This window comes from Sorghum bicolor, chromosome 7 (genome assembly GCF_000003195.3).
Source record: "Sorghum bicolor cultivar BTx623 chromosome 7, Sorghum_bicolor_NCBIv3, whole genome shotgun sequence".
Taxonomy (NCBI): Eukaryota; Viridiplantae; Streptophyta; class Magnoliopsida; order Poales; family Poaceae; genus Sorghum; species Sorghum bicolor.
In genome coordinates this window covers 5,068,472-5,138,585 of record NC_012876.2, presented here as the reverse complement: position 1 = coordinate 5,138,585, position 70,114 = coordinate 5,068,472, and the positions used below count along the sequence as shown (strand labels likewise).

Sequence of the window (70,114 nt, the reverse complement as noted above, 5' to 3'; positions counted from 1 at the left end):
GGCAGAGAGGAGCAGATGAGATCACACAAGACGGACGGGACGGGACGGTGCGCGAGGGGGGAGAAACGTTGGTCACTCGATCGGCACCCTGGGCCATTTGTTGCAGGTCGAATGGGACTAGCTAGATGGGCCCAGTTCCGGACTCCGGCCCCGCCCGCGTGAAATCCAATCCGGCTAGTAGATCGACCCAGGGAGGTCTCCGATGGCCCACGAGGATGGATCGCCGTTGCTGTGCTGTGCTGTGTGCTGCTGCTGCCTGCGGCCGTATCCGTCGTCTTCCTGCACTCATCACAGGTACATCCATTCCCTTTCCTCGTGGCATAGCGCACCCTGTCGTCGTCGTCGTCGTCCTCCATTCCCTCCTCCGGCCTCTCTCGCTCTCTCGAGAAGTAGACAGGTGAGACTGTCGTCCTCCATGCCTGATTGCTTGCCGCTTGAAGCTAGTACGCAGTAGGCAAAGCTATTAGTAAGATTTACTACTAGCTACCACCATGCACCATGCATGCAAGAAGCAGGGCGACATGATCCACGTGGTCATCAGACGCAGGTGATGAATGGCTGATGATGAGGCTTTCCACTGTACAGTACGGTAAAAGGTGTGAGTGCGCCTACTGCTGCATGCGCTGCTTGTCCCCCATTTTGCAAACGAGCCCGGCCGCGCTGTGAGCAGAGAGAGAGAGAGAGATGGATGGATCATGTCCGCGTGGGTGGGGATGCCATCGATCGTCCACTTTTAACAGCGCCCCTGTTTCAACATCTCAATCAATTTTTTTTTTTTTAAAAAAAAACATCTCAATCATTTGCCATTTGCAACCAGACCGAGAGAGGGTAATGTCACGTCGCGACGGCGTTGTGGCTGGTTCTTCTTTCTGGGCCTGGGCCCAATGGGTGCAAAGAAAAAAAAACGCTCGGGCCTGCTTCAGCTCTTCTGGCCCCCATGGCTGCCTGGTGTCCGTTTCAGCGTGAGGATGTGACTCTGTGAGAGTCGGCTGCAGCCCAAGATGGAGATCGGCGCCGTTCCTTCCAAAATGCGTGTGCGAGACCGGCCCAGCAAGGGAAGCCTGCTCCGCAGCCCGTGCCAATCCACATCCACATCTAACACCCATGGGCTATCGTTGCAGCCCACCACGATATTCCGCAACTAGTGCTGTCTTGGGCTTTTGATATCGCGATTCTTGTGCAGGGACCTTGTAATGTACTAGTAGTACAGTAGTATGCTACTCCATCTGTCCACCACCCACCACAGAAGAGTCAATTTGTAAGGTTGTTCTAAGTCAAACTTTTAAAATTTTAACTAAATTTCTATAACAAATGCTAAGATTTATTCTATTAAATTAGTATCACTAGATTAGATTCATCATAGAATATATTTTTATATGATGCGTATTTTATGTCATAGATGTTGTTACTCTTTTCTATAAAGTTAGTCAAACTTTAAAATTTTTTGACTGACACGGATTCTAGGAATTAATTCTTTCGTAGATGGAGGGAGTACTTCAGTAACGAGCAAGCTCCAGATAACTGGCCACGCCATGGCTCCCAAAACAGGCATTTCCCAACACCTCTCACCTCTATATGTAGATGCGTTTTGATTGGGCTTTTTATGGTTTTCATTCATGCCGCTCATGATGGATATGGACCATCTTTGTCATACAAAAGCACTCTGCACTTCGCCATTATATCAACGCCTTCACTTTCTCACTTCGATCATTGTTCATCAATGACAACAACCATGACAAATGGTGTCCATATGATCAGTCCAAATCCATCACCCCCTTAAATTTATGGCCAACCTAAAAACAAAACCTTGTTAATAAACTCATGTTTGAACTTAGAAAAACATGCATGAGAGTCGTTTGAGTAGAAATCTAGGCAATCAAATTGAAGTTTGTCATCACATAGCTTGTGGTAGTACATAAGGTCTGAGTCGTGAGTGTCCACCCCCGTTCTTCTGTCAATAATTTGGGAATGATTACCTCATGATCATACATAGTGATGCTAGTCCTAGCTCCTACCTCTATGTACATGCTCGCTTGTCCTGCTCCCAGTGTCCTACACGGCTACAGTGTGGCCATTCTTCCATGGAGTACTGACCAGTACGTACTGTACGTTGCATGGGCCTCATTCATGTAGCCGTGCAGGGGGCAGTTGGGACTCTCTGCAGAGCCAGAGAAGAGAGCCAGCAACGACCAGGAGCGGGGAAAGAGGGTCAGAGGCTGCACTGTTCACGGCGGCCGGCCCTACGCTACGCTGTGAGGTGAGGTGACCCATCATCCTAGGCGCCTCGCTGCCCTTGTCGTCGTCGTCGTCGTCGTCGTCTCCGATCCCCTCTTGCTTCCTCGGTCGTCTGCTGTTGGCGTGGTAGCAGTAATCTCTCTGCTCCTTCCCCATGCAATGCAATGCAGAGCTCTCCTTCCTCCCTTTCCCCCTGGTCTGCTCCTTGATTGCTGTGATCATTAATCTCTCTCTCTCTCTCTCTCTCTCACGCAGCGGCGGCAGTACTGGTTGTTGCACCGTTCACACTTCACAGGGTCACAGCACAGTCGTGAGTCGTCGTCTCTCTCTCTCTCTCTCTCTCTCTCTGTGTCACAGCACAGACAGCAACGATGTACTAGTACTACGGTTACAGGTGGAAGCCGGCACCCAAAAGGAGATGAACTGATGGAGCCATGGAGGACCGTGCTGGGGTCAACACCGATTCAACGCTCCCTGTATACGTACTCGTAGCTCATTGATGGTCTTGTTCAGTTGGCAAAAACTTTGGTTTTTGGCTACTGTAGTACTTTCGTTTTTATTTGACAAACATTGTCCAATCATGTAGTAACTAGGCTCAAAAGATTCATCTCACAAATTACAGATAAACTGTGTAATTAGTTTTTATTTTTATCTATATTTAATGCTCCATGCATGCGACCAAAGATTCGATGTGACGGGAAATCTTGAAAATTTTTGCGAACTAAACAAGGCCGATGAATCTGATGGACATGATGAGCAGTTGGCATATACATGTGACGAAGCATCTAGCGTACATGATGTGCTCCCTCCGATCGAGCCTGTTCGCTTGTCTACCCCCTCCGCTCCAGCCTGTTCGCTTGTCTATTTCAGGCCTTGTTTCACTCAAAAACCAAAACTTGTCAAGATTCTCGTCACATTAAATCTTACGACACATATATAGAGCATTAAATATAAATAAAAACAAAAACTAATTGCACAGTTTATCTGTAAATCGCGAGACGAATCTTTTAAACCTAGTTACTCCATGATTGTACAATGTATGTCAAATAAAAACGAAAGTGCTACAGTGTCGAAATCTAAAGTTTTTTACATCTAAACAAGGCCTCAATCCGCTAAAAGTTTTTTTTCTCTAATAATAAATCAACAAAGAATGTTTTCAATCATGGTTTTTTAGACTATGGTTTTACAAATAGGATAGTCAAAACCCTTTTAACAAAGACATTAGAAATGTTCAAGACATATCTTAGCGTTGCTTTAGGCCTTGTTTAGTTAAAAAATTTCAAGATTTCCCGTCACATCGAATCTTGCGGCAAATGCATTGAGTATTAAATTTAGACAAAAACAAAAACTAATTACATAGTTTGCCTGTAAATCGCGCGATGGATCTTTTGACCCTAATTAGTCTATGATTGGACAATATTTGTTACAAAGAAACGAAAGTGCTACAGTACCCAAAATCCAAAATTTTTACCAACTAAACAAGGCCATAGTCAGGATGTCATTCCCAACACAACACCAAAATATATGGTTGTACCTATTATCATAGCAATATAGAAAAATGAATAAATGTTATCCGCAAGCGCACCGATAAAATACAACCATTATAGCATTTTATCCAGAAAAGTTCTAGGTATTGTTTTTTATAATTTTACCACTGGGAAGGCACTAGGAGGTATGAGAGTTATATCTTACAATTGTGATAAGAGTTCCACTAGATCAATACTCAAAACAGAGATCAATCATATCATAAATAAAGCATAATTAATAATAGATCAACATAATCCCGAAAGAGGTTCCACCGAGCATTTTCCTACTTGCCGTCACTCTAGAAAGAACTAGAAAATAGAGACTATTCCTAGGGTTATTCTAACTATAGGTCATTGAGCTACATTAATTAGTGCAATTACATCTAGCAATCATGGTTAGAGTTAACTTGTATCCATACATAGGAGACATTGCTAAGGTGGGTCAAGAACATAGCAAGACATCACCCCGTAACTCAGCCTTACTAGTCCTTTATTTGGGGTGTGGACTACATAGGACTCAACAAAGCTATAATAGTTACCTTCGCGATCTACCACATGGCCTGGAACATAGGGTGTATTCGTAGATAGATGATGTCTAAGCACTACGCTTACACAACCTCTACCACCCACCCCTGAATTCAAAGGGTAAGTGTTATACGAACAAGGGCATAAACACAATACTAATCCAACTATGCTAAACATATAATCAAAATAGGCAATGAATATTATAATTATGAATATATAATTATACCAAGTCATATTAAGTATTCGACTCATACACGAACTAGAATAAGAACTAGAGAGAAACATGAACTAGACAAGAACTAGACAAACTAGAATAAGAACAAGAACAAGATGAACTAGACGATCTAAATGATGAACTAGAAGATAAAGACAATGAACTAGAAGACAAATAACTTAAATAGATTAACAATGTTGAATCCAAGAGAGAAGTACAAGGTTGTACCTAGCCTCCTCGCGACTAGATCTGGAATCCAAGCGTTGCTTGACTCCTCTAATTTTTATTCTTATGAATCTAGCTATGCCCTAACTCGTGGAGCTCTAGGTTATCCTTTTGAGGGACTCTTCTGAACGGTGATATATCATTATGATGGATGCCTCCAGGGGGAATCTGCCTCTGCTTATATAGTCTGGTGGGATGAACCGCAACCCTTAGATCAAACCGACATGGAACAAGGGTCAACATGCGTCGTAGAGGTCGGTTGGAGGCCGCCACGCGAAGGGGAGGTCAACTCCATGGCCGGCCTCCGCTTTGTTTCTGTGCCTTTTGGTGTCTTCTAGTGTCTCTTTTCAATCCGTTTGTGCAATGAGTCGTGTCGTGGATGGATTATTTCTTTTCCCAGCTCCTAGATAAATCTCTGAAAAAGATTATTTCACAGAGCTGTGGAATCTTGTTGGTTTAGTCCCTGATCTTGTGATTGATGATGGTTCTAGGGTCTTCTAAAGTCTTCTTGGTCGTATCCATCGAGGACTTTCTCTTTGATGCTCCAAATATGGCAAATGATATGTCTATCTTGATCGGCTTGACGGGCTCTCTGTAATGGTGTGCTCAGATTCTTCACTTAAGATACTTTTATATGGTGAAATACTGAATATTCTGCAAGGCAAGTGAGAACAACACAACTCGTGGAACTCATTAGAATAAACCCCTATAATCTTACTTTATAAGTCATTTTGGGTCTCTTTTGGGATTAGTTAATGGTTAAAAATTGAAGTTAATTATCGTCAACACTACTCTTATACGATGTCCGATCGGATTGAACCTCTTGTAGCACAGTATGTATTAAATGTATAATAAGTAGATCGTCGGGCCGCTACGGGTTGTCATGCTTGGTCTTAGACCTAAGGCACGACCCGCAGGCTGGTTTTTGTGTCATGCTGACCTATCAAACACGCCATGGCATACCGGTCCATGGTCCATCAAACCGACAACAGTTCATTTTCGTCTACGTTTTCACCAAATTGTAAAATATGTCATTATTTTCACCAATTATTCATTATTTTTACCAATATAACAATTAACAACACACATATATCTATATCTATCTATAAAGAGGCAAATTTCAGTGTGCCCACCTATTTCTGTTCGCTAGCTTTCGGAGTCCGCTAGTGTCGGCTAGCCCGTAGCTTTAGCCTTCAACACTGTGGAAGAGAAAAACAATATAAACTTTTCAAGGGTTCTTAATGCAAAATCTTCTTATTATTGATAGTGCACATCAGAGTATGTTGAGAATAACAAAAGTACAGGGGCCTAAATGCAAAGTGTTTGTCCTATTAGTTTACTTTTCTTTTATTTTTAAAATCGGCTAAAAAATAATAAATGTGTAGTAATCCATAAAAAATCTAAAAATTACACAAAAAATTTTGTTTAGCTTCACATATGTAGTTTCATGCAGTAAACAAAAAATATCATAAATTTTAGTATATTTTTTTTACTAGAAATGATTGCTATGCTTTTTATTGTAAAATTAAAATTATAGTTATCTTGATCCAATTATTATGAAAATTTTATGGTAGCCTATTTAGAGGCTGTTTGGTTGTTAGCCACAATTTACCACACTTTACCTTAAGCAAGTTTGACCAAGTTGACAAGTGTTTGGTTGACAACTAGTTTAGGCATGATTTTTTTGGGCTCCACATGTCATAGAGTTAAAAAGTGTGGCAAGATTCCTTTAGGCAAGGCAAAATGTGGCAACCAATTTGTTAGCCATACTTTTTTTGGCTTGCGACACTTATCTAAAGTTAGTTCTCGTAGACTATGGCTAGCAACCAAACATTCCCTTAATGTGATGCTTGATTTGTGGTAAAAGTTTTAGCACCATTCTTGCATATATCACTGATTTACTAATTTACGTAGATTTATGCTTGCTAAATAGTTTACAATCAATTTAATTATGTAAAAATTAAAAAAAGATGCTTCCACTACCTTTGCACGATGTGTCGTTATGTCATATGAACACTTCATAAGCCTATGTGTTCATAATCTACATACATTTAATTGATATATCATATTTTATAGGAATCCTATAAATAAAAAATAAAACTAGAAACAAACTTCTCATGTTTTAATATAATACTAAGGTATATTAAAAGGTAATATTAGAGTAAGATAAGGTTTGACTAATTTCTATTATTATTATTAAATAAATATGTCTCCAAACTATATATTATTGTAAATATTAAATATCTAATACCATAGATATCATGGTTATCAATAAAATAAACTATGCACTTTAAATTTCATAAAAAAGGATAAATATAAATAGATATATAATATTATATCATCACTTTCTATGGTCATTTGATGTTTTTTCTCCCGTTGCAACGCACGGACATATTTGCTAATATATATATATATATATATAAGTGTTATCCTACACTCTAGGTGTAGAATACTATTCTACACCAAACTGGTATAGTGAACAGATTTCAGTATTGTTCAGTACTCGTATTTCAGTATTGTTCAGTATTTCGTGGTCTTGGGTGTACGGCTAGATGATACTTTACGTTGTTCCGTATTGCTCAGTATTTTTTCTACTCAGTTTTGACTTGCGGTGTAGAATAATATTCTACACCTAGGGTATAGAATAGCGCTACCTATATATATATATATATATATATATATATATATATATATATATATATATATTCATCTGTTTAGGAAATGTTTAGTTGGAGTTGTTAAAGTTTAACAGGTACTGTAATATTTTCGTTTTATTTGACAATTTTAGCTATGTTTTTAGTTTTATAAATAATTTATATTTCATACATATGTTTAAAATTTTAATATAATAGACGATAAATTTTATCAGACACAACCAAAGCTGCCTCTAGCCTGGATCGTCTGATCCCACTCCGATCCAAGCATGCAGCTTTGCGATGGCAACGAGCACATTTTTTGCGGGTAAATCTTAAGTAAACCCGCACCCGCGAGCTGAAACCCACACCCGCGCCCGCACCCGCCACCCGCGGGCACAACATACCCGCGGGCACACCAGACATTAAAAACAGAGAGTGAAAGTAACAATAATAATTAGCTAACAAGCCAATTGGATCACATCAGTATAACAGTTCAGAACTTAAATGAATACACATTGTTCACATAGATTACAATGCACATTTTTTATACGGCTAAAGTGCACATTGTTCAACTACAACAGTTCAAATCTTAAACGAGTACAAGCCAAATAAATAGTTTTACATAGTTCAACTTCAACAAGCTTCAAGCTATCAATGAGAGTCGACACTTGTGATCCATGACTCTTCCTTCATTTCTTCTTCTATGTCTTCAAGGCAAGACGAAAAGGTATCAACCTTACCATCATCTTGATCTACAGTAAGATATTTTTTAATATTAGTAGCTGCAGCCTATAGATCACAGGTTTTAGAATATATATGAAACATAAAAAATGACCATTTGTATTACCTTTAAGCGAGTGACGAAGACAACTTTGGCTACACATAATAGCCTCCACCATTTGAGGAGTAAGACGACTGCGATGCTCACTTAAAACTCTACCACCTGTGCTAAAAGTTGACTCGGAAACTACAGTGGTGATTGGAATAGCCAAAATATCACGAGCAATCATCCTCAAAGTTGGGAAACGAGTTCCCACAACTTTCCACCAACCAAGAATATCAAAATATTCACTCTCATTATGAGGAAGTGGTTCTTCATCCAAATAGCGATCCAACTCATTCTTGGCTTTAGACAAACTTGAAATTTGTTTATTTGCAGCAAGTGACTTGAATATGGACAGCACATCCGCTGCACTAACAGTAGAAGAAGCGGCACCAAAAGATGATGTACCCACACCCTCTTGGCCAGTTTGCACATGGTATTCACGCATCAACTCTGTTAGCAGCTCATAGCTCATTTTGACATATTTATCAGCTTCATCTTCCCCCAATAGAGCAATGTAGCAAGCTTCTAACATTATCATCTTAAGACGTGGATCAAGAATAACAGCTAAAGCCATAAGACCTTGGATGTCAGACCAATATTTATCATACTTCTCTATCATAGCAATGGACATTTTCCTAATTATCTCATTTTCATCTTCTTCCAAGAATTAATTTTAAGTTTGATCTCACACACTTTGGGGAAGAAGATGTTAGCTGTCACATACTTGGTTCCAGAAAACAATGTAGTCAGCTGATAGAACAATTCTAATTTCTCACAAACAAGTGAAGCAAATTTCCAATCATCTTCTGGAGGGCAATCAAAGCTCTGACCAAGGGTTCCTAACCGTTCAAAAACTTTCCTATAAGGTATAGCAATACTAAGCATGATGTAAGTCGAATTCCATCTAGTTTTGCAATCCAGGCATAATTTCTTATCTAATTCAACCTTTTGCTGTTGTGCCGTTTTCACAAATTTCTCATACCTCTTTGGTGTAGCCACCCAATAAGCAATGCTTTCCCTGATACTTGCAACAGATGTCTTAATCACTTCCAAGCCATCTTGAACAATTAAGTTCAGGATGTGCGTGCAGCACCGCATATGAAGGTGCTTGCCACCCAACAACATATTAGCTGCTCCAATCCTTCCTTCCATTTGTCCAATCATGTTGTCATTGGTGCTGCAATTATCAAGGGTCACTGTTGACACCCTACAATCAATATCCCAAGTCGTGGAGGCATTTGAGCAATGCATCACAAATAACACTTGCTGTATGAGGGCATGGCACGTAAATAAACCTAAAAAGATAGAAAATTTTAGCAAGCAAGAAAAACCCATGAATCAATATAATATAAAAATAGTGCAGCAAGAAAAAACAGGCAATCACCTCAATATGCAGCTTCTAAGAGTCCATGAATCATCAATAAAATGTCCAGTGACAGCCATGTATCCTCTTTTCTGGTTATCAGTTGTCCACATATCAGTTGTAATAGCAACACGACAAGTCATCATCTGAAGGAATATCTTAGCTTTCCTTTTCTCCATGTCATAAAAACTCAGGATTCCCTTTCTAGCAGTATTTCTAGTACCTATCTTGAACAAGGGTTGTAATGCACTAACAAATTTGCGGAATCCATGATGGTCCACAATGCACAGAGGGTACTCATGCAATACAATCATAGAGTAAAGTGCTTTCCTAGCTACCTCTTGATCAAAAACATAATTTTCTACAGCCACTGCCCCCTTCTCAGTGGTTGCAAACCTCAAGTTTGTTTGCACTTTATCACCTGGCTTTTTTCTATAAATACAAATTTTGAAATGAGTACGTAGATGGTTCACACCATTTCTTGTTGTTGCTGAAAGTTTCTTGTCACAATGCTTACACTTAGCCTTCCACACACCATCATCATCACAAACTCTTGTGAAATCTGCCCATACTGCAGAAGTAAGCTTCCTCTGTGAGCCTTGTGACTGAGTTACACCACCACCAGCCCCATCTTCCTCAGGTTCATCATCAACACGGATCACTTCAGGGTCAGCTGCAATAACAGGTGCAGAAGGCCCAGAACTACTTCCAGGCTGCGTGCTACTTCCAGGGGTATCCATCAGAAATTCTTAGAACTACATGAACATCAAAATTTTCATAGAAATGAACTGATCTACAGAACTAGCTACTGATCTACTAATCCATGAAACCTAAGTACAAGTCGGTAGCAGGGATGAAGGGGATTGAAGAAAAATCATTACCTGGAGGGGATCCGGCTGGCCACGGCGAGGTCCTGTGCTCTGGCGTCGGCTGGACCGCTGGACACAGGCGGCGGCGGTGGCTGGACTGCTGGGACACAGGCGGCGGCGAGGGCTTGTGCTCGTGGACGAGATCTGGGGAGTGGGGAGGGCTGGCGCTGGGAACTGCGGAGTAGGGAGGAGTGGCACAAAGGCACGGCCGCACAGGGCGTCGAGGCCGCTGGCGTCCTGGCGCGCGCCTGCCGCCTGGGCTGTGGCGGCTGGGGAGGGGAGGTGGAGTACTTGCGTTCTGGACTCTAGAGGCTAGGGTGGGGGTGGGATGGGGATGGAATAGAAATGCAGAAACCCTAGAGTTGCTTTCTTATATACAATTGGCATAAGGTCCCACATGTCAGGACTCTGGAGCGGGTTCGCGGGTCTAGCGGGCACGGGTACGAGTTTTTTTTGTACCCGCTAGATTTTACCCGTTGGGTTCAATCATGAACCCGCACCCACACCCGTGGACACACCTCCACACCCGTACCCTCGTGTTAGCGGGTTTATGCCCGCGGGCACACGGGTAAATTGTGCCCGTTGCCATCTTTAATGCAGCTGTCAGTCGTCTCTCCCGCTTGCTCGCTCTTCCTCGCTGTCGCTGTCTTGCATGGTTGTGTACAGTTACTGCACGCCATGAACTCTCGCTGATCCTCCTGACAAATACTACGTACTACCCATCTCTTGCACGACAAGACCACTTTAGGTTTTGTTTACTTCCACCCTAAAATCTAAATTTTTCCAAAATTCTTTTTTACATCGAATCTTTAGACGCATACATAGAGTATTAAATATAGACGAAAATAAAAACTAATTGCACAGTTTGATCAAAATTTACGAGACAAATCTTTTAACCCTAGTTAGTCCATAGTTGGATAATAATTATCACAAACAAACAAAAGTGCTACAGTGTCGTGAAATTTTTCGCTTCAGAAACGAAACACGGCCTTATATTTTTAGTACTGTTTTAATTAGATTTACACCCAAGAAAGAGAGGAAGAGATCTCGTCATCATAGAGTATACGACCTCTGTCCAAAATATAGTACTGTTTTAATTAATTAGATTTAGACTGAATTAAACTTTCTCAAATTTAACTGGTTTATGACAAAAAAAAACTATTGGAGCTAACACCAACACTTAACATTATGTGTATCTTAGACTTTTCTAGTCTGGCCAACTTTTAAATAACCCACAAAGAGTTTAATTTTGTAATTTGATTAGAGTCAATCCGATTAACTATCATGTGCTAATCTAGGAAAGCTAAAGGTCATGCAAGAGCAATCACAATGCAAAAAACATAAATATGTAATGTAAAGAGCAAGTCAAAAGATGGTTGTAAGAAACATGGACCTTAACAAGGGCTTGGTGATTTTGATGGTCAGTTGACAATTAACCACTAGGAGTAACAATGTTTGCTAGCATATCTACTTAGTCTTATGAAAGCAACACATGACTGTTAATAGCCTGATATTTTAGGAGGCGGTAGAATTTTGTGCCCGCCTCCATTAACATTTGGGCACTACCTTATAAAATCATTTGTGTAGTAGTACCACATGCTAAGGTAGAGATCAAGCAATATCCAACACCACAAAGAAAGATCAAAGAGGATCAATGAAGTCCCTAAAACACAACCAAGAAACTAAAAGGCGGTTTGAATAGCAGAATCATTTTTCTTGTGTGGAACTCAATAATCTATGCCAAACTACCAAATGTTGAAAACGTAGAAAAGTTTCTCCTTCATTGCCTAGGAACTGTGTAATCCGCTACATACTAGTTTCTCAGTGATTCTAATACCATCTCTTTTGCCTCCCTTCTCTTCTAACAATTGTATTTTATTTGTTCAAGATTCTTTTTTCATGCAACAAAATAAAGTGGGTTGCATTTAAGTCATTCTTCACCTATAAAAATATTTTTTGAAGCATATTTTTTATCTATATGATTTTCTAAGAATATATGTTCATGTGAATCAGAATCCAATTCCTTAATTTCATCTAGGAAGATGGTATAAACCTTACGAGAGCTAAGGAGTATTACTTGGGCATTATCTTGGTGAATCTTTCTAAGTCAACTATATAGTTGACTAGGGTTGACCCTAGTTGACTCGATTGAGGGGATTAAGAGGGTTGATAAGTGAATTTGGAGTTCTTGTCCTAGAGAGCATAGGAAAAGGGCTACCATGGGGTTGTTGGGGTCGATTCCGGTCAGCATAGAGATTGAGCTATATATGGCTATGGCTTAGAGTCTTTTGGTGGACAAAGTTTTGGCCCCAAGGATGCGATGATACGGTCCAAAGGCTTGTGCCAAGGTTCAAGGAGGTTTTGATGAGAGTCTTGAAGTACGAGGGGTGTGTGTTTAAAAAGTATTAGCTAGAACGACCGTTGGGTCATGACTATGCGTATCTTAAGTGGTTTGACGTTTAATATGGTGGAGGAAAAGGACCCCAAGATCACTGATGGTCCAACGGTCACACGACGGTGATAGATCTTTTTACCTACATTTTGATTGCTATCCAAGCCCCACCGTGTGTCACACACTAAGAGCAACTCCAGCAGTAGCCTCCAAAACAAGGCTCCTACTTTTAATTTGGGTGCTCTCCCTACTTTTTGGGGCTCTATTTTTTTTTGCTTTAACTTGAACAATAGCACCCAAATTTGGGCCCCCAAACCTATTCCGATAGAGAATTACAAAAGGGACCCACTCATCATTGTTTTCTTCTTCATCCTCTTTTTTCTTCCTTTGGACACGGACACAATTGGAGGATTGATCCGACGACCGTATGGTGTCATGCACATGCAAGAGAAGAGAGAGAGGGAGCGTGCGCTGGGGCTAGAACACGTGAGGAGGATGTGGGTTGTCCTGTTGGGTCAACCAGAATGGGGTCTGGGGGAGGAATATGGGTGCCCACCCAAATATGAGGTCTGGAGTAGGGGCTCTGCTGGAGTAATGTTTTTAGCCTCGGCATCCATATTTAGCTATTGAGGCTTAAGTAGAGTCCCTGCTGGAGTTGCTGTAACCAGCGGTGAAACATATCACTATCTATTTTGAATTGTGATATTTGTGTTTCTCTTGATCTACTTGGTTGTGAGTACGGCCCTAGTTGTGAGTGTACAAGTGCTTTTTTGCTATCCAACATCTCCAAAACGCATATCTTTGAGTTTGGTTAGAGCTAGAATTCATTAAGTGTACTTTCACTTTGTTTCATACCCCCTCTGTCCTTGAAATCTTCAATTCTTAGAGTTGTTGACCGAATTTCTAGAAAAAACACTAAAATTTATTATACCAAATTAGTACCATTACATTTATCATATAATATATTTTCATAAGATACTAATTTTATATCATAGATATTGATACTCTTCTCTATAAAGTTGGTCAAAAAAGTTTGACTAACACAGGTTTTAAAACTGAAGCTTTCACGGACAGAGCGAGTATTGACAACGTCGGATGTTCCGACATTTATTTCGGACGTAGATAGCAAATTCCGATCTGTCAGAACTTCTGAAGGTGATTTAGTCCACTGCGAAGTTTTTGTTTTGTATTAAAATTCATAAACACCTATTAATCCCTCTAAGCGTCATGAAGTTCCTTTCATTGACTTCCTCATTTGAGTTTAGTTAGCGTTTATATATTCTATATATTCTAACTTTTCATACTTTGAAATTCATTTGTTTGGATTTTTTAAAAAGACCTTAGATTGAGAAAAGAGCTAAATCAAAGTTGCAAGATTCAAAGAGATCTAAAACCTTTTAGTTTGGAAACTTTTTTCACTTAATTCATTTAGGTTGTCAAATGTTCAATACAATGTCGATCGTTTAAGTGAATACAAAGACATTGGATTATCCATTTAGTACATGTGATTCTAAGGTGCAATGGTAAGGAAGGAAAGAGCAAGTCTAGAGGGTTGGTTGGTAGGCTTCTTTCGAGTTTATTTTTCTATTTATGGCCCAATTTGCAGTTAAGTAGAGGTGGGCCAAATAACAGTCTCTATAAACCCTTTCAAGCCACCTTTAGGAATACTTTCTATGGTAGTGAAAATGCATATAGAATAGTTGATAATTAATCAAAATCTATTAGAACAACATAGAGATTATACAGTGCCTTTTTTGTTGCAAAACACGAATGCCATGGAGTTTTTTGGCCAAAATTTTTTTGGGCAAAAACTTTTGGGTAAAAGCTTACCATCCAAAAACTTTTTGGGTATAGGTGTTTCCTTTGAAAACTTTTTGGACAGTACCAACACAAGTCAGATTTGCCCCTGTTTAATGCTTCATTTGCTTAATTTATTGTCATGCATGCAAAGCCATGCATGTTGCATGGTCTCCAACAGTAACAGTCCCATGAAGAAACTTCTGCATGGTCTTGAACAGTAACAATGCCATGAACAAACAACTATCATGAACAAATCTCATGGCTATTCCGGTTATCATCACAATGTCATGTTTTAGTATCTTATAAGTTTGACAAATTATAGATAAAGAAGTATCAATATTTATGATATCAAATAAATACCATTAGATGAATCACGAATTGTATTTTATAAGAAAATTGATTTGGAGCCAATAAATGTGAATACCATTACTCCCTCTATCCACACAAGAATGTAATGCTCACTTTTTGAGGAGTCAACCATATTAACCACTTTGAAGCATGTGGTGTGCATTTGAAAACCGCGTCACACCACAGTTAATAGACGTGACGACGTCTGATCAGTCTTCCAAAGTTGCATCTTTGTACGCTAGTCCATCACCGTGTGTCGTGTGGACAATGCAATAATACTCTTCCATGGCACAAGTTGCATCTTGCAGGATGCAGGTCATGCTGCGTTAATGCATGTAGGTTGATTAAAACTGCTCGCTGTTCCCGAAACCCTGGCCGACCGGCCACTGCATATACACAGAGATGAATGGAGAAATGAAAGAGGAGGGGGAATTAAATGAAGCACACAACATGTCCCCTGTCTTTTTCGCTGCGGTGAAGAAATGAAGAGCTTCAGCTTCCTCTCTGTGGATCATCTTCTGTTCTGACTAGCTATAGTAATTTTTAGTATTCAAAATTTCAAGTTAAACTGATGTCAAATGACATTTCTCTGCCCCTGGCATCTTGGTACGAATTTACCACCTCTGTATAGAAAAGAATGCAATTCTAGTTTCATACCTACTCAAAGTCTGAATAAAAGTACTAATATTTATGACACTAAATAAATATACAACGAAAATACATCGCATGATAAATCTAATGCTACATACTCAATAAGCTGTCTAATTAAGATAGTTTGACTTGACTGTGTTCTTTTCCAGACAGAGGGAGGCAGCACCAGTGTAACTCAACAAGCTATACATGCCTAGCTAAGAAATCTAAAATCCATTCAAATTGGTTCCTGAAGTTTGACTTTCCAAAAGCCAATAAGTTGAAAGTGAGGGAACCCCTGAACACTTTTCTCTATAAAATGTAAGCTTCCAATCTCTGAATTAACCAGTGAAATGCTTGCAGTTGCAGACAAGGCATTTTTCCAGGAGCAATAATAAGCATATATTGCACGGATTTGATGATCGTGTTATCCCATCTCACAAAGAGAAAAGCGGAGCTCACAGCAATGCAAATGGAGCGCTCAAGGGCATGTGACGGATGCAGGAGAAAGCAACAACACAGGTCACCCTCTTTTTTCCTTTGGACGTACTCCGGCCCCTAGCAAATGCAATGCAAGCTCATGCATGCATGCATTGTTGCTGCAAAAAGCCCTTTAAACAACAGATCCTCCGATCCTAAACGCGGTCGATCTAACAACTACTCCATCATCCATTACACACATTGCAGCGCTGTTAGCTAGCTAGCTTTCGATCGATCGATCACCTCACCTCTACCACTACCACTACCACTACCTAGCTGCTGCTGATGCTACACCTTTAATCCTTTTTCCTGGCTGCTGCTGTCTGTCCATGGCCTCCTTTTAACAGTGAAAGATGCATATATGGTGCCTCTCTCTCTCTGGGACCATCAATGCATCCATCTTAACACGATCATATCCCATGAACACATGCAAAGCAAAGCAACCCTCATAGCCTAGCTAATCCTCCGATCCTGCTTGTCGCCGCCGTGGATGACCTCTGGTTGCATGCTACTAGTGCCTGATGCGTGGGCCTAGGGTGAACTCCAGGTTCAACTCGCTGGCACACGACGTCGTCTCCGACACGCAGGAGGAGTTCATGTCCGAGAGGATCTCCAGGCTCTTGGAATGCATCGTCTGATCCTGCGTGGACAAATAAGTATTCGATCGATCGACATGTTCAGTATATTCAGAGATGCAACAGGTTCAGTATAGTGTGTTCTTGTGTAGTAGCAGTATACAGTATATATCTATGTACTATACCTTGAGAGATCGAGAGTGCATGCTCATGCTCCCGGTGTTGGAGTCGCTGGGAAAGCCGGTCCAGTCTTCCCTGTAGACACAACAGAACAAAGCCACCAACAGACACAGAGCTCAGTTAGTACGGACACTGCGTCGTCACAAGTAAACTCGATCTAACACTGTGACTACATGCATGCAGATGCAGTGCATAAAAGAGCTGGAGACTGTAACACTGCATGTTACTACTGTAATACTGTAACGGCAGTGGACAAGTTATTACTTATTAGGAAATGTTGTCATCATATATAAATTCTTAACAAAATACTCAATAGTATATATACACGCAATAGTTAGTTAGCTAGCTAGCCAGAGCATTAAATCATGTCATAAGAACTGGTACTGGCTGGGGAAAACAATTAGTGATAGATTGCTATGCACTTGATGTACACTTGCACTGTCTATTACTGTAACTGAAGCCAAAACAAGTGCGTGGATATACACTATAGTATACGTACGTATGTACTTGCATACTAGCAGTATATGGTATATATAATGGTGCTCCAAGCCTTGAAGATGAACTGCATGCATACACTACTATACTGACAAAAAGACCACGGGCATACATAATGAGGCCATAATTGAGGGTGGCTGCAGGCACATACAGACAGCTACTACTAGGTGATCCATGTCAAAAGGTTTGCTGGTCTCTCCATGAAGTAGGGGCGCTTTCCTGAGCTCATCATATTTATTGGGAACTGATTCTTAGGAGAGCAGTAAGGGAGATGTGCATGTGGGTAAAAGAGGCTTCCCCCTTTTCATGACCTAATAAAGCTAGTGATTAAAGCACCCACTGCAAAACAAGCTAAAGATTTGATTGACAATGTAAGTTGACATCAGGCAAAAGTTAGTTCCTCATCCATGTCTAATTCTAATATAACCCTCTACTCACTGTTTTCATGCACACATGTGGTATGTAGTACTTATCAAATGATTAAGCACATGTATATATGCACCTTGAGGAGCTATTCCAGAGGGCACCATGAGCGCCGGTGCTGCTCCCATGATCGTTACAGGCAGCTAACCTTCCATGCCGAGCCGCCGCCGACTCTGGCCTGCCGGCGCTGCCGTGCAGATCGAGCGAAGAGTTGTCGTCGCAGATCTCGCCGGCCGACCCGTTCTCGAACCCATCAGCTTGATCTGCAGGACCCACGCGTGTGCGTGCAAAAGAAACAATTATTAGGCAACAATCAAGCATAAGATTAGCATATGTACTCATTGGCATATCCTCAATAGGAAAGGAAACACAAGTGATGTTGAAGATGAGTAGCTGATCGATGATGAAAAGAGGGAATAAAAACGGAAGGCTGAAGCAGCAGCAGCAGCAGGCCGGGCTCTCATCACTCTTGTCATGTTAGCATTGATTCTAAAGCGCGCGAGCAAATAAAGCACAAATCTTGTACTATTCACCTGACGAAGCTGCCGGCCTTTCGGTGTTCTTCACGGTCCTGTACATCTGCAGCAGGCAGAAACATGGCAAAAGATCAGTTTAGAGCCAGGCAAAGCATATCTATCTGCCTATCTTGTATGAAACACACATTTGAAGCAACTTGCAGTACAAATAGGGGAATCTTTGGCAAATCATAAGATTTGCATTTCAGGAGGCAACGTCGTGTGCATGGGCTGCTGCAAGATTTGATTTGACACCTTAAGGCAGAAATCAACAAGCAAGGGGAAGAAAGTAGTAGCTACCAGAAACCCCATTCACATTATTGACAGGCATGCAAAGGCATGGTAGTAGCAACTGTGTCTGTTTGTGATTCATGTGTGCGCATGACACTAGTACACTAGCTAGAAAGAGTGTTGTACACATATAGATATATAGCTTGGAGGCCTAGATGTGAATGAAACCTGCATTTTTTGCTTTTACACCAAAGTTGAGATACATGGACCTTGCTAATGATCATAAGTTTCCATGCATGGTTTTTACAAGGGATATGATACACTATGATGCAGCAGGACCGGTGGAGGTAGGATTGGAGGAGGAAGACACTACAGGGAGTTATATTGTGCACTGTTCAGACTTTAGCCCCATCTGCCCTGGGGCCTCTCTCTCTCTCTCTCCCTTTGCTCACTTTCTTCCACTTTGATGCATATACTATCATCTGTTGCATGTACACACATACAGCATCGAGCAGTGTGCACTGTGCACTAGACTAGCACTAGTAGCGAGTAGCAACAGGCAGGCAGTCTGTAGCACTGATGCGGCAGCAAAAACTACAGGCAGTCTCTAGCACTGATGCGGCAGCAAAACTACAAGAGCCAGGAGCAGAACGGATCCCCATATTTGCATGTGTTTATGCTAACTTGTTTGTCACCCACACCACACGGTTGGTTAATCTAGCTATGGTGTTGCTACTGCTACTTGCTTGCTACTAGCAGCTAGCAAGAGTTCTACGGTATTACTGTCACAGAATGATCAAAATATAAAATATAGGAGGTGTGAGATGAGGAAGGATCGGGGTATACCTGCAAGTGAGACTTGACATGAGCCAGGGTGAGATCCTTGACGTCCATGAGCTCAAGAACTGACTTGGGAGTTGCCCCTGGAAGTTCATCATCATGCACAAGAACAAGCAAAATCGTCAGTGATGAGCACAGCGTCATACTCATGGACGAAACGCATCAAGAAGATGAAGAAGCAGCCATGGAGGAACACAAGACAAAGAAAGGTAGCTAGAGAGAGAGAGAGAGAGGCAAATAGCAAGGGGCAAAGGCAGATGCATGTGCATGGGGGTGACGATGGACCGGGAAGAACCGGAAGAGAGCACGGCACGTACTTTCGTGTCCGCCGAGGAGCTCGACGGCGTGGACGAAGCGCGCGTGGAGCGTGGACGTCCAGCGCATGCGCGGCGCCCTGGCGGCGCGCTTGGCCGGGGGGAAACCCAACCCGGCGACGCGCGCCCCGACGCCGCACCCGGCGCGGCGCCAGGCGCCCGCGGCGACGTGGCAGGGCTCGCAGAAGCACGGGCCAGCCCCCGCCCCCGCCGCGTGCGGCGGCGGGAACGTCGGCGGCGGCACCGCGTGCGTGTGCGGGTGCTGGTACAGCGGCATCCCGCGGATGGGCCGGAGCATGGCGGCGGCCGCAGCGGTGTCGGGGTGGTAGTACAGGCCGCCGCCCGCCCCGGCGGCGGCGGCGGCGTTGGGGGGCACGGGCATCGGCAGCTGCACCGGCAGCGGCAGCGGCATGGGCATGGGCAGCTGCAGCGACGACGGCGCCATGGACGCCGCCGGGTTGCCGCCAGGAACGACTCCGTTGCTGCCGCCACCGCCTGCGGCTGCTGCCGCGAGGAACCTGGCGCTGAGGGCGGTGGCGCCGTGGTGGTGGTGGTGGTCGTGGGGCGTGGCGCTTGCGGGGAGGCCGATCTGGAGGGAGAGGTCCGGCTGGGAGGGGAAGAGCTCCATGGATCGATCGATCACACACTCTCGATCTCTTGCAAGGTTGTTGCAGACGAGTGACAAAGAGGGCTGTGTGTTCTCCTTTCCCTCTCGCTCTCGCTCGTTTCTTTGTGCAATGAAACTTGTGGAGGCTTGAGCTCAGCTAGAGGGGTGGACGAGGGGATACTGTCCTTTTCTAGTGAGTGGGGGTTGGGAGCAGAGGGAGAAAGACGAGGGTAAAAATGTAAAAAGCTAGAGAGAGAGTGTGTGTGTGATGGGCAAAGCGTAGTTTTACTTGATGAGAGAGAGAGAGAGAGAGAGAGAGAGAGGGCCGGGGGGGTGGATGATGAGTTAATGATGGGAGGCAGCAGTAGACCTGAGCAGCAACACCTCTGTTGGTTCCTGTTGGGCTGGGGGCATGGCGGACACAGATGCAGAGGCAGCTAGCGAGAGCTCTAGCTTTCTCTCTCTCCATGACTGGACCTGGACGACGACGACAGAGCTGGAAGAAGATGACAGTTTGAATGGCAGGCCGGCAAGGGCAGGCAGATTGCTGGATTTGCTTGCTTAAGGAAGGGGGTAAAGAGATATTCCAACCCACCACTTTTGCATTTGGCATGGCAAGCCTCAGCCTGCTTGCATGCATGAACAAAAGGCCTTTTGGATCATCAGATGAGAGCTCAGCTGCTAGCTAGCTGCTGGGGCTAATTCTTGTGTGAGTGCTGGGTTGTTGGCACATGTTTTCCTTGCTACCATGCATGCAGCCAGATAATAACCTCTCTAGCCTGTCTATACATATTCATGCAAACGAAAACTACAGTAGCTTCTTTATTTATTATATATCTGCGTTGGATTAATGCATGGCAAGCCAAAAACCTGGAAGCACCGTACCACATATGCTTCATGAAACACACTATGTATATGCCAATTGATGCTGCGGTTAGTTTCTATGAAAAAGGGTCGGCCGGGAGGGAATGAAACCCTTTCTCTCTTTCAACTCTTGTTTGTTGCATCTCTTTTTTGGAGCATCTCTTTTGTTTGTTGCATGGATCCATGCATAAATGGGTGGTGCACAACAACAACAAGAGCACAGTAAGGGCTTGTTTAGTTTGTGAAAAAATTAGGTTTGATTATTGTAGCACTTTCATTTGTATTTGATAATTATTATCCAATTATAGACTAATTAGACTCAAAAGATTCATCGCGCAAATTATAGATAAACTGTGCAATTAGTTATTTTTTATCTATATTTAATACTCCATACATGTGTCTAAACACGGGGAATCTTGAAAAAAAATTGAGATTTTGAGGTGAACTAAACAAAGCCTAATATGGCTTTGCTTCAACCGCTTGGTTTGTGTATGAACTCCATCCAGCTAGGTGGCTGCAGGTTAATTTGTATGCATGCATGTCTTCTCACTTTTCTGCGTGTTCCTTGACAAAAGTTGAGCGTTGGCAACTTTTGCCAAATAGTAAAGTGCGTGCGCGTCACTGCTGTTGGAGTTGGAGCACATACGCCATCACTTGTATTTGGCTAGTAGTTGATGAATTGTTAGAGGTTTTTTGTGACACTCTTTTCGCAAAGTAAAGGGATATCGTTGTACGTAGGAGTACGTACTAGGTTGCATGGTAAAAGTAAAACACATGGTAGAAGTACGTAAACGTGCACACACAGCAGACAGCACCTGTCCGCTTGGTTGGTATGTACGTACTGTACTTGGTAGTATTCAAAGAGACTGCAAAAAAGTTCATAAAGCATCATGGAATTGATGAATTAGGAGTAGCTAGCTAGTGTGAGTACTCCGTACCAGCTTGTTTTAAGGCGGCATTCACTGTGTCTTTGGAATGGCATGGTATTCACAAGTGCAATGCAACTGTCAGCAAAGCAAAAAGCTAGCAATACCACTACTCTACTACAGCACATTGAATACTCGTACTGTACGTAGGTGTACACCAACACTCCCGGATCCTCTTTCTGCTCCCATTCATGGCGATGCCGAGCATCAGACAAGATGAGATGGATGCCCATGGTAATGGTGCCTGTGGATAGGAAAACCTACAGCTTTGAATGCCATGGATAGGAAAATCTTTTTGGTGGGTTGCATGGGCCGGCCGTTCGTTGGAATTGCTGCTTGGAATTGGCCACAGACACTGTTGAGAGGCGCCTGCTACGGCCGTGAGGTCACTCAAGGTCACCTCAGCTCTGCATGATCGGTGTTGGAATGGCAAATTTCCGCTACGGACTACGGCGTCGGTCAACAGAACTTTCCGCTGTCTACACCGTTTACTATGACACACAAAAACAAGCACGTACTCCTAGTCCTACGTGCTGCTCCTCTGCAACACGCACGGCTGTCTCTGTCTCACACAAAAACAATATAATAGTGTACTACTCGTACTTTTTGTTTTTTTTTCTCTCGTATAATAGATCTACGTATACGGAGTATAGCTATACGTATAGGTTTTTTTTACACGATTCTGCTGCCTTTTAATTATCATCGATTTGTGTCTTTCACTATCGTTATGCTCCATCAACGGTCCCCCCATTTCCACATTGTGCCTCTCACTATCGCATTCTCATGGCTGCATGTCCCCGTGATATTGAGCTATATTTTTCAAGATTTTAACTTCTTCCCTCTCAAAATACTCGACCTTAATTATAGAATTCAAATTTTGTTCCAAAATATTTGATATTCTCACTTCTCAGTGCATCTTTCTCTTCTTTCAATATAATTCTTTTCTTTTTCCAACACATCTCTATCTCACCTTTTTGTTTTCTATGCACCGTATCTTTTTACTCTTTAATTCTCATATCTAAATCTACTATTTAAGAACGAAAGAGTACAATAGGTCAAGCTCCTTTCATACTCTTTCACTGATTAATTGAGAAAGGTATAAATATTTGTGGTACCAAATAAGGATATTATGATAATATAGTTTATAATGTATCTAACGATACTAATTTTGTATCTTAAATTTTGAATTTTTTCTATAAATTCAGTCAAATTTAAAATAACTGACTTTAGATCAATCTATAAATTGACTTTTTTAGGGATGAAGGAGTATCACGTTTGTGACATTTTCCCACCACATCATTCTTTATACTCCAAAAATTTGGTATTATTGTCGGTATTCCAATCCATAACTTCATCGCTCTTGCCAAACAACTTGGTTCCACTACTAAGAACCTCTAGGCTATATTGATGTTCCATCTAACTCAGATCTTGTTTAGTACCTAAAATTTTTCAAGATTTTCCGTTATACTAAATCTTTGGAAGCATGTATGGAGCATAAAATATAGATAAGAAAAATAATTAATTGCACAGTTTACCTGTATTTTGCGAGACAAATCTTTTGAGCCCAGTTAGTCCATAATTGGACAATGATTATCAAATACAAATGAAAGTGCTACCGTAGCTAAACCCAAAATTTTTCACCAACTAAACAAGGCCTCACTGTTATTGGCCGGTTTCATGTCTCCATCAATGTTAGTGGTGATACATCTACCTTTCATACATCTATCTTGATCATAACTTTTGCTAGCCTTTTGTAACAATCCCATATGCATTTAGTCCACATAAACATCATTACCATGAGCATCACGTCATAAAAATCCATATTGTGTTTGATGTATCACCCACTGCTACATCTAAAATCATGAAATACTGAACAAATACTAAAACACAAGTAATAAACGATACTGAATTTTGTTTAGTATACAGTTTGGGGTAGAATAGTATTCTACACTTTAGAGTGTGTATATATAAATTTTGATGTCGCCTTTGTTACCGTCGAGCCTGTTCGTTGGTTTAAAAAGCCATGTCTGAAAATTCTGTTCGCTAATTTAGGCCTTGTTTAGTTCACCCCGAAATCCAAAAAGTTTTCAAGATTCCCTGTCACATCGAATCTTGCGGCACATGCATGAAGCATTAAATATAGACGAAAACAAAAACTAATCACACAGTTTGACTGTAAATCACGAGACAAATATTTTGACTCTAGTTAGTCTATGATTGGACAATATTTACCACAAACAAACGAAAGTGCTACAGTTACGAAAACTAAACAAGGCCTTATCGTGAGAGGAAAACACTGTAGAAAAAGTACGACTGATTACCTTGATATATTTATATCAACATTTTATTAAGACTTTAAGCATTATTCTAAAAGTTGGGGCAGAATACATGACGAGACGAGTACATGTAGTACTCCTATTCAGCTTTGATTAGTGCGTTATCAATGGAATGAAGGAGGCTACAACTACAACCCCGTTCCTTGGAAACACAAGCAGCAGAAACGACAGCATGCAGCTGATCGATGGATCGGACTTGCTGCAGGTCATGACTCTGTATTTTTTTTTTTTTTTGAGAAGAGCTGCAGCCTGCAGGTCATGACTCGTGACAAACGGACTGGCCGGCCAAGTCTTCCATGGAATTAATGGCAGTCCAGCCGAGCCGCCTCGGGAAGCGCGCGGGCGGGCTTCTGCGTCCATGCGGCCGGCTGCAGCTGCGGCGGAGCATGACCGGCCGGCCTGGTGGCCTCCACAGCCACAGCCACAGCATCAGATGCTGTTGACCTTCTCCTCCGTGTTCTTGAACCCCTCGCTGACACCGAAACTTCAGGGTCGATTTGTCAGTTCTCCTCGTAAATTAAGCACGCACGCACGTCGCCCAAACCCTAGCTTTGGCTACTAAATTACTGTCAGCGCAGGCTCGAGAGATGGGCAGGGCAGGGGCACGTGAGAAGCCGGGCTCAGATGCTAGGGCCTGCCATTGTGTACTAGTACTCCTAACTTTATTATCACTAGATGGTGACGATCAATTGTACTAGGGCTTGCTATAAGTGTGTTTTATTTGTCCCTAGTTAACTGGCTCCAACGTACTATAGGTCTATAGCGCTCGCTCCCCAGCCCAGCCCAGCCCGCGCGCCGGCCGTGTGCCAGGTCTAGAACAAGAAGGGCATATTCTTGCAGTTGTCACCTTTTGACTTCTCGCTTCTCAAGGCTACAGTACAGCTTTAGAATTTGCGTGTAGATCGCTCGCTCTCGAGTTTGATGCTTGACATCATTTGCAGTGCATCGGCGATGATATATGGTAAGTATTTTTTTTTTCATTTTTGGTTTCATCTATCACCGGAAATATTTCCTCCAAGATCAAAACGAGAAGTTCTAGGCCCATTTCAAACCTAGGATCGATTTCCATGGGAATCATGCATGAATTTTAAAGAAGCCGGTTTAATTTCACGGGAAATACGTAGAATTCAGAAAAAAAAATGATTTCGTGTTTCGAAAGGGGACTAATCCTTGTGCTCATAGGGAAATATATGATGTGCACCAAGAGGTACATATGCGTAGCACTCAATACTATTTGCTTCAAGCTGTGGGTGAAATAGTACGTCTAAGGCCTTGTTTAGATGTGAAAATTTTTTGGATTTCGCTACTGTAGCACTTTCGTTTGTTTGTGGTAAATATTGTCCAATCATAGATTAACTAGGGTCAAAAGATTCGTCTCGCGATTTACAATCAAACTGTGTGATTAGTTTTTTTTTGTCTATATTTAATGTTTTATGCATGTGCCGCAAGATTCGATGTGACAGAAAATCTTGAAAACTTTTTAGATTTCGGAGTGAACTAAACAGGGCCTAAAACAGCTCTACTTCATGTTTTCCAACTCCATGGGGTCCACTTGTTTTGTTCTTGGATAAGGAGATTCGCTCCAGGGCCAAGAAAACTGATTTTAGTCGGAGTTGTGGCCATATGTTGAGTACTATGGTTGAATTGAAATGATGCGGTGTTCCAAAATTTAATGGCTAACTCCTACTTGCAGATAATTTTTAGGGAGACTTTTTGGATCAGGCAATGGTCACTGTTGTCTAAAGAGGAAGAGGGAAAAATGATGAAACAAGGTTGCAGTCTTTTGGAAGGAGTGGCGCTACAACTCTTTGGCTCATGTGGTTGGAAGAATCAGAAGTGGATAGAAGCGTAGAGTCCTTTTGCTTTGGCTTCTCATCCCAATTGGTGATCTGTGCGTAGTATCTGGCTAGTTTTTGATTTGTTCAGGTGCCTTTTATGTAAGGTCATAGGTTTTTTCTTGACTGCCCGCTTAGCGGTTTTGAGGACTATGTCCAGGTCTTGTAAGTTTGTGCCTTAAACATTCACTTGTGAATGTGAAGGTTGGGATGTTTCTATTCCTTAATTAAAAAATAGGGTTAAAGACTTCTCTAGTCTCTACGAGTTCTTTTGATAGAGGAGGTGCTATAGAAACTCCATAATTGATGGAACTCTCCCCAGCGTGGAAGTTTGGAGTTGAATTGAAAATCATTGGCTACAAGCATTTGAGTCTTAGTGACGTCTATGGAAGAGGGGTGGAGAATGTTTTAGGACGGTTCTGTCATTGTCACTGCAAACCTCACCCCAAAATGGTACTCCATTCGTTGCAAATTATAAGACATTTTGACTTTTCTAGATTCATATTTTTTTCTACGCACCTAGATATAAGTTATGTCTAGTTATATAATATAAAAAGTATGTATCTAAAAATATCAAGACGACTTATAATTTGGAATAGATATGGAGTAGAAGTCATCTTGTCGTACACCCCAAATATATCTTCAGCTAGAACTTTTTGGTTCTTTTTTGTATGTAGAACATTTTTTCCCTGTTGTTGTCTTGTTGATGCATCACCTTTCAACTTGGGAGAAATGTTCCACCAACAAGGGAAAGAAAACTCCTTCAAAAAAAACAAGGGAAAGAAAAATGTTCCAATAAAACAAAAATGGTTCTATAATAAATTGTTCCAAATAAAAGAAAATTATTAGTCTGGGCCTCTCGGGACTCTAGGCTTTGCACCCCAGTACCGAGATATCCTCCATATAACCTCAATTAATTAAGAAGAGAAATTAAGAAAATGCATGCTGTAGTGCCGAACCAAGATGGAAATGCCCAAAGTTAGGCCCCAAAAAATTTCAAGATTCCCCGTTACCTCAAATTTTGCGACACATGCATTGAGTATTAAATTTAGACGAAAACAAAAATTAATTACACAGTTTGCCTGTAAATCACGAGATTAATCTTTTGATCCTAATTAGTCTATGATTGAACAATATTTGCCACAAACAAACGAAAGTGCTACAGTATCCAAAATCCAAAAATTTTGCCAACTAAACAAGGCCTTAAGCAAGGTCTACAGTAGGAAATCTGAGACAAATTACGCAAAAAGGATACTTTTTTAATAAAAAGAACAGCAATTATTATTTTAACTCATAAGAACAAAAGATACTCTGATGTCCACAGTGATTTGGGGAGTTGATTGTTTGATCTTGTAACTTTTTGTGGTCATGAGTGATAGTACTTTTTTGATCTATCGTTCTCTCTCTTGTCTTGTTGTGGTAGTGTATAGAGCGAGGCCAGTCTGACAGGCCTGATAAGGTCCCTCGCATACATCCATGCATTATTCGCACTGTAGTACATGGTGCATGGACCAATGTCAACTCCTCAATTCCGAGGAGAGGAAGGTCCCATCTTCTCCGCTCTTCATTCATGTGGTGCCTACCCTTGCTGCCTCCAATGATTAAGATAATATAATGCGGATTGATTAGCAATAATACTACCAGTACAGTGCCACACACCCCTTTCTGTCCTCGGCCTTGTTTAGTTCCGAAAAGTGAAAAGTTTTCGATACTGTAGCACTTTCGTTTATTTGTGACAAATATTATCCAATTATAGACTAACTAGGATTAAAAGATTCGTCTCGTGATTTACATCTAAACTGTATAATTAGTTTTTGTTTTCATCTATATTTAGTGTTTCATGCATGTGCCATAAGATTCGATGTGACGGGACTTGAAAATTTTTTGGTTTTCAAGGTAAACTAAACAAGACCCTCCTCTCTATCCTGAAATATACTAGACAAAGGCATATAGACATTTGAGCCTAGAAGCAAGGAAGGTTTGGTAGGGCTGCACGCTGACCGCTGCACAGCCAGAGGATGGAGACTTCACTGATCGATCGCCGCGCGCGCGTGTGTGTGTGAGAGAGAGAAGAGCATTGCATTGGCAACCTCGAGAGGAATCTACCTAGGTTAGGGCATTACAGTATAGGATATGATAAGATTAGATATTCGATCAATATTAAAATAAGGGAAGAGAAGAAAGGCATAATGCTTTTTTGTATGTGTAGGAGGAGAGTCGGCTACTACTGGCTAGCTAATGGCTAGGTTTTACTTTGACCATATGGATTGTGGATCCATGCACGAGCATTGATCAGAGCTCACGTGATGTCGTTATTTAATAGGGAGCTACCTCTGGATCTTTGTCTCTCATCAACTTGCATGTCACCACCACCAACAATACTATTCTACTACTCCGCTTGACCATCCTATAATGGAGACTATACAGTGCAGAAATCGGCGAGATCGTCGATTCTTGTTCATGACACATTACATCTCTCTCTCTCTCTCTCTCTCCAAAAAAAATGTTAAGATCCACATCAGTCGACATGTACTCCATGACCATGAGATGTCGTCCATGGAGTGTAAAAAGGTCAGGAAGGAGACATGCCCAAGAATAACTAGCTAGAACAAGTAGCACTACTGTGTTAATTTGTTCATGCTGAATGCAGAGTTGACTTGGGGATTATTGTAATTCGTTTAAGTACTGTTCTCAATGCAAGAGGTTTTATACCATACAACCTGCACCAGATCTAGAGACGAGGCGCAGCAGTAGCACGTTACACCAAGGACATACAGAACTAGTTGTATTGCCCACCGATAAAGTTTGGACACATGCATGAAGTACTAAATATAGGCCTTGTTTACTTCCATCTGAAAACCTAAAATTTTCAAGATTTCCCGTCACATTGAATCTTTAAACGCATGCATGGAGTATTAAATATAGACGAAAATAAAAAGTAATTGCACAGTTTGATCGAAATTGACGAGACGAATCTTTTAAGCTGAGTTAGTCTATGGTTGGACAATAATTACCACAAACAAACAAAATGCTACAGTGTCGCGAAATTTTTTCCATAAAGAAGTAAACACGGCCATAGACTATTTATGAAACTAAAAACACAACTAGAGAGTAATTTGCGAGACTAATCTTTTAAATCTATTTAGTCTATAATTAGACACTAATTGTCAAATAAGACGAAAATGCTACCGTACCCGTTAAACTTTAACACCTCAAACCAAACACGCACCCAGGAGGAACCAATGCAAAGCCGCTACACTGTTCTAGGCCTTGTTCAGTTCACCCCGAAAACCAAAAACTTTTCAAGATTCTCCGTCACATCAAATCTTGGAGCACATGCCTGAAGCATAGATATAGACGAAAATAAAAACTAATTACACAGTTTGTCTGTAAATCAAGAGATGAATCTTTTGAGCCTAGTTAGTCTATGATTGGATAATATTTGTCAAATAAAAACGAAAATGCTACAGTGCTGAAATCTGAAATTTTTTTGGAACTAAGGCCCTAGACTTGTCAACTTGTCTTTTTCTCTAGTGCTCCTTGGACTATCAAGGAGAAACAACATGGCCTCTGCTTGCCCTCTTGTCCTTAACGTCTTCTATTTCGTTTTCACTTCTCTTGCACACAGTTTCAACACAACATTTTGGCATCGATGCTGTTGTCATGTCATCTTTGCAAAAAAAAATACATATTGGCATATAAAATCTATCTTACTATTACTCTCGTAAGAGGCGGGTGCCGCCGTAGGCGTCTTGAGCACGGGTTTGCTCAACTCCACAGACTCTTTGGTCACACATTTCATCTCTTAGTTAGTTACAACAGCGTGCGTTACACCGTCTAGCGGTGTTTTGTGTTTGTATTTAACCCCATCCCTCATGGCACCTCGTTGTGAGGCTATAGCTGGTGCATCAATGGAAAAATGGGGAGGGTGAGGGAGAAGAAGAGGTGGAGGAAAGAAGAAAAATGGAGAGAGATAGGAAGGAGAAGAACAGACCACCCCCATCAATCCTGTTCTGCATCTGCCACTGTTATGAGGTGATTACAGGCGTGTAAATCTTCTAAACTTCTTTTTAATGAAACATGTGTGCACGTTCTCGGGGAAAAAATTTGACATCCATATTTTCTCTCATCAACATTAAACTTCACGAGACACCCAAGACATAGGTAGAATATAGACATTCTAAACACAAACATATATATAGCCCTCCATTTGCTAGACTCATCGTGATTGCTAATGATAACCATCTTGTTTCCTAAAAAATTACCTATCTTTGTAGATTACATTGAAGAGGTAGTACTGAGGTATACGTAGCATCTCCGATCCTAGCTAGGACTAGGAGTCACTTGTGTTTCATGTAGACTGTTGACATTTCTCTCAGGAATCGTAGCTTGTAGGCCCCAGATTGCATGCATTCTGATTTCTGAAGTCAGTGCAACTGGATCTTTTTGGGCAAAGTTTGATTTCTGAGTGTTGTATTTCGGCTGCTTCTAAACAGATTATTATTATGGCGCCTTTTGAAAGGACTAACCGTTGCACCAGAGGGCCTGGCTAGGCACAGGCCTCAAACAAAGCCAACTGGGCTTCAGCGCTTCATTTTCTACGGCCTTTCACAAAGCGGGCTCGAAGCCAAAATGACAGCCCTGCCCCAGATCACCGCCACCACCAACAATTGGGCCTAAATAACACATGACGTACAATTAGATGCGGAAGCATTGCCATGTCTAGTGATAACGTGTCAGCAAAAAAAAAAAAAAAAAAAACCTACCTACCTCAACTCTCGCGGTTGTTTTCTCTCTTATCCGTAAAACTATTTTTAACTCTCTATATTTTTAAAAATCGTTAACTTTTGCAGTTTGGTGTTTTTTATGATGGTTTTGTTGATATGGCTCTATGTTGAGAGGATAAATTGGACTAAGTTGAAAGTTCGAGGAAGTAAATCATACTGCAAATATTCCTTATAATAAAAGATTAAAAATAACTAAAAATTAAAAAGTATTCAAATATATTTTAACATGGGAAGATATGCAATTAAAAATCCTAAAGCCTACTTTAATCTTGAAAATCATAGAAAATTTATTTTTTCTTGGAAAATTATGAACCTGGTTTTAGATATTCTAAAGTCGTGCTCTATGTTATAGTGCATAGCTTGAAAAGTTGAAATAGCTTGAATTTTGGTGGACTTATTTTAGTGTTTGTTTGCTAGTACAAGCTTCTATATATATATATATATATATATATATATATATATATTATAACTAGGTGAATTCCCCGCGCGTTGTTGCAAAAAATTTTTAAAAAAATAAATCATTATATACATAACATTACTATATGGTATTCAGTCTATTATGTATGTATACATATGAATTTGGCTTGCATGTATTTTATTATATTTGATCTAGTAAAAAATCGCTAAGCTAATAGAACAAAAACTAATATTTAGTTATATTATAGAGGAATTAATTGGTGATGAAACAAATAGTATATGTACATGACTTGTATGTTAATAGATTAAAGATTTAAAGTATTTCACATGATATAGATGACATGATTATTTTTTGTAATTAATATAGGATGATATGGACTTAGTGGGGAATTGATGTGGACATTTTGCATGAAGAGATAGAATATTTAATGGATCACTTAGTGGGGAATAATATGGACACTTTGTATGAAGAGAGAATTCATCTAGTGAGGTTTAACTTTATATGAGTTATAGATCAGTCAATATTTACCATCTATACTAAGCGTAAGTGAAGTACCGTGGAACTATATTGGGGCACTGGTTCCTTGTCCTAGATAATTTTTATCCACGACTACCTGAAGATAAAATAGCAATTATTTTTATCCACGTCTCACGCAGATAAGAAAACTCTCATGCAAAACTTGGTAGACTCAGTCTCTTTCATGCAAAACTTGGTAGACTCAATGACTCGAACCCATGAATGGCTCGAGTTTTGCTGACTAGCATTAGGTGAGATATACATGAGTATGTTTCAGACTTTCCGTACACGCATGGAATACTGCTGCGGTAATCTTCAATTCACCTCTCTTTTTTCTTTAAATTAATATAAACCTGACAAAGACAGGAACCAACAAATATCATTTTTGAGAAAATAAGAACTAATAGAAACTCTTCCTCTCCGCTTGTAATTCATTGTTGAGTTCTTAGTAGATTTTGAGGCAACTTCAAATATACTATATTTTCAAATTCTAAGCCTAACGGATTATCTCAACGCCCCATTACCATGGTGGATTTGTAGTTCGCCTGGCTATTTGAATCCTAATTGCCTCTCAAAAAATTTTCTGCAAATTAACTTTGTGTAGAGTCTCAGCTTACTTTTCTCTTTCCAGTGTTGATATTGGCAGATCTTATTTCTCCATGGAAAATGTTTTGTTCGCCAACCCTATCCACTCCGTCGATCACTAGTGCATGAGATGCAGGTAAGTAAGTTCGCCAACCCTCTTCACTCCATTGATCACCAATGCATAGATGCAAGGAAGTGTGAGGTGTTTGCCTTTCAACACATCTCTATTGCCACTTTAGGATGACAATGATATCTCTTTTGTGTCTCCCATCATTGTGAGAGGATCCATCCTTCGTTGAGCACAAGCAAATGCTCGCGTTCCGCATTCGCTACTCCTCCTTGAGGAGATAGTCTCTTATGTGAGCACCGACCTCTACCCTCAAGCCTCCATCGTTAGTGAACAAGACATGTTGCTCGTTGTTGTTCCTATGTCACCCTAATGCCTCTATTCTTCGATCCCTCTATAGAGCGTTGCTTTGCTCATTGACATCGTTTTAGGATTGTCGACGGCACAACTCACTAGCGGCATTACCCACAAGACATCGCTTCCTTCCTAAAGGAATTTGCTATCGGCGAGGGCACAGATTCACCTCCAAGGTTGTCTCGTTTCGAAAATACCAACGTTCACAACCCTCTCCTATCGCCTCCATTCTCACAAGGCGAATGATTGTTTGATACCCCCTCCGTCTCAAAATATTAGGCATAATTGCTTTTTCAGTGAGTCCCAGGATATAAGGCGTCAGACTCTTCTGATGCATGCAACAGCTAGTGCAGTAGCCTGTTTTGCATGCACAATTTACTAAGGATTGCTATACCTCCTCGGTTTACTCCCCTCAGTTAGATGGGCTCCGTCAAATTTGCATCTCACGTAGGAATGCATGGGAGTAGCTCGGTGTTTTGGCTAATGGCACCGTGGAGAAACGTTGCATGCATTAAAATGAAGATGAAACCCAAGAGAATTTTCTAGGAGCACGCGCTAATTAATTTGCTCCTTGGTCTTTGTGATTTTTAAGTTGCGCCTAGTATCCTGAGACGGAGGGAGTAATATTAGAGCTCAATCGAATCTAATCCGAAACACGTTCAATGAGTCGAATGCACAATTTACAAGTTCCAATACCGTGATTAACCTGACAAGTTTACAGAGCTCGATGTCCGATTTGTAAGTAATAGGATAAGTACTAGATTGAATTTTACTATATTGAGAAATTTAGGATAAAAAACACGTAATTATCACTCCTCGTGCTCTATGAGTAAGGTTCAACTTTTACATTTTGGTGACCTGTAAACGAATACGGCAGAGTTGTTTCTTGTGAATCGTTTTCAACTCCAAAAACGTCCGAAATTGAATTTTACTTTATCGAAAAATTTAGAACCAAAAATACGTAATTATCACTCGTCGTGCTCTATGAGTGAGGTTTAACTTTTACATTTTGGTGACGAATACGGTAGAGTTGTTTCTTGTGAATCGTTTCTTGTTTAGTTCTAATTTTTTTTTGCAAAATAGAAATAGTAGCACTTTTGTTTGTATTTGACAAATATTGTCCAATCATAAACTAACTAGCCTCAAAAGATTCGTCTCATCAATTCCGACCAAACTATGCAATTAGTTTTTATTTTTATTTATATTTAATACTTCATGCATGCGTCTAAAGATTTGATGTGACGAAAAATCTGAAAAATTTTACAAAATTTTTTAGAACTAAGGCCCAAAAACGTCCGGAACCCGATGACAAATAAAGCAGCACATCAGACCCACACGCACCGAAGTCACGAAGCCCACGCCGACTTTCCGTGACACAATCACGCAAGATTTATCGCTAACAAAACTCGTAACACTAGTGGAGGCAAAAAAATCGCAGCACGAGAAAAAAAAAGAAAAGAAAATCCCCACCACCACATCCTGGTCTAGGGTTTGCGCCATCCCGAAGCATCCGCTCGCCGCCGGACGCCGGCCACCGCTACCGCCATGGGCTCCGGCGACGACGAGCGCTCCACCTCAAAGCACCACCACCGCGACAAGGACAAGGACCGCGACCGCTCCTCGTCTCGCCACCACCGCGACAAGGAGCGCGACCGCGACCGCGAGCGCGAGCGCTCCTCCTCGCGCCACCACCGCGACGACGGCGACCGGGACCGGGACCGGGACCGCCACCACCGCGACAAGGAGCGGGATCGAGAGGAGCGGAAGGAGCGGGAGCGGGAGGAGCGGAAGGCGCGGGAACGGGAGGAGCGGGAGAGGGAGAAGGAGAAGGAGAAAGAGAAGGAGCGGGCGCGGCGGCGCGAGGAGAGGGACCGCGAGGAGCGGGAGAGGTCGAGGCGGCGCGGGGATGCGGATGGCGAGGAGGACGACGACCGGGACCGCAAGCGCCGCCGCCGGTCCTCGCACCACCACCACCACCACCGGGACCCGGAGCCGGCGTCCCGGGAGGAGGAGGAGGTGGACGCCGAGGAGGCGGAGCGCCGGCGCCAGCGGAAGAAAGAGGAGGACATGGAGGCCGAGCAGCAGCGCCTCGACGACGAGATGGAGCGCCGGCGCCGCCGCGTCAAGGAGTGGCAGGAGAAGCGCCGCGAGCAGCAGCAGCAGCAAGATGGCGGTGGAGCTGGTGGCGCTTCTGCTGCAGCGGCGGCTGAGGCTGATGGCGTCAAGGTGGCGGGGAAGAAGTGGACCTTGGATGGTGAGGAGTCTGATGAGGAAGGTGACAAGGAGGATGGCAAGAAGGATGAGGAGAATGGCGGCGCTGGTGACATGGATGTGGATTTGCCCAATGGGGATGGCGATGCCAACGGTGGTGCTGGGATGGAGGAGGACGAAATTGATCCGCTTGATGCCTTCATGAACTCTATGGTGTTGCCAGAGGTTGCCAAACTGGAGAGTGCTGCAGCAGCAATGGACACCACCGCGCCTGGTGCAGGTGCAGATGACAAGAATGGTAAGAGCTCAAAGGATGTCGTTAGTAATGGGGATAAGAAAGGGTCAAGGAAGGCGATAGGGAGAATTATGCAAGGGGATGATTCAGAATCAGACTATGATGACGCTGATGATGATGGGGCTGGAGAGGATGATGAGGATGATGAGGAATTCATAAAGCGCGTCAAGAAGACGAAGGCCGAGAAGTTGGCAATTGTTGACCATTCTAAGATTGACTACCAACCATTCCGGAAGAATTTCTATATTGAGGTGAAGGACATCTCCAAGATGACATCCGAGGAAGTGGTAGAGTACCGGAAGCACTTGGAGCTCAAGGTGCATGGGAAAGACGTGCCCAAGCCAATAAAGACATGGGTGCAGAGTGGGCTGACAAGCAAGCTCCTTGACACCATCAAGAAGCTTGGTTTTGAGAAACCGATGCCTATACAGACACAGGCTTTACCGATCATAATGAGTGGGCGTGATTGTATAGGCATCGCAAAAACTGGATCTGGCAAGACTCTAGCATTTGTCCTCCCAATGCTGAGGCATGTTAAAGATCAGCCCCCTGTTGTCCCTGGAGATGGCCCTATTGGTCTCATTATGGCTCCTACTAGAGAGCTTGTGGTGCAGATACATTCAGACATTAAAAAGTTCTCTAAGGTGCTTGGCATCAACTGTGTTGCAATCTATGGAGGTTCGGGAGTTGCGCAGCAGATCAGTGAATTGAAGAGGGGTGCCGAAATTGTTGTTTGCACGCCGGGAAGGATGATTGATATCCTTTGCACTAGCAGTGGAAAAATAACTAACCTTAGGAGAGTGACTTTCTTGGTGATGGATGAAGCTGATAGGATGTTTGACATGGGTTTTGAGCCTCAGATTACTCGTATAGTCCAGAATACCCGGCCAGATAGGCAGACAGTACTTTTCTCTGCCACATTTCCACGTCAAGTGGAGATACTGGCACGCAAGGTGCTTACTAAGCCTGTTGAAATTCAAGTGGGTGGGAGGAGTGTCGTGAACAAAGATATCACACAACTGGTTGAGGTGCGGCCAGACACTGAGAGGTTCTTCAGGCTGTTAGAGTTGCTTGGTGAATGGTATGTTAAGGGGAAAATCCTTGTTTTTGTTCACTCACAAGATAAATGTGATTCTCTACTCAAAGACTTGTTCCAGCATGGGTATCCATGTCTGTCCCTTCATGGCGGCAAAGACCAGACTGACCGTGAATCAACTATTGCTGATTTCAAGAGCAACGTCTGCAGCTTGCTGATTGCTACTAGCGTTGCTGCTAGAGGTTTAGATGTAAAAGAACTTGAACTGGTTGTCAATTATGATGTCCCTAACCATTATGAGGACTATGTCCATCGGGTTGGTAGAACAGGGCGTGCTGGTAGAAAGGGCTTTGCCGTGACTTTTATTTCTGAGGAGGAGGAGCGATATGCACCAGACCTTGTTAAGGCTCTGGAACTCTCTGAGCAGGCTGTTCCACAGGACCTAAAAGCCCTGGCTGATAGATTTATGGCTAAGGTGAAACAGGGAACAGAGCAGGCCCATGGTACAGGCTATGGTGGTAGTGGTTTCAAGTTTAATGAGGAAGAGGATGAAGCACGGAAGACTGCAAAGAAGGCTCAGGCAAGGGAATATGGTTATGAAGAGGACAAGTCAGATTCAGATTCTGATGAGGAAGGGGGAGTGCGTAAGGCAGGAGGTGACCTAGCAGCACAAGCTATTGCCAATGCTCATGCAGCAGCTGCTTTGGTTGCAAACAAGGCTGCTAATAATGTTAATCAGCAAATACCAGGATCTGCGACAGTCCCCTTGATTCCTTTACTCGCAGCAACAAACCAACAAAATGATGAGGCCACTGCTCGGGCACTTCAGGCTGCAATGAACTTACAACAAAATCTGGCTAGGATACAGGCCCATGCGGTTCCAGAACACTATGAGGCTGAACTTGAGATTAATGATTTCCCACAGAATGCCCGTTGGAGGATCACTCACAAAGAGACACTGGCCCCTATTCAGGACTGGACTGGTGCTGCTATCACTACAAGGGGAACATATATTCCTCAAGGAAAAATTGTTGGTGCAAATGAGCGCAAGCTCTACCTGTTTATTGAGGGCCCGACGGAGTCGTCTGTGAAGAAGGCAAAAGCAGAATTGAAACGTGTCCTTGAGGATTGTGCCAACCAGGCACTTAATCTTCCTGGATCTGCTCAAACTGGAAAATATTCTGTTATTTGAGTTGCAGAGTATATAACAAATTTGACAGAGTATTTTTTAGAAGGTATGCATCCAATAAACTGAATATTGGCTACTGGTGTGTGGGAATAGTATACAAATTAGTTCCTTCTGTTAATTCAAACTGATTTCTCTGAGAACACTTGTCACAGTCATAATATAACCAACTGATGCTTTTCTCATTTCTGTCTTATATTTGGCATGACATTAGTCTGTTCTATGCTATGTTTGCTTTTATGTATGTTATTACTGACAGCTTTCTGATTTTTGTTGCAGCTTATGATTGTTTGCACACTGCAAAGCCATCGGTGGATTGCTAGATGCACTTGCTGTCGGAGACTTTTATTTTATTTGATACTATTTTATAAGGCAGCTATGGTTACTTAATGTCACATGATTATTATGAAATTGTCGGGGTATTTTGGCAATTTCTACTGATGAGTTTTCATTGCCTTTGGACAGAAGGCTTAGAACACTGGCGGTGACCAAGTGCTATAATGCGAAGGAGAAGGCGGCCAGCTTTCTGGTGCGGTTTTGAAAGTGCTGGTTGTGTTATGACACCTTGAAAACTGATCTTATTATTTGCTTGTTTATGGATAATGTTCCCTTTTTATGAGAGGCAATACAAAGTTTGTGTGACTATGGTCTAATTAATCCAGGTGTACGTATTGATTTGCCTATTGGGAAGCTGAGAAGCTATAGTTTTCTCTGTTGGTTTGGTCCTATTTACCCTTCATTATTTGTGTGCTCTGTTTAGCGTTTTTTATCTGTTTAAAAAGGTGCAGTGATGTTCTTGTTTTGGTCTTCAGATGCACTGTTCTTACTGTTGCAAGCGGAGGGCACCTTAGGTATGTCTATGAGCTGCAGCTGGTCTTGGTGGTGGCTGAGGTGGCCAAACTTCTTGCTCATATGTGTTTCCATGCTGTAACTTTCCTTTTCGATCTTATCGTATGAAAAGGGGTGCTTCTTAGGAAAAATAGAGGAACTGGTAAGATTTGGCTTGGTTTCCCGAAACTTAAGAAAATGTGGAATTGTGCATGACCATGGGGCAGATTTACCTTTCTATTGTTCTATAATGTGCTTGTGCAGTTGTGCGCTTGAAATGTGGATCATGTGAAATGTTATGCTTGGGTCCTGATGAGCCACCATAAACATTGTTTTCCATGAGCAGCATGCTCGCAAGAAGTGTGCTTGCTACGCTGCTCATTTACTTTTATGGTGCTTAAAAAGAGCAGATAAATCGGTAAGGTTCTCTTTCCTGAACCCGTGGAAATATGTATGGTTTGGTATTGGGCCAATTTTGCTTTTCATCATGCCATATGAAGTGCTGCGTGCTTGAGCCTTGAGCAAGAATCTGAAATTGCATGCATGAATTCTGATGAGCGATGGTTCATCATGTTAATTGGTCATCCTGATAAGCTTGAGTAGCGTTTCAGTCGATATGATCTTTTATTTCAGCTGTGTTGTTCCTACTTCTGAACTGTGGTGACAACAAACTACGACAGCACCGAAGAGGATATCAAAATCAGGGTTTCACGTTTTGCAACTTGTTTCTGTTTCCTGGTCAGGGGGCAGTAACTTAATAAGATTATAGCCGAGCCGAAGACCTCGCAAGCAATACACATTTAATTTAATTTTGTGCCTCTGCGTTCTCGCGGGTACGGGGTCTGGATTTTTCAGTCCAAATTCGAGGTGCCAACAGATAGCACGGTAGTTTCGATTAGAATAGCTAGCTTGAATCAGAATGGTACGCCAAAAGTAAGGTGATGTACTTCTCCCACAATTCAAATAATTTCGAAATGATTTGCACTTACAGAGTAATTCGTAAATCCACCAAAGCACACGAGAAGAGACCTCTAGCATGTCGTCGATCTCTCCCAGTTCCACGAGCGAGAGCAACAAGAACTCAATACGGCGACGCGATGGAGGCAGCAGCGTCTGTTCCAGCGGTGCTGGGCCGCAAGCCTGCAGTCGAGGCTAGCTGGATTAGGCCCATGGGCCGACTCCAACCCTAACCAACGCAGGGTAAGGAGCAACGCCCCAAATGCCGTGGCCGCTTGCTCGGCCGGTTCAGTTCAGCGGCGCCGTCGTGCCTCGACGACGGCGGAAGACGCCGCAGGCAGGTGAGACGGGCGGTGACTAGCGACCGCGTAGGCCGGCGTCGGGGTAGGGTGCGTCGGCGCGCGGGACTGCGACTTCGTGGGGATTGATTCTCGTCGCTGTGAGCAAACCAAACCCAAATCCCTATCCAGTTGATTTGGTTGCGGATTTCTTAGATGCGGCGTCTTACTGACCGGAATTATTATCCGTCCTGTTCGATTAGGTTCTCTCTTCTTCTTCTCCGGCCGCGTCCGCGCGGGATCGAGAGGTAGGGTTTGGGCCCCAACGTTCGTGTCTTTGGGGACAGCACCAGCGGCTGTGGCGGCGATGGACTACACCAACGCCATCCACATCATCCCGGACGCGGCGGGTCCCGACGCCTGGACCAACGCGGCGCCGTCCACGGGCGGGGATGCCGCCATCTGGGCCACCGAGGACGACTACCGCCAGTGGAACGCAGACCCGGGCTACGGCGACCGGAACCCGTCCTCGCGGGCGGGGAGCGAGCAGCCGCCGCCAGGCAAGAAGGCTCGCGGCGGGGCCGGGGCCGGGGGCGGGGGTGGGGGCGGGGGCGGCAGCGATGGCGGGAGCGGGAGCAGCACTAGTAAATCGCGCGCCATCGGGAAGATGTTCTTCAAGACCAAGCTCTGCTGCAAGTTCCGCGCCGGGACCTGCCCCTACGTCACCAACTGCAACTTTGCGCACGGCATGGAGGAGCTCCGCAAGCCACCGCCCAACTGGCAGGAGATCGTGGCCGCCCATGAGGAGGCCACGGAGCAGCGGGAGGAGCACCAGATCCCCATCATGACCTCGGGAAGTGTCGTCGCTGGAGACGGCGGCGGCGGCGGCAGCTCGCAAGGGGGCAGGGCGTACAAGGGTCGACACTGCAAGAAGTTCTACACTGAAGAGGGCTGCCCCTATGGTGACGCGTGCACCTTCCTGCACGATGAGCAGTCCAAGGCGCGGGAGAGCGTGGCCATCAGTCTCTCGCCCACGGTTGGCGCTGGGGGATACAATGCTGCTGCCTCTGCCAATGGAGTGATGGTGCAGAAGCCATCCAACTGGAAGACCAGGATCTGTAACAAGTGGGAGATGACTGGATACTGTCCATTTGGGAGCAAATGCCACTTTGCTCATGGTTCTGCTGGTGAGTCTCAGGTTCATGTGCGCCTTTAATCATCAAATTGTTATACTTCTTGCTTCTTCAATTTAGGCCTGATTTATTTAATTGTGATTTATGTTTCTTTCAAGTAATTTGTGCATGATACTCTGTTATAGTTAACTTCTGGTAGAAACATTGTTCATTGTAGTCCTCAGTGTTAGCCATGATATTAATTTTCATAGGTTGGGTTGTTGATGGTATTTCATTATTAGCGACAGACAATACATGGTTTTATAATTTGAAATGTTGTTTCATTGAATTAATTTTGAGTGTGTGATGGAAGTTTATGCTATGACTTCTGATATGCTAATGAATTGCCCGGAAAAAAAAATCTGTTGGGGTCATAAGATCTTTATGGTTTACTACATATACCACACTGGTTTATGTAGTTTCTTCATAGTAGTATCTCTGATTTGAACTACTGTTTTGTAAATTATTTTTCAGTCATGTATGATTGGAAGTATATGCTATGATTCACAATACACTGATGAATTATATTTCGGCTGTGAGATGTTTATGGTTTTCATGCCGGTATGTGTAGACATGTAGCATATACAGAATTCTTGAGGGGTTTGGTTGGTTTCAAAGTTTGTGATTGCTGAGTGAGGGTGTGTCATTGATCAGAATGTAGTTCCATAGTCTGCCTTCGTTTCGGACTTTGTGGACATTATGCTGGGTTGGGTTCGGTGGCTGCAAAATAAGCTTGTCCGATATAGCTTTCTATAATCGTGGTACTGCAAGCTGTAATGCTATTATCTTTTTTTCGAAAGCGTGCCTTAGCACGTGTTGCTTTAAGGGAAAAAGGAGTCTGAGTACAAGCACGTCAAGACCCATGGCGAGATGCCATAGGCTAACGGCCAAACACACTAACACAAATCACCGGCTTTAACGGTGGAGCTTGACCGGTGTACTTAGGATAGAACTAATCCGCTAAAAGAGAGAGAGAGGTGGGGACACTCTAGGAGACGAGGTGAACGAACGGCGATAGGAGCCGGTAGCCTGCGGCCACCCACGACTCCATCTCTTCCTGGATGCGCTTTAGAAGCAAGGAGCAGGAGCGTGAGGCGCCGTCGAACATCCGCCTGTTGCGCTCCTTCCAAATCTCCCAGGTGACCAAAAAGACGATGGAGTCAAATGGCTTGCGCACGTCGGCATGAACGACGTTCCTTGTCCCTAGCCACCAGTCCGCGAGAGTGTCGTCCGAGCCCGGGGCATGCTGCTGAAGGTTTGTGAAGCTCAGCAGACGGAACCACACCTCCCTACTGAAGACACACGCGAGGAGTAGGTGGTCGGAAGTCTCGTCCTGCTGTCCACACAGAGAACAAGACGCCGTCTGCTGGAGTCCATGACGTGCCCGTCTAGCTGCCGTCCAGAGTCGTCCATGAAGAGCCAGCCAGAAGAAGAACTTGACCTTAGGCGGCGCCTTGGTCTGCCACAACTCCTTGGCTCCAAGAAGTGTGGTGGACCCCGCAAAGAAGGCGCGGTACGCGGAAGAGCTGGAATACTGTCCATCGGAGGTCCATTTCCAAATGAACTTGTCGGCGATACCTGGCGAGAGGGTCACCGTACGTAGCTTCTTATCCACCTGAACAATTTCCAGCATGATATGCTGTGTCCTGGAGCCAGTGATGTCTCGCACCCATCGATCAGCTTCGAACGCTGCGCGTACGGTGCGCCTCCGGCTGCGCGCGCTGACCCTGTCGAAAAGGCGTGGCGCAGTTATCGCGAGCGGCCCGTCCGGGAGCCAAGAGTCTGTCCAAAACAAGGCCTGTTCGCCTTCGCCGACCTGCACAGCGACTGAGGCATTGAACATTGCCTCCACGCACTTCTCGGCACGACATGGGAGAAGAGCCCACGGTGCGTCCACGTCAGAGCGTCGGAGCCACTCCCACCTTAGCCTCAACGCAAATCCCAAGAGCCTGAGATCAGGGAGTCCAAGGCCGCCCACTTCGCGCGGGGAGCAAACCACCGGCCAAGCAACAAGGCAACGCCCACCCGACACCTTGTCCGTGCCCGCCCACACGAACGCACGACGCCGTCTGTCGATCTCGGAAATTGCCCAAGGAGAAAGAGCGCAGGAGATGGAGATGTGCACGGGAATCGCAGACAGAGTGGTTTGAGCGAGAACGGTCCGGCTGACCGAGGTGAGGAGCTGGCCCTTCCATCCTGGGATCCTAGCAGCAACGGAGTCGACTAGTGCTTGCTCACTATCCCTTGGCAGCCTCGAGACCGAGAGCGGCGCCCCCAGAAACTTTAGAGGGAAGGTCTGCAGGCGGCAAGGGAAGACATGGAGCACTTCCTGGATTTGCTCGTCCGAGCAGCGGATGGGCGTGATGGAGCACTTGTCAAAATTTGTGGAGAGTCCAGACGCCCCCGCGAAAAGCTGAAGAATCTGCCGGACGCAAGAGAAATCCAGGGAGCGCGGGGCGATGAAGATGACAAGGTCGTCTGCATAGACAGAGGTCCGGAACTTGATCACATTGCCTGGCAAAGGGTGAAGCTGACCCCGCCTGTCCGCCTCAATGAGAAGGGCGTTGAGCACTTCCATGACGATGATGAATAGGTATGGAGACAGCGGGTCCCCCTGTCGTAGCCCCCTCGCGTGGTAGATGCGATTGTCCAGGCCGACCATTGATCAGCACCTTGGTCGAGGCCGTGGAGAGCATGTAGGAAACCCAGTCGCGCCAACGCCCTGGGAAGCCCATGTGTTCCAAGACCTCCAACAAGAACGGCCAGCACACCGTATCGAACGCTTTTGCCAAGTCCACTTTCAGCAGAATCATAGGAATTTTGCGGCCGTGCAGCCAACGGCAAGCAAGCTGAACCGTTCGGAAGTTTTCGTGGATGCGTCTGCCCTTGATGAAGGCCGTTTGGTTCAAGCTGATGAGGTCACACATGAAGGGCTGGAGGCGCAAGGCGAGGGTCTTAGCGAAGAGCTTGCCGATTGTGTGGATTAGACTGATCGGCCGGTAATCGCGAAGCGTCACCGGGTTCTGGGTTTTATGCAGCAGCACCATGAACGCCTCATTAAGACAGTTGAAATTGCGGAAGTCCATGTTCCAGAACGCCGAGAAGGCACGCAAGACATCCGCGGCCATCACGGCCCACACCGCCTTGACGAAGCCCACGCCGAACCCATCCGGGCCGGGGGCTCTGTCGGACGAGGACTCCATGACCGCACGCGCCACCTCCTCCAACATGAACGGTTCAGCTAGCGTGGATAGGTCCAGCCGCGGCAGAGAGAGCTGGGCAAGGTTGATCCTGTGAGTGCGCGCAAAAGGCGTGCCGAGGATACTGTTATAGTAGCTGAACACGGCGCCTGCCTTGGCTTCATCCTCAGAGAACGTCTGGCCCTCGTGCTGAATCGCTAACAGATAATTCTTCCGTCGGCGGTGACATGCTTGCAAATGGAAATATCTGGTACATGCGTCGCCTTCACGGAGGTGCCGGGTGCGGGCGCGCTGACGGGCCATGGTCCTTGCCAGAGAGGCGAGGCCAAGAACGTGCGCCTTGAGGTCCCGGTGGAGCTCCAGCTCCCCCGCAGACAGGCGCCTAGACTCTTGGGCGACGTCGAACGCGTGGATGATGGCCCGCGCATAGGCTAGCTGGGCCGTGACATTGCCGACCCTGGAGGCGGACCAGCTACGGAGGGAGCGAGCGAGACCCCGCAGCTTGATATCAAGATTTTTGCAGGCGCCGACATCTGGGTTTGGCTGCCCCCAGCCCGTCTGCACCGTGTCGAGGAAACCGGGGACCCGTGTCTAGAAACGCTCAAAACGAAACCGTGGAACCGCCCATGGGTTGGAGTTCAACACGAGTAACAGCGGAGAGTGGTCGGAGCAGTCAGACGAGAGGCTTCGTAGGTGGTGAAAAGGGAAGAGCTGAAGCCACTCAACGGAGGCGAAGGCCCGGTCGATGCGCTCAAGGGTGGGGATGTCTCTCCCGTTTGACCAAGTGTATAAGCGACCGGATAGGTGGAGCTCCTGGAGCTGCAACACGTCTATCGTATCCCTGAAGGCGCGCATGAGCCCGCGGTGAAGCCTGCCGCGGTTCTTGTCAGCCGCCTGGTAATCAGATTGAAGTCTCCACACACGAGCCACGGCCCAGCACAGGCCGCACGTATGTCCCTGAGCTCCTGCAGGAAGGCAGTCTTTTCGGAAGACGAATTCGAGCTCGGACCATAGACGTTAGACAGCCACCACAGCTGCTGAGACGCAAAGAATTTCATAAATTTTGCCCTTTTGTCTCTGTCAAGTTTTCATTTCTGTTCAGCCAATGAGCTATTGGGTGTCGCACAAAAAATATCACTTACCCAGTTACCTGCTTCAGGGTCAGCTATGGACGTATGATATTTCTGTTGCAGTTTTTATCTTGTGCTGCCTTATATCAGCTATGGACATCTAATGTTTCATGTCTTGCCTGAGGTGATCCGTTCAGAAAGGGTAGTTTTCATTCCAAATACTGAATTGCAGTCAGGTGGATGGTTGGTGCTTGGATCATGGGCAACTCTTTGCTTATTTTTATTTTTAATACATCAGCTGGTTCATTTAGGCACAATGCCATACAAGTTCTTTGTTTGAGTAAAAGTCTTAACATGTTTTAGCTATAACTGCAGAACTTCACAAGTATGGAGGGGGCCTCATGGACGTAGATGGCAGGGATATCGCGTCTACTCCGGACTCGAAGCAAGCTGGTGCTTCTACTAAAGCTCCCGCTGACTCTGCTGCTGCATCCACTGCAATGCCTCCTCATGCAGACGTGTACCATCTCGGCATCCAGTCACAGCGCTCCACCATCGTCAGCCAGAGATCTGGACAGCTGCAAAGGCCCATTCAGAAATGGAAGGGCCCTGACAAGATCAGCAGGATCTATGGTGATTGGATAGATGAGAATGAGTAGGAAGGATCTATGTTAGGCCGCGAAGGGAGGCTGTTAGTATCTGTGTGACTCCGCGTCAGCTGGTGAAGGTTTACCAGGCATAGAAACCTTGTCTTGACACAATGCAGGGTGTTTGTCTTATGTTATGTTTCTGCGTGCCCTGCTGTTGTCTCTGTTGTAAGCATGCTTAACAGCTTAAGTCAAGATCAACTTTGCAAGACCTAAATTGGGAAGGTATAAACTGCTGGAACATATGGTCACTTTCATCCGTTGAGCTCAATTCGTTGCTATGCTTGAGCATTAGCTAGTCATGGTGCATCCTGTACAGGTGGCTGAATGCTGATTGTTCAGGTGCATCCGTGACCGTGAGCTTTTGTTGGTTCTTGTTTTCGGGCTGTTATTGGGCCGGATACCCCAGGCTTGCTCTTTAGGCCAATGAGCTGTGCGTTCTGTACCAAACAGCCCAAAAGTCCAATAAACCGGAGATTGGCTATTATGAAGTGTTCTATATCTCCTAGAGAGAGGATGTACTATTATACTATTAACCGGAAAGAATCAAATTACATAAATGTCATCTTTTGTTAAGTGTAGGTACAATGAAAAACTGATCGATAGTTACAAAACATTATCAAACTGCTTGGTCGGAGGAATCTTCTTGCGAAACACTCCACGCTGCAGATTGGAATCTTTGCAGATAGAGCTTAGCGAAAAAAATTAACAACGTAATTGGAGCACATGTGTGCACATATATATATATAATGTAGTAAGTGATTGCTTCGAATAATCTTATCCGATAAACTTATCAGGTGCACGTACGCAATATACTTATATATTATGTGACCTTGCACTTGCACTATAGAAATGGCAAAAAGAACAAACCTTTTGTCCCGGACACTCCATTCGAGAAATCAAAAGAATCTAAAGTGCCGGATTGATCTGGTTGTTAAATAAATACTCCTGTTTCCCAATGTCATAGAATATTACTACGTGCATGGTAATAATAAAAAAATGCATCTTCAGTCAGGAATAAGATAAAGACGCGTAGTACTGTGTATAAGCCATCATTAGGAGTGCGCTCATATTTAATTTGTTTATTACCTTGAGTTAATCAAATCTAGTGAGAGGCAAAAGTAACTGAATTTTGCAAGGGTAAAGAATGACCAGAAGAAGAGAAGTAGAGTGATGATGATGGGGATTAGCCTAACCAGAGTGCAGAGAGGTATGGATTAGACATGGACACAGGTCCTAAAAGGGTAAATTCTATGCATCGGTTGCTTTGCCTTTTTTTTTTTCATCTTTGCCGAGGGCAGTCATTTTCTCGTTTGTCAAAGCAGTGCTAAGCGGCACTTGAGAATGGAAAAGACAAAAGTAGTTGACGAAGAACAGTTATATATACACACAAGTAAGCGCCACATAGGCGTTCGATCGTGAAATGTGCAGCACCAGCACGTATATATAAATATATAAATATATATATTGTATATGTAAGGGATGGCGTCGTCCGAAGAATTGACTAATATTTGCGACGGACGGACCGGCAATGTATGGGTCGCAACCACCGCTGCTGTATCTCGGTCGTGTAGTCCGACGTGTGCGAGGTGATAACATCGAGGAAATTCAGAAGCTTCTGCCATCTAGCTGCATCCGTTTCCGTGAGCCAGCTCCTACCCTACCAGCTGGTCTCTCAAGACTCGCTCTCAGCTAGCCCGTCGATGCTACCTATGCCAGGGTTGCCAACAGTTGGTCTTAGCGTGCATCTAAGGGCATGTTTTTAGTTGCTTATAATACTCCTCCGAATCTCCGATCTTGAATTTAAGTTCATTTATTTGGACTGCATACAATCAATGTTGGCGCGTGCAATGACTACATTGCACAACAAGTATCCAGGGCGATATATATTTATTGGAATCTAAACTATCTAAGAGCCCACACAATGCATGATTACAAGCACATCTTGTATTTAGTTATCTTGTGGGGACCTAAATAACAACCTATGATACACCACGCTATCAACACAAAGGAAGGTAAAGAGCACAAGTACACATAAATATGTAAACGGCGCGGCTGCGGACAGCCCGTCCCGCATCCACACGCGCCGCTTCCTCCAACGCGGGCATGCGCGGCGGCCCATTATCCGCCGTGTTAAACTTGCGGCGGCCCGCAATTACATCCACTTAACAAGTTTTGCCCTCGCATCTGTGCGTTGTGCCACATGCTTCATCTGATCGTGGGGACGCGGCCTGCGCGGCTTGTCTGATCGTCGCCGCCACGCCCACCACCGCGCTCGTGCCTCTCCTGTCCTCGACGCTCATCGTCGCCTTCATTGGCATCCGCAGAAAACAGACGGATGCGGCAGGTGCTGCACTGCCCGGGACCTCTCCAATGTGCTGCCCTGTCTCAGAGCTCCTCACCAGCTCCGACACCTCCGGCGGCGAGTGCAAGCTGATTCCCATCGTGGACAATGAACATGACCGCCACCATCGATTGCACAGCCTCATCGGGGCAGTTGTCAATCAGTTAAGCACCAAGCCACAGAGCCATAGATCGATGCTATTATGAGCACAATCATCGTGCGTGGCGGCCGGCGGCATGATCGATGCTGTGGTTGCGGGCGGCCGGCGGATTTTGCGACGCCGTTGGACAGTGCGTATTAGCCATATAAACCCGCTTCGGGTATGTGGGCTTGCGGTACGGGCTAACACAGGCCTGCGGCTAGGTATGTCCGTCGCCGTTTGCAAGTATAAGTACACAACACAATGGAATGCAAGAATGTAGCTAGGTGCCAAATGTAAGGGGTCAGAGAATGCAAATTCCTGCATGACAATGTTTTTAATGAGGTATCAGAAAACGCTTTCCACTAGTACTTGTTGGAGCACCTCGGAAGGATACCCTGGCAATGGCTAAGCTTCCTGTTGTGTAGCTCACAGACCTTCCCTACACGCATGTGGTCTTTGCCAAGTCTTTCCTTGATCGCTTCCCGCTGCTGTCTTCACCATGTAGTGCTTCGACCAAAATGACAAGGGCCTCTCTCTGATCCATTGTAAACCACTAGCAGCCACTCAACAAACACAATTAGAGTGATCTTGCAAGACTTACAATCTCCGAAATGTATAACCATAGGTCATTTAAGTGAAGGCTGAAGACTTATTACACTTGGGATTTACAAAAATACCATGTCATTTGAAGAGGTTTCAATTCATAAATGAGAGAAGGTTTCCAATACACAATTTGAAGGGTCGAGATGGCGGACTAGAGGGGGGGGGTGAATAGTCCTTTCTAAAACTTAAAGCGTTGGCTAACCGAAATAAGTGCGGAATTAAAACTATCGGTCTAGCCAAAACTATACCCCTATATCTAAGTTCTCTAGCACCTTGAAAAGATCCTAAACAAGCAAGCAAGGTGCTACCTTAGCAAGAGTTCACCTAACCAATTCTAGGAGCAAGGTCACACAAACCTATGCCACTAGTACTTTGCAAGACGGGGGAGCTCCTACACAACTAGTAAGCAAAAGCACAAAGCCTAAGCTCACTAGCAAGCTCAATAACAAGGCAACTAATGCCAAATTAGAGAGCGCAACTTACTTAGCTACACAAACTAAGTAATGTGACTAACAAGGTTACACAAACCAAATTAGTTACACAAGAGAACTACTTCTAGCTACACAAGCAAGAAGGTAACTAGCAAGCTATACAAGCTTAACTAATTACAAAAGCAACTACACAAGCATGAGTATATAAAGAATGTAAATAGAAGCTTGTGTATAGCGAATGCAAACCACCGAGAAGAGTAGACAATGTTGACACGGTGATTTTTACCGAGGTTCACTTGGTTGCCACCAAGCTACGTCCTCGTTGTGGCGATACACCCACTTGATGGATCACGAGCTAATTGGCATTCCAAAGCCAAACCCTCAGCAGGTGCCGCACATCCACTCTCAAGATGGGGATCCTCCTAGCCACAAGCAATCCACTAGAGTTGCTCTTCACGATCCCCGCGGGGTGAGCACCGTACCCCTCACAATCTCTTCTCCGGAGCACCGCATAATCTCCTTGCGTGCTTCGACGGAGTCACAAGCCACCAAGCCGTCTAGGAGGTGGCAACCTCCAAGAGTAACAAGCACCACCGGCTTGCAACACGAACACCTAGTGCCACTCGATGCAATCTCTCAATGCAACGCACTAGAATCACTCACTCGCTATGATTCACACTCTTACAAGCACAAGTGAGTTAGAGGCTTTCCCAGCACTCCCCAAGCATGGACACTAAGTCCCAAGGGTGCTCAGCACCAGCCAAGGCCGGTCACCACTTCTATTTATAGCCCCAAGGGCTAAACTAGCCGTTGCCCCTTCACTGGGCAAAACACGAGGGCACCGGACGCTCACAGGGAGCCACCGGACGTTCAACTTCCAGCGTCTGATGCTCAGGCGTCCGCCACGTGTCACTAGCCGTTTGAACTTGACCGTTGCCGCCAACGGCTACTGCGCACGCGCGCCTGCACAGCACCACCGGACGCTCTACTGCGTCACACCGGACGCGTCCGGTGCACGCCTGACCCGTGCGCAGAGAGCTCCACAAACTCGCACGGTCACCGGACGTGAGCCACCGGACGCACCCTCAGCGTCCGGTGCTCACTGGACTCATGTGCAGAGAGGGTCGCCAAACCGCCCGCACACCGGACGCTGAGCACCGGACTCACTCCGGTGCGTCCGGTGCACTCTGCACACAGACACCACACCAGACGCTCTGGACCAGCGTCCGGTGCTGCCAACACCAGCGTCCGGCGAGAAACACTCTCACGACTTCTCCAAATTTTCCACCGGCGCAATAGAAAATATACACTTAATTTTCTCAAAAGCGCCGAACTCCTAGGAACTCCACACCCCTCTCAACCCTAGGAACTCCACATCATTTGCAAATGTGCCAACACCACCAAGTGTACACCACCAAGTGCAAGTGTGTTAGCTTTTCACAAACATTTTTCCCAAAGGAGTTAGCCTCCCAAACTTGCCGCGCCACTCGATCCTAACACGTATGCAAAGTTAGATCGCTCAAGTGGCACTAGATGACCGATATGCAAACAAGTTTGCCCCTCTTGATAGTACGGCCATCTATCCTAAATCCGGTCATAAACTTCTCTACACACCTATGACCGGTGAAATAGAAATGCCCCTAGGTTATACCTTTGCCTTGCGCTTTCCATTTCATCTCCTCCAATGTTGATGCAACACATGCACCAACCAATCACCAAATGATATGATTCACTTCATATCATCATGTGACCGTATTGGTTCATCGATCTTGACCTCACTTGCTCTTCACCGTTGCCTCGGTCCATCGACGCCAAGTCTTGCTCAAGCTTCACCGTCACACGCGGTCCCTCGCTTCAAAGCCTCCGACTTGCCCTTCACTCTTGCAACCGATCCATCAAGCCAAGCCTCATCTTTGATCTTCTCCACCTTGGTCACATGACTCCATGTCATGTCTCATGTGCAATGAGCTCCTCCATCATCACATCATCACCTGTGGACTAATCTCCTGTGTATCTCACATAAACACTATTAGTCCACCTAAGTTGTCACTCAATTACCAAAACCAAACAAGGACCTTTCACAATTCCATTTCTAATCTAGCCATAGCATTAAACTGTGATGCTTAGAATTAGGTCATTCGGTGCACAGAATTAGGCATGCCTTGAATACCAGTTTCCACATATTTCACGTTCTTGTTAATAGCGTACATTGGATTTCATCGTGATATCGCTTTATATATTTCTTGCCTTGTCATAGTTTTTACATATTTTGGCATCTTGATTATTAGATGAGATCGAAACCTTTATGGAACCACCTAGAGGGGGATCGACTAATCTAGAGGAAGCTTTGGGAGCTCAAAATCCCTCAAAAGGTGAAGGTGGTTGCGTGGAAGCTAGGGAATAATGGTCTAGCGACCAAGGTCAACAAAAAGAGATGGATCATAGTAAAAGATGACATTTGTGATATCTGCAGGATTGAACCAAAAGATTATTTCCATGCCATGGTGGGGTGCAATCATGCCCTACGGGAGGTAATGTAGGAGCACTAGAACCTTCCTAATGAAAGAACAATTGTAAAGTCTGGGCCTGAATGGCTACTGACTATCTTGGGGCAGATTGACAATGACCATGCTCAGTGACTGTTGCTTATCTGGTGGCATGCTTGGACAATGAGGAATGAGCTCACACACCCTAATAGAAAGGGTTGCTAACTTAGTTCATTTCCTTCTACATTTGTCAGTCACTATCCATGACTAGGAAGGCCCTTGGTAGGAAAGGTAAAACTGCCTTGATTCTAAGGTGTAGCTCCAACAAGAGGAAGGAGTCAGACAATCCCACAGGCTAGAACACGCCGCCACAAGGATGGTGCAAAGTTAACGGTGATGGAGCTTGCCCTGTAGAATATGGAGAAGTTGTCCTGGGTGTGATCATCAGAGACTGCACATGCACATTTCTCTTATCATCATGGAGATGGGTGGACCACGCATCCGACGCAGAAGAAATTGAAGCTATGGCGTGCCATGGGGGACTCATGCTGGCAGGCAAGTGGTGTCATCAGCCAATCATCCTTGAATCTGACTCCCTCTCAGTGATAAAAAATTTAGCGAAACTAGAGATCAGCGGGCAAAATCAGTCTTATCATAATAAGAGTCCCTAGAGGCTGCGATGAGATGTCCAAGGGTTATTTTCAACCATGTCAAGAGAGAGCGGAACCTGGTGGCGCACTAGCTAGCACAAATGGCTAGGCATTTGTGTCATAATGTCGTATGACATTCTCGCGTTCCTTTCTGTGTTAAGCCTAATTGCTCGTGACTATAAGACAATGAGTTCCATTTAATATACTTCCTCTGTTTTTTAAGTGTCATATTTGGTTTGTCCTAAGTCAAATGCATATATCTTTGACCATTGATTCTTAAAAAATACATAGTTTTATGTCATAAGATTTATATTTTAGATTATTACGAGAAATGCTATTATAATATATAATTTATATATTATCAAACTACAAAAAATTTTATAAGTAGTTGGTCAAAGATTGCAATGTTTGACTTAAAACAAACCAAATGTATCACTTAGGCCTTGTTTAGATGTGAATTTTTTTTGAATTTTGTTACTGTAGCAATTTCGTTTGTTTGTGTCAAATATTGTCTAATTATAGACTAACTAGGGTCAAAAGATTTGTCTCGTGATTTATAGATAAAATGTGTAATTAGTTTTTGTTTTCGTCTATATTTAGTGCTTCATGCATATGCCGCAAGATTCGATGTGACGGAGAATCTTGAAAACTTTTTGAATTTTGGTAGGAACTAAACAAGGCCTTAAAACGGAGGAAATTAAAAAAAAAAAAAAACCTTTATCGAACCTTCGCAAGGAACGATCTGATGGGACACGTTTTTTATTCGATCGAAGTCCACGCGTATATATATATATATGCAGACAGAAGAATAACCATATTTATGCTTATGCCTCCGATCCGTCTGGTGATACTCTTTCTCAATGAAATCTCTCGTGTGTCATTGACCGGCGATTTGATCAGCATCTCAGCTGCACCGACGCACGGGACGGGAGCTTGCTGTGCGGAGTGGTCAACACAGACAGCCCACGTGGGCTCCACCAACACGTGGCACGAACTTGTTGGTAAGTTGCCGGAGCAAGGACAGATCGGACCTTGGGAAACGCGCCAAGCTGCCATTAATAACTCATCCTACTCCTATTAATTAACTAATCCGTAGTTAGCACTGCATGTGATGCACCCTTAATTGTCAGCAAAAGGACCCCGCTCTCTGTCCTACCTACTTCCTCCGTACCTATAATTAAAGTCGTTTTGGACAAGATTTGAGTCAAACATTAAGAATATAAATCTCGAATAACTTTTAATTTGTTGAATTTGAAAATATAAAAACCATATGAATAGATTTGTCAGAAAAAATTCTTTCATAAAAGTAACATATACTAGTTTTTGATAAATATTTATATAAAAATAAGGAGTCAAAGTTAGACTTTGGAGACCGTGTCGTTGTCCTAAACGACTTCTTTTATGGGTATGAAGGGAGTATGCGTTTCGTTTCTTTTACCTCCTCTCTATTGGATTTTCTCAAAAAATTGATTCAATCTGCTCACATGTTTCCTTTGTGTATATTCATGGATTTCACATGCATTGGTGGTAGTTTTTTTTATATACCATCTCTTTCTTTTATTTTTTACGAAAACATTAATATTCACTATATGTAGTACTATACATATAGTTTTTTCTTAACATATAAGTAGGATTTATTTTTGGTTACTGAATTGTTAGCTAACAAGACCCATGATATGCACCTGAAAAAATATTACAAAATATGGCCATAGGCTCTAGTCATAAAGATGTGACGTTTTGTAATTTGGTCTTCTCGTCTGTCCTTCTTTGACAGTTAACTGTAGTTGTGGCTATTTGTACCCTTCATGTAAAAACATAAGAGTTTGTTCGGTAGAGGTTCAGCTCTAGCTAAAACGGTTCTAGCTCCACATTTTTGGTGAAGGAACTTTATTCGACTCCAACTTCTTCACTTGTTCAAGAAATGTTTGGCAAAGCAACTCCTATTTTTTTTAATCATAGGCCCACTTAACATATGGAACCACTTGCCATTGAGCCTATTTAAAATTTTCCCACTCTTTTATTTCTCTTCTCCCTCAGGGGGCAGAGAATAGGACCACTTGGATCAAAATAGCATTCACTGAAATGTTCTAACATAGAGTAGAATAATCGAACATTGAAAACATAAGTTGACAACATCAATCAAAACCTACTCGGGTTAGAGCGTAAGCTAGTGATGCTTTCGGTTACTGGACTTTAGCCATCTAGGTTGTGGCACTCAACCGCTTTGCCTAGCAGCACAATGCTTGTATTGCTCTCCCACAACCCTGTTTTCATGGTTTAGGTTGCTCCCATTTTGCTCTCTCTCACCTGTCACCTCCTCTCCATCCTATCTTGCTAGCTCGTGCCATCATGCCTAGACTCCTCCGGTGATGGGTCCCCACATGAACGACTCGCTATCCTGTACCACCTCTGGTCGCACTACTTGTCGGTCAAACACTTATGCCTCTGTGCGATCCCTTCTCGCTGATGATGATGGTTGCACACTATTTCTCCCAATGCTAGTAGACACGGGATGCGAGCGCTGCTTCTCTTCTGATCCCCTAACAATTGTGGGTTGTGTGGGTCATCCATCCCTCGACCAGATGTAGACTGTGCGCCTTTAATTCTCCAACATTGACGTGCGTAAGCGACCATGAGGGTGTGCCATTGCTCCTCTCCGACATCGTTAACTACGGGTGTGTTCATTGTCCTACATCGGAGATCGCATATGGTCCGATGCCACATCCACACCCTCTGGTGTGTGGGCCCAAGAGACCAAGAGGAGCTGAAAGAAGCTAGTATTTTCAGCTTCTCCCCCCGCATATTGCTCCTGTCAGCGGGAAGACTAGTACATCAGGCGTTGATTAGCACCCCTCGACCCATTTGGTTGGTCTCGAAAACTGCTCTAAGAGTTGCTACCATAGTGATACCAAACATGGCCTTAGTACAGAAGTGGTTGCTCCCGTAGCAGCCACAACGCCACTGCATCAATCACTTCTTTCGAGTAGGTCCATTATTTGAAGCCAAGTATTTTGAAATTTAATTAATATTTTTCATGTTCAGTTTGAATATTTGAAAATGATACAAGTGAGTTTATCTTTAAAAAATATTTATTTTTTTAAATTTTTTTTATTTCTTACAAATATATTATAATAAATTATAACGGCTAGAGTTTAGAAAAACCCCAGGACGTGTAACTAGAAAGAGTAGAGAAACCAACATTGTATTAACTAGTCCATCAACCTGTGCTCTTGCACGGGCTCAAATTTTAATAGATATAAGTATTAGGTAGTTTTTTAATAATCCTTTCATTCCTAATTATAAGATATTTTTATTTTCTAGATATATTATTTTTACTATATATCTAGACTGTACATCTATGCGTATCAAAAATTATGTATTTAGAAAACTCAAGACATCTTATAATTTAGAATAGAGTACATCTAACTAACAAAGAATTATTTATATTAAATTATGTGTTTTCTATTCATTTATTTTCTAACATAGTAGACATAATAGATACTCTTTAGTCTATCATGAACTCATTAATTACTATTTCTTGAAGGAACTAATCTATATATTTTTATCATATTCATATATTTTCTTTGCACGACAACTATATATATTTTAAATAAGCAATTACTTTGAAACCACACAATTAATCATGGTGGGTCTTGCTACATCATGTATCTTATGAAGTTATGAATCTAATTGGGGTTTCCAAAAAAAATCTTATCGACTGCTATGAATTTTTTATCTGCTCATGTTAAGTTTAAACTCTTGTGCTTATTTTATATTTCATTAACTCTCCCTTTTACACCTTTTTTAAAAATGAGAATTTTAGATCATAGAGTATGTTCTTAAGTACTACAATACCATAGGCCATTATTTGAAACATGCATCATATCACTTAAGATAAGTTATAGAGCTTGAAGTTAGATCTCGAGGGACTATGTAGGAGTGCTAGCTAACCTCAAGAGAATTTTAACACTTAAACTTTACAATGATCGAGTTTTCACTCTAAAGTATTTTTAAAGGGCCAGAAAAATATAGCTACCAATGGTCTCTCACGCTTCACAAGATGATTGAATTTTACTATCAAGGAATTATATTTGCGGTCATGGTTATACTATCAATATAGACATGAAATATTTAGTTAAAATACATCACTATATCTCAACTAATAATATATATAATTTTTTTGTGGTTACTAATATGGGTTTAAATAATTTGTTAGTATCGTTGGTATATTAGTTATCAAGATTTTTTTATGTGATGAAATATAACATATGTATTTTATTGCTTTAATAAAATCTTACTAATATTGATAGAGTTGGGGTGTTGTGGAAACATATACATGCTCTATTCATCGTATAAATATATTCTTTTCTGTAATAAGAGATATTGATATTTTAGATGCAAATTTGAGGGGGTATCTGGTTTTCTATAGTTAGATGAAAATGGAGTTATATAAATTATCGATCATAATAAGTGGAATTCTGTACTTAAATGCAAGTTTACTTTAGATCATGTTTTTAAGGACATATGTGGGTAATATAAATTAGAGTCATGAGTTAGTTTATATTGTTTTATACAATAGCACAAATGGATAGTTGTTTAGAAAATAGAATAGTTCTGGTAGCTATTATTATTATTATCAATGTTGATTAGGTTATACCTAATTGATGGTAAGATACTTCTGACTTTTATGAGAATTTCTAAGATTTAAATTTTCTTTTTATATTAATTGTGAGGATTAACATGTAGGCTCTAGCGGGGACCTTTGGTTAGAAATTCTAGTATTATCCTTTTTTTCTAGTGTGATATGTATTTATTTGAAATTTAGTCTTAAGATAGTAAAAACTCTTGATAGATCTATAGTTTATGTTTTAACTTTTATTCATATTCGAGTTTCTTTCTCATGTTAATTAGATATTCTAGTATTCTTTATCCTTTATTCAAAAAATGTTTTTTAATTAAAAAGAGTCTTTTCCACATAAGTTGAAACTAACATGTTGAATTTACTATATCACAATATTATATGTGTAGTACTATGATATATCATACGATGCATAAAATTAAATTAATAAAATTGATGTGATATAATATTTTAGTAAAAAAATATATAAACATATTTGAAATAATAACTTATGAAATTTATGACCATCGAGTATTAACATAGAGTGTTATTGCAACATGTTTTGTTAAGTGAACAATTTTCCATGTTTCATAAGTTATTAAAATAAATATTGATCCTAATGTTTACATGTTTATTTAATATACATGGTGGAACATAGCATTATAGTTACTTTATTTCACGATTATAGAAGTCTATAATTAATCTAGATAGGTTTTTATATCATTTATGGTATTAATTTAATTTTTTGTAATAATATATATTGTTATTAATGTGTAGTTTTAGAGATTTTTTGTTTATTTTTTATAATGGCTAAAGTACATACAAATATAAAGGTAATACTTTATATTACCTTTCATGACAACATATATGGATAGGTTAAATGCAAACTTAGAATATTATTTTGTATTATGTTTCATAATGATAAAGGTGGATAATTTATAAAATCATTAGGTGGTATTTTAAACTATCTTTCATAATGGTTGATGTGGGTAAATTTAGATACAAAGTTAGAGGATTATTTTAAATTATCTTTTACAATGACAAAGTTGGGTATTTTAGATACAATGTTAGGCGTTATTTTAAATCATGTTTTATAATGATGAAGGTGGGTAATTTAGATGCAAATGTAGAGGGTTATTTGAAATTATTTTTCATAATAGCGTATATGGGTAATTTATATACAAGTATTGGGAGTTATTTTGAATTATCTTTTGTAATGGTAGAGGTGGGTAATTTACATGCACAATTAGGAGGTTACTTTATGTATTTTTTATAATGACAGTGGCGGGTAGTTTTTTTAATAAACTAAAATAGATCCAATGGCTAATACCGGTGATGATGATTAGAGTCGACCAAATCAAAGGCCGGATGTTTCTGATTATTGTGAGAATATCTAGGATCTATCTTTTTTTTTCTAGCGCGTTTGGTGAGAATTAACATGGTGTCTCCCTTGAAGTCTCTAATTAGTAATAGTAAGATAAGATATAGCCTTTTGATAACAAAAACGCGCATGCACCCTTCGTGTGCATCTCTACGAGATGAGTTGGCGCTTGTCCATAACTCAGGGATGAATCCCAAAATACAATTGTCTTTGCTTGGAGCATAGATTCTTATGCAAGGCATAATAATGCTTATCTTATTGTCATGTCCACTAGTGCTGCATATCTATGTCATATTCCGCACCACCCAAAGCAAGCAAGCAGAGTCCTTTCTAAGATTATTCAGGGTTTGATTTGAGAATGAAGTGACCTATTGATAATTAAATTTATACTATATATAGTACTCTCGCTAACATATGAATCCTGGAACAATTCATTTTGTTAGCCACCTTTTGCTTAATCACTTGTCCAGGAAGGTATATTTATTGGTTTCATTATAATCATTTTTACGCAAGAGACTATGGTAGTGAAGATCATTTTTACCACCATTTGATCCCAAATTGGAGGCTTCATTTTAGCTTCGGCTCCTTGTAGGGCAGCAGTCTTCTCGCTCCCTTCTATTATTAACTTGTTTCCGAAAAAGCTATATATAGGGATAACGACATTTTTGCATTGATTGGTATGGAGGTAACGACTGACATCCATGAGCAGTAACAGTAAGAGTAAGTAGCAAGCATGGTCGGCAGGAAAGGGCAAGAGGATGGAGGGGAGTGCGTGCGTGCGTCGGAGTCGACGGCGGAGGCATGCACATGGCCATGGGGGCGCGCACGAAGCACGACGGCATGGCAGCCGTGGGTAGTGCCTACCTGCACTGCACTGCACTTGCTTAGGTAGAGGTAGAGGCACATGCATGCATGTGTACTGTACATGGGGGCGCACTGACCGGTGCTGCCGCAAATACAGGCAGGCGCGCACGCACGCACACGCGCGGCCATGCCGTGCTGATCGATGCCATGCCAGCGGCGACGCCAACGCCACCATCGCCATCGAGCTGTGGTCGACTTGACCGGTAGCGATTGGACGGCGGGCGGGCAGGTGCAGGTGCAGGTGCAGGTGCTGCCCCGCCCGGGATCTGCGGGGGCGCTGCTGCCTGCTGCAGCTCGCGAGATCATTGCAGTCTCTCCTGCACTGCACTGCACAGAGAGTGAGTGATGGATGGCGGCGAGTCCCGAGGCGAGCATCGATCCTGGAGTACCCTCGTGGCCGACACCTCCAGGCCTACGTGCCTCCCATCTCCCGCTCGCACGCACGCCCGCGCACATGCACAGGTGCCACACGTATCCATGCAGAAAGCCCCCGCAGTCCCGCACGCACGCGCAATCCAAACAGGACCAGGACCAAGACCTCGCTCCTTTGATGCCTGCTACTACTGCTCTCTACCTAGAGTATGGTCAGAGTTCAGCAGCAAAACAAAACAACCACTACTGCTGCGCCTGTACGTGTGTGATTTACTCCTACCTACCATGCATGATGCATCCGCTAGCTCTGACGATTGCAAAGTTAATTTCCACCAGAGCAATATTTATAATTTGATTAGAAAGAAATATTTGAAGCCGCGTCATTAGTTATTGGATTAGATGGTGCCCCAGCTAGTGCAAGATATACAGTACGACAGTATAGTACTCCTATGTAAAATGATGATATATATGACCTGCCTGTTCTTATTAGATATGGATAATCTGCACATGCAGGTATGTAAGTGTACTACTACATCGGTACATCACATCGGCCATGCAATTTGCTCATCGTCATCGCTGAGAAGAAAAAAAAGTGCTGCCAAGCACTCACATTTCGTTAAACAATCTGCACCTCTCGACGACACACATAGGAGTACCTATGTTGTGGATATTTAGTCATTTTACACCATGCATTATTCTATAAAAACGATAACCAATATACTAACACAAGTATAATACAAGCGACAGCTTTATATTTGCTACTGCTACTACTTCCAGCAAAACATTTTATGCGAAGTAATAGAACTACAGTAACAAAGTAAAGCGCATAGAGAGTATTAGCATTATACCCTAGCGTGGCACTTCCGGTACGCGCGGAAAGTGAGCCACCAGTCATGTTGACGTCGCTACCGCCTCCTGCGGTGTTGTCGTTGGTGGCGACATTCCCGGTAGCAGAAGGTGAAGCAGTCCCAGTCACGTTGGGACAACAGGAAGCAGTCGCACCGGAAGGTGCTCCTCAAAAACTTAATTTCCCGCCTACCCCGAGCAGAGTATACGCTTGACGGAAGAAGTTCCGGAGGCCTGCTACCAGAGTCCTCTGTACTCGCAGAGGCTCTGGTCGGAGATGCAGCACGACAGTATAGTACTCCTATGTAAAATGATGATATATATGACCTGCCTGTTCTTATTAGATATGGATAATCTGCACATGCAGGTATGTAAGTGTACTACTACATCGGTACATCACATCGGCCATGCAATTTGCTCATCGTCATCGCTGAGAAGAAAAAAAAGGTGCTGCCAAGCACTCACATTTCGTTAAACAATCTGCACCTCTCGACGACACACATAGGAGTACCTATGTTGTGGATATTTAGTCATTTTACACCATGCATTATTCTATAAAAACGATAACCAATATACTAACACAAGTATAATACAAGTGACAGCTTTATATTTGCTACTGCTACTACTTCCAGCAAAACATTTTATGCGAAGTAATAGAACTACAGTAACAAAGTAAAGCGCATAGAGAGTATTAGCATTATACCCTAGCGTGGCACTTCCGGTACGCGCGGAAAGTGAGCCACCAGTCATGTTGACGTCGCTACCGCCTCCTGCGGTGTTGTCGTTGGTGGCGACATTCCCGGTAGCAGAAGGTGAAGCAGTCCCAGTCACGTTGGGACAACAGGAAGCAGTCGCACCGGAAGGTGCTCCTCAAAAACTTAATTTCCCGCCTACCCCGAGCAGAGTATACGCTTGACGGAAGAAGTTCCGGAGGCCTGCTACCAGAGTCCTCTGTACTCGCAGAGGCTCTGGTCGGAGATGCAGCACAGCAGCTCGAGCTCAAGTGAAGGTGACGGCTGGAGAAGGGAGATGGACACCAAAGGGATAAAACCCTAGTGTGCCGACAAGGGCCTTTATATAGGCGCGCCCCTGTCGACTCCCACCCGTTACCCTGTCCGGGGGGGGGATGAACCTGGACAAAGTGGTTGGGAGTTGGCGATTAGGGTTTCCCCCTTTGTCCATTGAACTGCGGCGGCTAGGGTTTTCTCTCGGTTGGGCCAAGTAGCAAAACCCCACCTAGCCTAGCCTGGGCCAGCCATGCCATGCCATGCCAGCCAGCCGGTTTTCTCTCGGTTGGGCCGAGTAGCAAAACCCCACCTAGCCTAGCCTGGGCCGGCCATGCCAGCCCAGCCCACGCCCACGGCCTCAGCCGGCTCCCACCCGTTACCCTGTCCGGGGGGGATGAACCTGGACAAAGTGGTTGGGAGTTGGCGGCTAGGGTTTCCCCCTTTGTCCGTTGGACTGCGGCGGCTAGGGTTTTCTCTCGGTTGGGCCGAGTAGCAAAACCCCACCTAGCCTAGCCCGGGCCATGCCATGCCAGCCAGCCCACGCCCACGCCCACGGCCCGACGCGCGCGCGCGGCGCGGCTCGGCTCGGCGGCGGCGGCGGCGCGCGCGTGTGGCTTCCCTGTTCTCCTCCTCAACTTGTCTATTGGAGTATCCCAAGGCTCACTATTTAAGTTGATTGCCTTGCTAGTGATTAATCTATTTGGTACTAATCACTTTTGCAACTAACACTAATTGTAGGCCTTTGAGGTTTTATTGAATTATTAGAATGGGCCTGGCCCAATTACTCTAACAATCCCCACCAAACGTCAAAGGTACACAGTTAATGCCTTCAGTTTTGAGCTTGTTTGATATACCGGTGTTTCGATGGAGACTGTTAAGTTGAACTTCCATCTAGAAAAGGAGCTTACACTCATTCACAACTGATCAATGGACTATGCCTTGAATTGACAGTTTTGTGTGAAATGAGGTTCACTCAAATTCTTTACCGATACAAGGCTGCCTAGAGCACCTCCTCGGGTGGAGCATATAAGTCAAACTCCGTGCCTTCTCGTGAGTATCTAGAGATCACCCAAATCTCATAGATTGGGACCAGCAGTCTAACTCACATAGGTGTGTTCCTTTTAGGATGTCCTGTAGGCCGACATCCCTGCTCAAATAAGCCACTTGGATCACATTAAGGCATATGCCATCCTTCCTTACAGCTTGGAAAAGAAATGCATATCTGAAAGATTGGGACCTTAGTCAAGGGTCTTTTCCCTTAGTCTACTCATAGCTTGTTTCACCACTCTAATTCATGGGATCTCCGATCACATAGAGCAGGTTACCACTATAGCAAACTTAAGTGGGTCTCAGTCCCATCTCAACCGATCCACTGTCTATCACATTACGTGACAGCCCCTTGGTGAATTGATCTGCCAGATTTTTAGACGTGTGGACATAGTCCAGCTCTATCACTCTGGAGTTTCTCAATTTTCTGACAGACTTTAAGCGCCGCTTTACATGCCTTGTGGTCTTTAGGTTATCCTTAGAACTGTTCACTTTGATTATCACAGTTCATGGAGATGGCGGGCACAGGTTTTCCAACCACCGGCAAATCCATGAGGAGTTCTCGAAGCCATTCGGCTTCAACAGTGGCGGTGTTTAGTGCTGCAAGTTCTGCTTCCATAATTGACCTCGTGATGATGGTCTGCTTGCAAGACTTCCAGGAAATAGCACCACCCGCAAGGGTAAACACATACCCAGTGGTGGCTTTTAACTCGTCAGCATCAGATATCCAATTTGCATCACTGAAACCCTCCAGTGTATGCCATAGCTTGCGGTTGCCTTTAGATACCGCATTACTCTCTCAAGAGCACGCCAATGATCATCTCCCGGGTTTGATACAAACCGGCTCAACTTGCTCACAGCGTATGAAATGTCAGGTCTTGTTGCACTGGCTAGGTACATTAGTGAGCCAATGATTTGGGAGTACCTCAATTGGTCTCTCATGATCCTTTTGTTCTTTCTCAGAATTAGACTTGGATCATAGGGAGTGGACACGGGTTTACAGTCACTGTAGCCAAAGCGACTTAAGAATCTTTTCAACATAGTGGGACTGCACAAGAGTAACCCCACCATTTTCTCCCTTTTGTAGCTTAATGTTTAAAATCACATCGGCCACTCCCAAGTCTTTCATGTCAAAGTTCTTGGACAGAAAGTTTTTGACTTCCTCAATCACATTGAGGTTCGTGCCAAATATTAGGATGTCATCCACATATAGGCACAGGATTACTCCTTCTCCTCCACCAAAACGGTAGTAGACACATTTGTCGGCCTCATTGACAACAAAGCCTACTGACGTCATTGTCTTATCAAACTTTGCGTGCCATTGTTTAGGAGCTTGTTTTAGGCCATACAAAGACTTCAATAATTTACACACCTTGCCCCTTTGACCTTCTACTATGAACCCATCAGGCTGATCCATGTAGATCTCCTCTTCTAACTCTCCATTTAGGAAAGCAGTCTTCACGTCCATCTGATGAACGAGAAGACCATGAGAGGCTGCCAAGGCAAGTAGTACTCGAATTGTAGTCAATCGGGCCACAGGTGAGTAGGTGTCAAAGAAATCCTCGCCTTCCTTTTGGGTGTAACCCTTGGCCACAAGCCTAGCCTTGTACTTTTCTATTGTACCATCAAGCCTAAGCTTTTTCTTGAACACCCACTTACATCCTATAGGTTTGCAACCATACGGACGATCAACCACTTCCCAAGTACTATTGGACATAATTGAATCCATCTCACTCCGTATCGCTTCCATCCAATAGTCAGCGTGAGGAGAGGAAAATGCCTCTTTAATGGTTGTTGGAGTGTCGTCCACGAGATATATGGCAAAGTCATCACCAAAGGATTTTGCAATCCTTGGTCTCTTACTCTTTCGAGCGACTCCGTCATTTTCCTCCTCAAGACTTTCAGTAGTGGGTTGTTCAGTGTACTCCACTGGCACAAAAGTATCAGGAGCATCAGGAGCTCCCTCACTAGATGTGCTTGGTACATTTCCTCTCATAGGAAATTCATTCTCGAAGAATGTTGCATCTGTGGATTCAAATATTCCGCCGACCCTCATGTCGGGGACTCTAGATTTCACAACTAAAAATCTGTAGCCTACGCTGTTTATTGCGTATCCGAGAAAGACACAATCTACAGTCTTTGGTCCAAGTTTGCGCTTCTTGTTGAATAGCACATTCACTTTGGCCAAGCAACCCCAAGTTCGTAGGTATGAGAGAGTTAGTCTCTTCTTTTCCCATTCCTTGAATGGTGTTTTCTCTTTATTCTTTGTAGGAACTCTATTCAGGACATGACTTGCGGTCAATATAGCCTCACCCCACCATTCCTTGGAAAGTCCCGCAATGTCTAACATGGCGTTGACCAAGTCAGTTAGTGTGCGATTCTTTCTTTCGGCAATCCCATTGGATTGGGGGGAGAAAGGAGGTGTCCTCTCATGAATAATCCCATGTTTCTCACAGAATGAATCGAATTCCTTTGAAAAGTATTCACCCCCGCGATTGGACCGCAACCGTTTGATTTTCTTTTCAAGTTGATTTTCAACTTCGGCTTTATAGATTTTGAAGTAGTGCAATGCTTCATCTTTTGTTTTTAAGAGGTACACATAGCAAAATCTAGTACTATCATCGATGAGTGTCATGAAATATTTCTTGCCGCCTTTGGTCAACACGCCATTCATTTCGCATAAGTCAGAATGAATGAGGTCTAGTGGTGCCGTGTTCCTCGCCTCTTTTACAAACTTGTGAGGTTTGCGAGGTTGCTTTGCTTGCACACAAGCATGGCACTTAGAACCTTGGACCCAATCGAATTTAGGAATTAAACTCATTTTAGCTAAGCGCGTCATACATCCAACATTGATATGGCAAAGTCGAGAATGCCAAATATTACAATCATCATCATGTCTCACATGGTTCACGACATTACAAGAATCCATCAAAGAAAAGCGGAACAAGCCTCCGTTCTCATATCCCTTACCAACAAATGTTCCATATCTCGATACAACACACTTACTGGACTCAAAAGAAAGTTTGAAACCATCCCTACACATTAGGGACCCGCTGACGAGATTCTTCTTTATGGAAGGGACATGCTGCACGTTCTTCAGCTGCACGGTCTTCCCCGAAGTAAACTTCAGATTGACCGTACCAACACCATGAACAACCGCATGTGTACCGTTTCCCATCAGCAGGGAGGCACCTCGTCCTTCCTGGTACAAAGAGAACAAAGAGCGGTCAGCGCATACATGTATATTAGCCCCTGTGTCAACCCACCAATCGGGAGAGTGACAAACTGAAAGAGTTGTTGGTATATAATTACCATACCCAGATCCTCCAGCCTCGCTAACAACTATGTTGGCTGTCTTCTTTTGCTGCTTATCCTTGCGGTCCGGGCACTCTTTTGCCCAGTGATCAGTGCTACCGCACACAAAGCAACAACCACCTTTCTTCTCTTTGTTTGCCTTCTTCTTGAAAGCTTGAGGTTGTGGTCTCACGTTGGGATTCTTGTTCTTGTTTTTCCTGTTGCGGAAGGACTGAGGGTCCCTCCTCTGCACCAAATTGGCGCTAGTGCCTCCCTCGGTCTGCACTTTCTTGCCACGTGTGTCCTTTGCCCTCGCATTCTCCTCAACACTGAGAGAAGCAACTAGATCAGTCACACTGAACTCTTGCCTCCTGTGCTTGAGAGATGTAGCAAAGTCCCTCCAAGTAGGTGGCAGCTTAGCGATAATACCGTCAGCCACAAACTTGTGGGGAAGCACACACTTGTTGTTCTCAAGCTCCTTGGCTAGCATCTGTATCTCATGAGCTTGTTCTACCACTGAACGGTCATCGACCATCTTGTAGTCATAGAACTGCTCCATGAGGTACAGCTCACTGCCAGCGTCACGAACTCCGAACTTGGCCTGCAGTGCATCCCACATGTCCTTGCCCGTAGGCATGTCCATGTACAGTGGTACCATACCCTCATCTATCACGCTAATGAGCGATAGCTTGAGCAGGTTATCCGCCTCACAGAACTTGCTCTCTTCCTCAGGAGAAAGAGGCGGTTCCGTGCGCCTTCCCCTGATAGCATGCTCACAGCGCATAGCGGTAAGCCACAACGTGCAACGAGATCGCCATATCTTATAGTTGGATCCACCATCCTTTAAAGGTGGTGGCCTCATGAATGCAGCAAAGCTAGCAGATGAAAATGACCTATTAAGTTTTTGGAATGTTGGATATTTAGTCATTTTACACCATGCATTATTCCATAAAAACGATAACCAATATACTAACACAAGTATAATACAAGCGACAACTTCATATTTGCTACTGCTACTACTTCCAGCAAAACATTTTATGCGAAGTAATAGAACTACAGTAACAAAGTAAAGCACATAGAGAGTATTAGCATTATACCCTAGCGTGGCACTTCCGGTACGCGCGGAAAGTGAGCCACCAGTCATGTTGACGTCGCTACCGCCTCCTGCGATGTTGTCGTTGGTGGCGTCATTCCCGGTAGCAGAAGGTGAAGTAGTCCCAGTCACGTTGGGACAACAGGAAGCAGTCGCACCGGAAGGTGCTCCCCAAAAACTTAATTTCCCGCCTACCCCGAGCAGAGTACGCTTGACGGGAGAAGTTCCGGAGGCCTGCTACCAGAGTCCTCTGTACTCGCAGAGGCTCTGGTTGGAGATGCAGCACGGCAGCTCGAGCTCAAGTGAAGGTGACGGCTGGAGAAGAGAGATGGACACCAAAGGGATAAAACCCTAGTGTGCAGACAAGGGCCTTTATATAGGCACGCCCCTGTCGGCTCCCACCCGTTACCCTGTTCGGGGGGATGAACCTGGACAAAATGGTTGGGAGTTGGCGGTTGAGCAGCTGGCGGGGCCGGCCATGCCATGCCAGCCCACGGCCTCGTCGCGCGGGCGGGCGGCTCGGCTCGGCGGCGGCGCGCGCGTGTGGCTTCCCTGTTCTCCTCCTCAACTTGTCTATTGGTGCATCCTAAGGCTCACTATTTAAGCTGATTGTCTTGCTAGTGATTAATCCATTTGGTACTAATCACTTTTGCAACTAACACTACTTGTGGGCCTTTGAGGTTTTATTGAATTATTAGAATGGGCCTGGCCCAATTACTCTAACACCTAACATTGCTGAGGTATGATATGGAGCCGAGAACAAAGATACTTGTTCGTTTGGACTTATCAGCCGAATCTGCCAGTAATTTAGCAATATTTTTCTCTCACAATAAATTAGTCAACAATACTTTCTGCCATAACTTAAAGCGACATATAATTTGCAACGGAGAGAGTACAGGATTTCACACCAGGCTAGACAATGAACTAATTTCGTGTTAAGTCCAAAACATGCCCCTGGCCATCTTCGATTATTAATAAATTAAATAACGCCCTTGATTTTGCTCATCTAACCACCATGGGGACCCACCAGTGATATATGCATGTGAGGTATATGCTTTCATTGTTCATTTATCTTTCAGCTAATAAAGTAAGCCACCACCACTAAGCGACAATCTGTCCTCCCCTCTTTTCTTCCGCTGATGATGTTAGTGCACCAAAGTAATAAGTTACGACGAAATTGCTTTTTCTTTCATTAGTTGGTGTATGTATCATGACCCTCGAGCTGGCCTTTATTTGCATATATTATACGAATATATATATTATCCATCTTGTCACGATCTACATACAACTTGATCAATAAGGTGAAAATGACACATTGCGTAGTATAATAAAACTATGACCAGCTACCATTTCTATATCCTTTTAATGATTAGGTAGCTACTAGGGCAGTTGGTCAACTTAATTAGACAGCTAATTAATCAATCAATGTTGCGTTGCACACAATGCAATAAACTTAATCAATTCAATCAACAGGTATGTATACAGTGCACGCACACATATAAATATATATAACCCGTGTCACGTCCAAGTCTCTTTCACACTGCTTTTTGATTAATTTGGTTTCCGTTAATAACAGTAGGCTAAAAGGTGATAATATATAGGTTGTTTGGGTCTCGTTGTGGGGAGTAAATTAAAGATTTATTAGAGGATCTTAGTAAGATCTAGGTCTCTTTTACCTTTCTCTTCTTTAACCATAATCATTTCCAGTAAATATGTTAGTATAAAGCTGAAGTATCTTTGTACAATAGTACGGAGTATAGATCAATGGGTCACTGTGGGGGATCTGAACCTAACATCACTACCGTAATTGGGTCCGGTAGAACCCTGCAGTTCTCTGCAGTGAAAGGATGATATATCACTGTCACTACATGAAGCAGCGGCTTCCCCTAGTATCAAATGCACTTGGGGAAGGCCCAGGTGCACTCGGGGAAGTCAAGACTGGATCCGGTAGTGACAACTTTAGCACTACTAGTTCTAATAATGCTAGCTAGTACCAAAAACTAGCATGGATACCTTTGTGATTTTGCATGTTGGTCCTTATTAAGAAACAATACATATAGGCCTTGTTTAGTTTCCAAAAATTTTCAAGATTCCTCATTACATCGAATTTTTGGATGCATGCATGGAATATTAAATATAAATGAAAATAAAAACTAATTACACAGTTTACCTGTAATTTGCGAGTCGAATCTTTTGAGCCTAGTTAGTCTATGATTGGACAATAATTACCAAATACAAACGAAAGTGCTACAGTAACCAAAACCAAAATTTTTCGCCAACTAAACAAGGCCATAGTTATTGTCCGTTTTTAGCATGTCTAATTTTAATTTTAGATTCATTCGTATCTTTTTATGAAACCTACAACTTTGCAATTGAAAATTTAATTTCAATTCATTTACATGTCCGAAGAAATAGACCAAAGTTTTAGACAAAAATATTCATACAAATATAACTCCTTATTGGTATTAACAATGAGTACAATTAAGTGAGAGGCAGCGTGCAGTGCATCAAGGATGTGTGGTCGAACATAAGCCTGGAAATCATTATTGCACATTTCATGCAAAAAGAAAGACTTGTGTGATGCTCAACCGTGTGGACAATTGCGGCTGATGAGGGGTGAGTGGGTGACCTTTGGGTCCAGAGTTTTTTTTTGTTGCAATTTGTTTTTTTTTTGCTAATTAAATTTAATTGACTATTCACGTCAACTTATAATATAAATACACACAAATACTCACTTCCCTATCGGTTGTGCTGTGCAGCAGCTCTTGAGTATTGTATCCATGTTAGCTTTCATATATAATGCTGATTTGGTAACCAGCACATGAGAGTTACGGGCCAGCATTGGTAAGGTGTAGTAGCGTAACATGAGGCCTTTCATGTAGAAGAAAAACAAAAATAGTTGCATGTCAAACATCTCGAGATATGTGCTAGCATAGTCTTTCGGAGTTTTTCATAGAGGTAGAGTTTGCATACACGTGTGTGCGTGTCGAGGGTCTAATCTCGCCCAATAGATGACCCATGTTTTCTAATCATTATAAAATTTCTCAAAAATGTATAGTATAGTATAGTATAGTATAGTATAGTATAGTATAGTATAGTATAGTATAGTATAGTATAGT

At 43.4% G+C, this 70,114-nt stretch overlaps 4 protein-coding genes across 9 annotated transcripts; 2 read left to right on the top strand and 2 right to left on the bottom strand.

The window, feature by feature from the left end:
* On the bottom strand, positions 15,967–20,526 carry LOC8080854 (probable transcription factor KAN2). 2 transcript variants are annotated; one of them, XM_021464517.1, is made up of 6 exons: positions 19,646–20,526; positions 19,335–19,411; positions 18,276–18,321; positions 17,822–18,005; positions 16,830–16,899; positions 15,967–16,709 (listed from the first exon to the last, which is right to left on the bottom strand). In XM_021464517.1, the coding sequence occupies exons 1-6, from the start codon at positions 20,268–20,270 to the stop codon at positions 16,581–16,583; spliced, it is 1,131 nt and encodes a 376-aa protein (XP_021320192.1). In that variant the 5' UTR covers positions 20,271–20,526; the 3' UTR covers positions 15,967–16,580. The 2 variants fall into 2 exon arrangements, with proteins under 2 accessions (XP_021320192.1, XP_021320193.1); XM_021464518.1 differs by having other exon boundaries at positions 17,891–18,005.
* LOC8080853 (DEAD-box ATP-dependent RNA helicase 42) lies at positions 34,294–38,739 on the top strand. Of its 4 annotated transcripts, XR_002455358.1 has the most exons (4): positions 34,294–37,714; positions 37,945–38,194; positions 38,328–38,382; positions 38,478–38,739. XR_002455358.1 is itself a non-coding variant. In XM_002445056.2 (2 exons), the coding sequence occupies exon 1, from the start codon at positions 34,483–34,485 to the stop codon at positions 37,669–37,671; it is 3,189 nt and encodes a 1,062-aa protein (XP_002445101.1). In that variant the 5' UTR covers positions 34,294–34,482; the 3' UTR covers positions 37,672–37,714; positions 37,945–38,731. The 4 variants fall into 4 exon arrangements, 1 of the variants encoding a protein (XP_002445101.1); XR_002455357.1 differs by having other exon boundaries at positions 38,328–38,739; XR_002455356.1 differs by having other exon boundaries at positions 37,945–38,382; positions 38,478–38,731.
* LOC8080851 (zinc finger CCCH domain-containing protein 56) lies at positions 39,694–46,076 on the top strand. Of its 2 annotated transcripts, none has more exons than XM_002445054.2 (3): positions 39,694–39,889; positions 39,992–40,915; positions 45,534–46,076. In XM_002445054.2, the coding sequence occupies exons 2-3, from the start codon at positions 40,096–40,098 to the stop codon at positions 45,827–45,829; spliced, it is 1,116 nt and encodes a 371-aa protein (XP_002445099.2). In that variant the 5' UTR covers positions 39,694–39,889; positions 39,992–40,095; the 3' UTR covers positions 45,830–46,076. The 2 variants fall into 2 exon arrangements, with proteins under 2 accessions (XP_002445099.2, XP_021321178.1); XM_021465503.1 differs by having other exon boundaries at positions 39,696–39,889; positions 45,546–46,076.
* Positions 65,644–66,686, bottom strand: LOC110437193. The gene is made up of 2 exons (XM_021465542.1): positions 65,921–66,686; positions 65,644–65,810 (listed from the first exon to the last, which is right to left on the bottom strand). The coding sequence occupies exons 1-2, from the start codon at positions 66,684–66,686 to the stop codon at positions 65,644–65,646; spliced, it is 933 nt and encodes a 310-aa protein (XP_021321217.1).

What these genes read in the sequence shown, in the direction of transcription:
- LOC8080854 (XM_021464517.1), bottom strand. Translation starts at nt 20,270, where the DNA reads ATGGAGCTCTTCCCCTCCCAGCCGGACCTCTCCCTCCAGATCGGCCTC. An exon ending in AAGGCCGGCAGCTTCGTCAG is followed by an intron (nt 18,006 to 18,275) that starts GTGAATAGTACA and finishes TGGGTCCTGCAG; the next exon opens with ATCAAGCTGATGGGTTCGAG. An exon ending in TGCACTCTCGATCTCTCAAG is followed by an intron (nt 16,710 to 16,829) that starts GTATAGTACATA and finishes TTGTCCACGCAG; the next exon opens with GATCAGACGATGCATTCCAA.
- LOC8080853 (XM_002445056.2), top strand. Translation starts at nt 34,483, where the DNA reads ATGGGCTCCGGCGACGACGAGCGCTCCACCTCAAAGCACCACCACCGC.
- LOC8080851 (XM_002445054.2), top strand. Translation starts at nt 40,096, where the DNA reads ATGGACTACACCAACGCCATCCACATCATCCCGGACGCGGCGGGTCCC. An exon ending in CTTTGCTCATGGTTCTGCTG is followed by an intron (nt 40,916 to 45,533) that starts GTGAGTCTCAGG and finishes AACATGTTTTAG; the next exon opens with CTATAACTGCAGAACTTCAC.
- LOC110437193 (XM_021465542.1), bottom strand. Translation starts at nt 66,686, where the DNA reads ATGCGCTGTGAGCATGCTATCAGGGGAAGGCGCACGGAACCGCCTCTT. An exon ending in GGCTGGAGGATCTGGGTATG is followed by an intron (nt 65,811 to 65,920) that starts GTAATTATATAC and finishes TCTTTGTACCAG; the next exon opens with GAAGGACGAGGTGCCTCCCT.